General features: G+C 40.5%; 1 protein-coding gene and 1 pseudogene across 1 annotated transcript; both read left to right on the forward strand.

Annotated features, from left to right (window-relative positions):
* Nucleotides 1–1,879: 1,879 nt before the first annotated feature.
* LOC150045253 (small ribosomal subunit protein uS5 pseudogene) lies at nt 1,880–12,151 on the forward strand (annotated as a pseudogene).
* A 13,115-nt stretch (nt 12,152–25,266) lies between these two features.
* On the forward strand, nt 25,267–31,928 carry LOC150045254 (uncharacterized). Its single transcript, XM_090320074.1, has 5 exons — nt 25,267–25,336; nt 25,719–25,820; nt 26,098–26,172; nt 26,535–26,661; nt 31,820–31,928. Exons 1-5 carry the CDS (start codon nt 25,267–25,269, stop codon nt 31,905–31,907), a joined length of 462 nt encoding a protein of 153 aa, XP_090176200.1. The 3' UTR covers nt 31,908–31,928.
* Nucleotides 31,929–72,089: the final 40,161 nt, after the last annotated feature.

The raw sequence follows: 72,089 nt of genomic DNA on the forward strand, positions 1-72,089 counted from the left end.
TATGACATCCATACTGACATCCTAGTTTCTCTCCTATACATTGCTAAAACTATGTGCTGATCTGTGTCAAATTTGGAACATTAGGTCTATAATTTGCTTGTCTATAGTGTCTATGGCTGGAGTGGCATCAACATTGTTCTGAGGCAAAGGAGATGGGGTGGTGATGTTTGACCCAGATCTGTGTGCTAGAAGGATGTAGGAGGTGGACCTCATCTCTACATGAAATATTCAGATGAGATATTCAGATGAAGCTCCCTGGGCTTCAAGCTTGCTTTGCAGAAAAATTTATATATTTGCCTCATCCCCTGAGACTTATATATCGATTAAATAATGCACAAATGTGGGATTCCAATGAATACTAGATTATTGTAAATATGGAATATAAAGGTTGCTACTCAGTCAATAACTGAACTGTCTCAATTTCCAAAGCTGCCTTCTGTGAATGGAGAGAACAGTGTTTGACTAATGGATGCTGAGAGTGAAATCACTTGTCCTAAGTATTTTCTGAGTCCCAATAATCACACATAATTAGCACAGAAGAGCATGGCAGTGTCCTACCAGGTAAAAGAATAGAGCGTGATACTCCATAGGACTTTCTGCTTCAGAAGAAAGCTGGAGCAGGAGAATAGGCAAAGAGAAATCTCTTGACAAATCTACCAGAAAAGGGGGGTCTCATGAAGTTCCACCTTTGTCCATAGTTTTATTCTATATGAATTTTAGATTATATACAAGTTCTCAAAAGCGGTGGATGTACTTGATTTAACACAAGACTTCTATCATTAGAGAATATACATAGAAAGCTAAACTTAAGCCTGTACAATGAAAAATAAACTATTTCTAACTTAAAACATAGAGACTAAGCACTAAGGAGGCTCTGTCCTTTGACCTTGAAGCTTCATTTGAGCTTCTCATTTTTAGAAAACTTTCCCTCATCTGAGGCTCAGGACCTCAGGTCACTATCCTCTCTGGGGTCACTATGGAAATCTACTACATATATTCTCACGGTGGGTGTGGAGGGAAGGGAGGATACTTACAGAGATGAAGGACAAGGGTTCATTGGAGAGAAATTTTAACGCAAATGGAAAAGAAATACCAAGAGAAACCCTTGTATTTTAGACAGAGACAAGTGAAGCTACCAGGGCATTCAGTGGGTTCTCCTCGCTTTGCTGTCCTTCTCAAGTAAATCCAGCAGCTCTGCACAGGAATTTTAAATATAGAATGATACTGATAGTATTCCTCATGAATTATTCAGGAACATTAATAGATGTGGATAATGAGGGAAGGTAAAGGAGAGGCAGACAAAAACCAGTGTCCTCAGCATTGGAAGCTAACCTAGGCTTGACCTCCTCAAGGGCTTGGCTTCAGAGGGAACCCGGGCCTGTCCGCTGCCCTCTGCAATGGGTGTTTACTGTTGGCAGACTGACTCCTTGCTCCTCTTTTAGAGGAGCAGATGTCCCAGCATACCTAGGCAGCCTCAGGAGCTGCTTTCCTGACGGTGTTCGTGAGGCAGAGAAGATGGTCATGGGAAGCTGTCTCTTTCTGGGGTAAAAAGGAACACATGCAACAAGCCGGAGCCTTCTAAGAAATAGGAGCTCTGGTGAGAAAGGTGAAGCGCTAAAGTGCCCTACACTCTCTTTTTTTGACCCATGATATGACAGCTTCCAAATATGACAGCTTCCTAGAACACCCTGTTTTGTGCAAGTAATTCTCTACCAGCACCAAACTTTGCTGTGCCTCTCAAAACCAACCCACTGTGAGATGGTATTGATAATCATTATATACTACTATTATAATGAGAATAACATACTTACATGAAAATAATACAGAAATTATTACTGTTTTAAGATGTAATAAATACAAGAGTATTTATTTACCAGTGTGGAAAGCATATTACCTATAAGTAAATGATAACCATATTTACAATATATTCCCAAGTTACAATATCTCAAATTTGAATTGGCTTGAATTTCCACTAATTTTTATATATGCTTGACTTTTACATGTATATGAAAAGTCTATACAAGCCCACCCCAGATCCCCACAGGACTCCATGCAGACTTGAGCAATCATATCTGGTCAAAACTGGGCTGAAATAGTGTACTGTCCTCTACTGGATGTCACAATCCATTCAGTGCCCACCAGGCTGTCAAGCTGAGGCAAGTGGCTGCTCTGCCTGCACGACAGGGAGCCCAGATCCATCCCATGGGTTTCCAAGGTGGCCTGGGAGAAAGTGGTCAAGCCCACCCCACATTGTCTGCCACACATAGGGCTAAAGGATGAACTTCCTGGCTTTGCCCTCTCTCGACTCCTCTGAACACTCACATTGTTGTTCCTCTTCTTCAAAACCACTGACATTTTCAGTGTTCTCTACGCACTCCAAAAGAAAAGGATCCTTGACCTGTGAAAGGAAGGGAATAAATGGGACAGGAGAACTTCATGTGAGGTGCTCCAAGCAGAACCTGGAGTCCACTGCAGAAAGCCTGGCAAAGCTTCGGTGACTCATAGCCCAGGTGCTCCAGCTGACCATTAGAGTTTGCTCAGAGTGATTCAGAGGAACAACCTTGGAACACAAACTATAGAGGAGAGAGCACAGCTAAAGAGGAAGACGGTTGGATCATGGGATCACAGGATTTGCATTGCCTAGATGAGAACAGAACCTTCAGGTAGAGACTCATAAGAAGGAAAGAAGCAATGGTAAGAGCTCAAAGTAGAAGCTCAGAAATAGATTTTTTAATAGCCTATAGGGGAAATCAGTGGCTTTTGCAGGAAGGAACTGCTTTTTTGGCTGTTCGAGAGTATATCTTTTCAGTAAACACTGGTAAGGATGAGGTTGACATAGGACAAAGACTTGATCCCTCCCCCTTGATGGAATGGGTAACGCCATCTCCTTGCTCTCTCTCTTGTCATCTACACTCCCTTCTCAAGGCCTAGAATGCTTCTCTGATATAATGAGGAAGATAGACTCTAATTTCTAACATGCTTTCCTGGCCATCCAATCCTACCAATATGATCGGGGAGAATATATGTGACATACTATTCCTCAAAAGGACAGCCATTGTCTCCATGACATTTTCACATCCAGGTCCCTCCACTGCCTGCTTCCTTTCTCCTGAATAATGCCTGTTTTCTTTCTCTGAGTCAAACTCCTCCTGTAATGTTAGTCTGCAATATAATTGGAGGATAGATTAGGAATAGTCTTTCTCCACATAATGAGGTTCTTTATAAATCAGGAATCTTTTCCATGATTCTGGGGATGATTTGATCCCCCAGAAAAAAAACTACAGCCAACTCTATTTTTTACAGAAGCATAAATTTAAAATCCATATTCAAGACTAACATTTCCTATATACAGCAGCCAAACTTGCCCAATCCCAGTGTGTTAAACATTTGATTTTCAATTCATTTGCTACAGTATATAAACAGACCAAGGAGCCATGCTTCCATAAATGAAAATCTCCATGGTCTCCAGGATCCCACAAAGGTGTTTTCACTTGCATTGGCTGTTTTACCATGAAGATATTAACCCAATCTCACTATCTTCCCTTGGCAGGGCCGGAGGAACCAAAATGTGGAGTATAGGAAAAGCATTTTGGCATGGTCTCCAGAACTCTGGGTTTTGTTGTGGTGGGTGATGCCCTCTCTAGATCAACCCTGAGTTGAGGGAACCTGTAACACTAAGGGAGAATAGATCACTAGATCCAATGCCAGTGTCACTTTGACATCAGGATAGATGTGTGCCTCGATGATTCTCAGTACCCTACCCTTGAAGTAAATACACTATGACCTGGGCAACTCCAGTCTGTAACCGCTTATCCTCTGGCCAGCCAGACCAAGGAAAAACATCCCTTGGTGGAATGATTACATTTTTTACCCCTATTTCTAGACCTGGCTCCAGGCTTCATCTTTGACTGCTGGGGCAAGTTCCACTCCTGGAATACAAAATTGTAGTTGACCATAGAGTTCATGGCATGAAATATTAGCATTTTCAGAGAAGTTCAGACCAGAGCCAGGCACTGTAGAATACAGTGTGGAGTCACCCAACACAGGCTCTTGTGAGCTCATCACAAATCTGGAGCCCTGTAGACGCGAAAGACAAGGCAGGCCGGCAGCTCCAGTTTCTTGCTCCTTTGCCTTGCAGCAGACCCTGCTTTACTGAGAGACCCTTTTGATGCATGCAGAAAATCCCAGAATGGACAGGGAATGTACAGAGCAATGATTCAGAGAACTTCTGAGTCCAAAGCAGACCTGAAATGAAGACACTTTGATTTCCCCATAAGATTGCTTCCACAGAATGTACCTAGAGAGATATCCAGGGAGTCCTCTCTTTTTTCAGATGATTGCCAGAGGTGAAGTCTGGGAAAGTAGTCTTACACAAGAGAGAGAAGAGAGAAACCTCTACAGGGTTTCCAGGTTCTGATCACTATGAGTGAAAGAAGGATACTGGGTCTAACTGGAGCCATCCTGGCAATGTGTTGACCACAACCAGCTACAGTAGTTTGAGCCTTGTATTACTTTAGGCGATTCTGGAAAATACTGAATGGACTCCTCACACCAATGCCATATGTCTGAATCATTAGAGATGAAAGACACAAGTTTAGAGCTAACACGACTTGTCCACGTCCCCTTTATCAGTGGGTGAGACAAAGACTTGGAACTATTTCATTACAAGAGATTTCTAAGGTTCCCACAGACCCATGAATAGACTGAGACATGAGGCCACTGTGCTGATGCAAAGACAAGGAACAGAAAGGTCGGGCCAGCTGGAGTAGGAATACACACTGGTGTTTCCTGCCTAGTGTGTGGATCTGAGCATAGCAGTGACCTGGGCCTGCTGCACAGAGAACCCCTCCTCCTGGAGCTGGTCCAAGAGGAGATTTGAGATTCCAGTGGAACAGGAAGGCAGATGTGGTAGAAGCTCCAACACAGCTTCCCACAATCCTCTAGCATTGCTGTGTGAGCACAGAAGGGCACAAGGCATTGCAGGGCACAGGTGACACAAATGCAAAGAAATCTGAGACCTCAGCCTTGGGTAAGGTGTGCAGGGTGACAAAAGCCAAGCTTACATTGCTCCCTCACTTCTCCAGAGTGCTGAGCACACTTGCTAATCCCACAGAAAACAGCTTCAACTCCCCAGCTCTGGCAGTACCCTGTAGTCTAGCACTAGTGGGGAGGAATGGGAAGGAGGAGCAGTTATAAGTACAAAGAACACAGAGGGTGAGGAACTTCTCCTCATCCCCTGGCCCTGCCAGGGAGCTTTGTCTGGAGGCTTGAGATTGTGAGTAAGCAAATCTTGTTCCACCAGGTCTGGTAATAGCCAACTCGGAATCTCTTGTGCATCATTTCCAGAGAGTGCTGCCAAAAAAAAATCCCATGGCTTTGATGTTTGCTGTGGTAAACAAAATACCTAGTCTCCTAGGAAAGATAACCATTTTCTACTACCACGAAAAGAAAAGACAATTACAAAGCCAGAACACTCAGAACCTCTTACTATTTGGTCACTGAAATGTGAGCCAATTAGACTTGTGTACATCTTGTCTTTTTCTTTCTGATTTCATACCATACTTCCTCAGTCTCCAAAGTGGCAGCTGTGACCTGACAGCTCCTGTTGAGTCCTTCCTGGATTATGATCCTATTTCTGACCATCTTCCTTTGATACTGTTGGAGTCATGGATCTTCTATATAAAGTCCTCTTTGGAAACATAAACAGTAAGGTACTTGGAAGTGATGCTCCCGTTGGTCCTGGTGGCACTTGTGGTCAGGGTGGCTCTCACATTGTCTTGCTTATTCCTCTGGGTTCTCACACCCATACTAGATCTGTGGAGTCAGAGCTTTCAACAGAACATTGCAGATGGTTGCATACATACAAGGGGAAGCCCTTGAACTCATCCATATCTACTGGATCTTTTCAGCCCTTATCCCCAATTTCATCTGATTTTAATCAAAGTCCAAATAGGATGGATGTACTTCAACCCAGACGAGTTCAATGAACAGATCCTAGGTCAGATTCAGGTCAGAGGCCCATGAAGGTATTCTCTGAGCATGAGAATGCTCACTGTACTTTGCTGAATAGGAATATCTGCTGCTAACTGAATCCTGTGTTTTGGCTTTCTCAGCACTTAAATATTTCCTAACCCTGGGAGTGAGTTGAGAATACATACGGTTTTCCAGACAATGCCATCTATAGGCAGATAGAAAAGAAAAGATACTATGAGGACCAGCTCATGTCCTGTCCTATGTACACAGGTCTGTTGTATACTATGGTGATATTAGCATAATAAATGGGAGGATCTGGCATTTCAGTGTACACCTGAAATTACAACTTCCTAATTAAGAAGATACAGGGCTAAGTCTGGCTTGGGCAAATGCACCATAAAGTTTGAGAAAGCCCTGGTGATATCAGGTCAGAAGAAAAGTTTTACTATGAAAAGGGAACATAAACATAGTGATGTCATTTCCATTTAAAGATAGTATAGGCCGGAGTGTGGCCTCATGGTAGAGTGCTTGTATAGCATGTACAAAGCCCTGGGTTTGATTACTCAGTACCCCATACACAGAAAAAGCCCAAGTGGTTCTTTGGCTCAAGTGGTAGACATCTAGCCTTGAGAAAGTTCAAGGACAGTGCCCAGGCCCCAAGTTCAAGCCCTAGGACTGGCAAAAAAAAAAGAAGACAAAAGATACTATAAGGAACATTATGTATCAGTACAGAATAACACTGCTGATATATGAAAATCCTCTGTTTGGAGAGAATCTATATACTGAAGCGTAATTCCTTACAAAGCATAAATCGAAGATCAACAAAATAAATACCAGGAAATGGATACTTTAAAGGAGTAGGCAAGAATCAAAGGGAAAGAAGTAAAAAGGAGGCGGAAATACAGTCAAAATTCAATGCATATCCTACAAAATTAAGAAAAAGTGAGAAAAGAAGGGTTGGGAGAGAGAGGTGACAATATTCAAAGGACAACACTGACCAAGGTACATTTTACTTAGAAACTGCTTTGTTGAAAGCCAACTATTAAAAGCCAACTATTGCAATGATGAAAAAGAACAAATATTTTTTTTAAAAAACTAACTAAATGTAAACAATTATAGCTGTAACTATTTACAATGAGACAGGACCAAGAATTCAGGACTCTTATCTTCACACGATTCAGTGAGGAACTTACAACATTGACTTAAAGCAAGGCAAGTGGAGAAGAGACAGCGCAAAGGGAGTGGGAGGCAGCTGAGGAGGGTGTGGAGATTCACAAGTTCCTCAGAGTTGGAAGATGATCTTGATCCCAGAAAATCCTGTCTGTTGCTCAGTCCTGAAGTGCTTTCTATGGAAGGATCATGTGAGAAAACTGTCATGGGCCACATCTTAGCAGCATGTAGATGCTATTGTTGTGTTGATGGATGTAATTGGAGGAAATTATATTCTTGGTCTATGGACATGAATTTGAGTCCTCATCAGTTGAGTCTGCTGAGGAGAGTGACATCTGCTGACACAGAATGGAGACATGGCACTGCCCTATCATCCCTGCTTTATAACTGACTCATTCTGTGACCTCCTGGTTAAATATGAACAGCTTCTTGGATTAGACTTATTTTTTGCACATATAATTATTATCTATCCAGCACCACCAACAAACGTGGACTGGACCATGCCTTGCAAATCAAAGAAATTTACTGGAACCTATTGTATATTTTAATGGTCAAATCATGCATATACAAGAGTTTCAGTTCGGCCCCCACTACCAAGGTAAGCTAAAAGAAAGCAATGTCAAGACCGTAAAAGAAGGTGTAATTGGCTAAAGACATAAATACCAAACTAAAAACACATTAAAAAATCAAATTTTTGTGCAGACAAATAGCTACAGAAAAATGAGTTCATGTGGAAGAAACCAATAGAAGAAAACTACAAAGAAGTAGTTGATAAAGAATAGGATATAAACAGATACAAAAAGGCTGGGCACTTGTGGCTCATGCCTGTAATCTCAGCTACTTAAGAGTCTGAGATCTGAGGATTATGGTTCAATGCCAGCCTAGGCATGAAAGTTCCTGAGACTCTTATCTCCAATTAACCATAAGAAACCCAGAAGTGGCACTGAGGCTCAATGTGGTAAAGCAGGAGTCTTGAGCTGAAGAGCGTAGGGACAGCGCCCAGGCCCAGAGTTCAAGCCCCACAATTGACTTTTAAAAAAGAGAGAGACAGAGAGACATAAATAGGAAATCAATTACATTCTCACTGGCTTTCTCTATCTCCACATCTTCAGTATCACTGGACGAAACTTCTGCATGCACCTCAGCCATGACAGTGATGGTGTGATCTGGAGAAAGGAGGATAAAATGAATACCCTGGAGAATACTTGGACTCCTGTTCCTCCTGGGGTCACACAGAAGAAACTCAGAACTCAGTGTTGCCTCATACACGGGCTCCTGTCTCCAGACTTCAGTTATGTTGTACTGGAAGGAAGAAAATGTCCAGATCTTCAGATTCTTTTTGAGCCCAAATTCTGCAACTGTATGAGAAACTGGTGCCTGGGCAACGTTGCTCAAAGAAGCAATGGCTTCATGAATTTGTTCACATAAGGAAAACCTCTCTCTGGCAAACATGCACAAATACACTCATACTTTTCTTTTTCCCTCATATAATTTCTGACAATTATCTTTCTCCTTATGATCCTTACCATCATAGGTTTCTCATACAGAAAACTTTGGATGAAAGATGAAGAATATAATATTGTCCTGTTTACTCAGATTCATAATGACCTAGATGCCTGACATTGGACAGGGTTCCTGTGTGATCATATGGAATGGAATTATAGTTAACCTGTATGTAGCATGATTTGTTTAGGTGTAGAGTGAGGACAATGTCTTTGGAGACATTAGCTTTTCACTGCAGTCCCATAGCTGATCCCAGGGGTTATAACAAGTCCTCTGAATGTGGGATTTGGATGAAGGATGGAGGGAACAATAGAGAACACACTGCTTATCTTTCCACTTGGGATGAACCAAGAGTGTACGGGAAGCAGATAGGAACGTTCTGAATCTCATTCCACTTGGCAGTGCCTTTTCAAAAAGGAGGACACAGGAGAACAGGATGGAAAATGTTCTTATGAGGCTTAACATTTCAATAAATGAGCCAGCTACTGGCAGAAGTGATGAGAACTCTCTTTCCATGTGGACCCAGTGCCTGGGAGCCAGGCCTATTCCACTAGATTCCTTCAAGCCTTGGTCAGCAACCCAAGACTTGAACTTCAAATGATGGGATGTCTGTCAAAAGTAGAATCTAAACTTGTGGAGACTATTGTTTTAAAATACTAGACACAATGAAACTGCATGCCCAGTATTGGAAATTATGCTACACTGTTACCCGGATGTTACTAAAGCATGAAGAGAATATATATATTCCTTGGCCTTTGTATTCTCTGTTCCTCTATTTGGTCTCCAGAACGAAAGCATAACCTCAATGTCCCAGGAAGCTTTAACATTGAATCTTCAATCAAGAGGTTTCCTTCCTGCAGGGTCTTCCTCTTCACTAGTTGAATCATATCACTTCATATTCCACACTTTGGAGACACAAACAATGCCAAGAAATTTATTGGCGTAGCTCTGTCATTCCCTCTGCATCAGACTAGGTTGTGGTATGCACTCTGTATTGTTTGGTCATACTCTGGAGGCTGGTTTCTCAGTGTGGTGATGTTGAAAGATGTAAAATTTTTCAAAGGTAGGGCATCCTAAAGATGAAAGTTCATTTCAGTAAACCAGTCTAAGGATGATTTAAGTAGGTACTCGGGTCCTGTGTTGCCCCATGAGTTTTTGTGTATTCTAAATGCAAACCAAACCTCTGAATATCTGAGGGTTTCTCACATTCATGTAATCTCTCGAGATCCACAAATAGATATTGTGGAGGAATCTGGAGTCTGACTGGCTGTCCACAGAAGAGACAAAACTTTTTTACCCTTCTTACTATCCAGATCACTTGTATTTGTCATTGTCATTTCAACAACTTCCTATTTCCCCCTGTATTGACAAAAAGGACTTGTGAGAATGACACTGTTCTGTGTTGTGTGCACAGGTCTGTTCCTTTAGCAACACTGGAAAGCAGGTAAGAAACTGACCAAGAGAATCTGAAAGTTAACAGTAAAAGCACTGCTACCAATAAACACGCGTCTTTCATATTCTACCCTAACTGAAGGCCTTTTTTTCTCAAATATAAAATTTTTACTAAAGAGGAAAAAAATGATATACTGAACAAGGGTCATTGTGACAGGAATTGTTATTTTGGTCTAAAATCAGTTCTCAGAAAATAACTCACTTCAAATTCATGAATGTTATAACGTGTGTTTATGTGATCATATTGTAATTTGCTGGGAAATGAAAAGGTAATGCTGTATTTCACACCAACACAGGAAGTCTTTCTTCTGCTTTTGTTCGGTTTTCCTCATTTGTCCTGGGCTAAGGAAGTGAATCAATTGAGATCCCAGAGACAAGTAAGATGACACAGATTGACTAAGGACAGTATTGCTTGGGATTTCTCAGGATCATTAGTTGGTGTGGGCATGGGTTAAGAATAGACAGGAAAGTAAATGGGTAGCAGAGAAATGATAATTCTGAAAAAACTTTTAACTTCCCAGTTAAAATAAACCTTGTGAATTTGTAATGGTTACATCATTTATGAACACCAAGGTGCATGCTTGGCTTCAATGATCACCACAAAGTTGGAATCAGTGTGTTCTGAACAAAAATAGGCAAGAACGTCTAACTTTTTCCAACACTTAAGTGTTCTAAACCTGTGAGTGAGTTAAGAATATATACAATTTCGTGGACTGTGGATTCTACCTGCACTAAGAGGAGAGAAGATATTAGGAGGAGCTGGTCACATGCAGGTCAACAGTTTACTATGGTGACATTAGAAAACTAAATGAGATTAACCAGTGTTCAGCACTCGCCTGAAAAACAAAGGCTTACAAAAGAACCATAATTATGAAGATCAGAGACCTAGTTTGGCTTGGGCAAATGTAATATAAGGAAAATCAGCTCATATAAGAAAATCTACTAATGTGACTGAAATAGCGTAGTACTTTCCTAGGAAATAGCAAGTCTTGGGTTCAAATCTATGCTATGCCAAGAAGAAATTTTAAAAATAATAATGACTAAAACCCACATGAGACAGCAGGATTTAGAATATAATATAGCCAGCTGCTAAGTGTGTTGTCATTCCTCCTGCTCAAAATATAGTTACTAACTATACCTGTCTGCAGCCAGGGACACTTGGTCTCATACATATTCTCAAAAAACAAAACAGCTTCTCCGGGAAGACACCAAATGGCGGATGTGCAGCACAGCAGGAGGGCCCGGAGGCCCAGGTGGCTCAGGCCTGGGAGGCCATTCCAAGGAGGTTTCGGTAGCGGTCTCTGGGGCCGAGGTTGCGGTCATGGAGGCAAGGCCAAAGACAAGGAATGGATCCCCGTCACCAAACTGGACCACCTGGTTCAGGACACGAAGATCAAGTCTTTGGAGGAGATCTATCTTTTCTGCTTTCCCATCCAGGAGTCTGAGATCATCGACTTCTTCCTGGGGGCGTCTCTCAAGGACGAGGTGTTGAAAATCATGCCTGTGCAGAAGCAGACCCGTGCTGGCCAGCGCACCAGGTTCAAGGCATTTGTGGCCATTGGCAACTACAATGGCCATGTAGGCCTGGGTGTGAAATGATCCAAGGGGGTTGCCACTGCCATCCGAGGGGCCATCATCCTGGCCAAGCTCTCCATTGTCCCCGTGCGGAGTGGCTACTGGGGGAACAAGATTGGCAAGCCTCACACTGTCCCATGCAAGGTGACAGGCCGCTGTGGCTCTGTGCTGGTGCGTCTCCCGCCTGTCCCCAGAGGTACAGGGATTGTTTCAGCTCCGGTACCCAAGAAGCTGCTGATGATGGCTGGTATCCATTACTGCTACACCTCAGCTAAGAGCTGTACTGCCACCCTGGGCAACTTTGCCAAGGCCACCTTTGATGCCATCTCCAAGACCTACAGTTACCTGACACCTGACCTCTGGAAAGACACAGTCTTCACCAAATCTCCTTATCAGGAATTCACTGACCACCTTGTGAAAATCCACACCCAGAGTCTCTGTGCAGAGGACCCAAGCTCCAGCTGTGGCCACAATATAAGATTTTATACAAAAATAATAAAGTGAATCAAGCTTAAAAAAAACACAGGGGAATTACTATTTCAAAGAATAACACAAATTCAACCTTAAATGTATTTTTCAGGAAGAGATTATATTTAGTGTTCAGACTCAAGTCGGTATCATGTGGTACATGTGAAACACTTTTTAAATCATTATGACAAAAGTGCTTGCTACCTAGCAGTTGCAAATGGGTGCTATCCTGTATCTGTACCATTGGGAAACAGTCACTGGAATCATGAAATTGATCACTCCTGACATTTTCCCACAGTGGAAATTATATATGACTTCTATAGTAAACACAAGAATTAAGCTTGATTACACATAGTAATTCATTTTTCACCCTGTGGCCTCAGTTCTGTGAGTATGCACAGAATCCTGTGTTGACTCAGTAACTCTTAGTATTTTATCATGGATAGGAAAGTATGCTAGATCCATACTCAAACTTCTCCATCTCACCTGCCATGACTTCCCAGCTTCTTAACTTAGCTGGCATTTTTTTGTGCTTTTGGAAATTGCATTAATTTTCCTTAAAGGTTTGTTTCTTTAAAATAGCCTTTGAAATGTTAAAAAAAAAGTTAATAACATTTGTATTTGAGACTAAAAGGAACAACTCTACCTCAACAACATTTTGGTCTTCCTCTTCTGAGTAATCACATGGCACTACCACCATGATGATCTTCGTAGAATCTAGTGAGAAACTGTGACTGTCAGTACCTTGGCACTGCTGCAGGACAACTCAGAGAACTTCATTTGTATGGACACACAGGGCTTGTGGGGATGGAGGTGGATGACGTAGTTTCTGTTAGAATATGCTCCTTAGTAGATAAAAGAAAAAAAGGAAAGGAGTGGAACAACAATGATTTTTTAAAAAACCAGAAACAAAAATAAAATGGCAATGAAAAAGAACTGAATACACTATTGTGGTGAAACATTTAAACATACCTTTGTGAGTTCTAGAGAAACTTTGAGGAATCAACTAAGGAAGGCTAGAACTGACTTACCTATGTTGTATACCAAGTGTTGTCCTGAAAATACACAATAAAAGCCAGGTGCTAGTGACTCATGCCTATAATCCTGACTACTCAGGTTAGATCTGAGAATAACAGTTTGAAGTCAACCTGGGCAGAAAAGTGCCCCTGAGACTATTATCTCCAGTTAGTCATCAAAAAAAAAAATCGCCCAGAAGTGGCATTATGGTTTGCGTGGGAGAGCACTAGTCTTGGGCACAAGGAAGTTCAGGCACAGTCCCCAGGCCCTGAGTCCAAGTCCCATAATTTAAAAAAAATAAACTGAAACTCTAATGGCAGAACCTGTACAGTAGATGATTTTGGACTCATTACAGATGAAGTCAATCAACCTAAGGTTCACTGGAGATATACATAACCTCTCCTATGAATAGGCTGTAGCAGACTAAGAAAAGATAGCCATGAGATTCTGAAACCAAAGTGCCTTGTTGGAATCCAGTAAGGTGGCAGTATTCCATATAACAATTAATATTGAATTGATAATCAATTGTTAATATTAACATTTATTACATTATTAAAACTATTACTAGCTGGGTGTGGTGGCTCACACCTGTAATCCCAGCTACTCAAGAAGCTAAGGGGGCCGGGAGTTTGGCCTAGTGGTTAAAGTGCTTGCCTAGCATGCATGAAGACCCGGGTTTGATTCCTCGGTACCACATACATAGAAAAAAAAAGCCGGAAGTGGTGCTGAGGCTCAAGTGGTAGAGCTCTAACCTTGAGAAAGTCCAAGGACAGTGCTCAGGCCCTGAGCTCAAGCCCAGGACTGGCAAAAAAAAAAAGAAGCTAAGATCTGAGGATCATGGTTCAAAGCCAGCCCCAGCAGGAAAGTCTATGAGACTCATCTCTAATTAACCACCAGAAAACCGCAAGTGATGCTGTGGCTCAAGGAGCAGAGCGCTAGCCTTGAGTTGAAGAGCACAGGGGCAGCATCCAGGCTCAGAGTTCAAGCCCCATGACCAAAAAAAAAACCTATTACTATTTAATGTTATTGACTCAATATTATCACTCATATAGTTGAAAGTTATGGTAAATTATTTATTATTAATCATTACCAATAAACACACAAATTCCAGAATCTTGGAAGAGTCAAGCATGTCCTACCAAAGTATGATTTAGGATGTTCCTCCCTCTAAACTCTTGAGAGAATACATTTTTCTTTAACAATCTATTTGTCAGTCATGAGAGCAATTCAAAATAAGTACTGTACCAACTAGGCTTAACTATGATTTGTGCAGCACTTCACTTAACAATAAAACAACTGGAATATTGTTTTGTCTTCAGATGATATGACACACTCATCAAGGTAGACCCATTGTCTCTATATAATATAACTTGGCATATTTCAAAAAAAATACAAATGTAGTACAAAAATGAGAAGTATAGGGGCCGGGAGTTTGGCCTAGTGGTAGAGTGCTTGCCTAGCATGCACGACGACCCAGGTTCGATTCCTCGGTAGAAACATACATAGGAAAAAGCTGGAAGTGGTGCTGAGGCTCAAGTGGTAGAGCTCTAGCCTTGAGAAAGTCCAAGGACAGTGCTCAGGCCCTGAGCTCAGGCCTAGGACTGGCAAAAAAAAAAGAAGTATAAAACCCTGAAAAAATGGAAGAAGACACCAGTATGGAAAGGAAGGCCCCTCATGTCATAGACTGGCTGAATTACTACCATGAATATGGCCATCCTACCAGAGTCAAGCTGCACATCCAATACAGTGTTCAGCTAAGTGGTATTCTTCACAGACATAACAGAGAAATTCTAAAATTGATATGGAAACAGAAAAGATACCCAAGACCTAAAGTAATTCCCCTCCACAAAAAAAAATGTTGGAAATATGAAAATATTTATGACTGGAAGCATGGCTAAAGTGGTACAGGACCTGTCTAGGAAGATACCCTAAATTCAATTTCCAGTACTACAAAAACACGATTTTTTTTCAACAAATGATATAGAGAAAACAGTTTATATGTAGGAGACTGAAATGAAAAACCTTATCACTCGTGTATACAAAAATGAATTCCAAATGGATCCAAGATCTAAATTTAAGACATCAAGACATTTAAACCTCTACAGTAAAATATATAGAAAATTGTAGAACATGTAAACCTAAGATCTCAGTTGGGATCTAGAAAATAAAAACAAGTATTGACAAGTAGCATCAACTTAAAAGTTCCTGCAAATTGAGAAACTATTACCATCTTGAAAAATTCTTAATGTATAAAATTTTATATTGTAAGTGGATCTTCATTGTATGAGTTTAAATTGGCACACATTAAAATTATAGAAGAGTATAGCCTAACACAGTTAGTTTTTTGTTTTTGTTATTTTTTGCAATCTAAGACTCATTATTCTAGAATCGTCACTGATACATGACTGAATTTCCCTAATACCTTCATTTGGCTCTTACTCAGGGTCCCTACGGTTAGGTGACCAGAGACAATTATTTTTATTGTTGTTGTTTTGTTTTTTGTTTTTGTCCATCATAAGACATCAACTCTGGGCCTGGACATTGTCCCTGAGCATTCAGCTGAAAGGCTAGATCTCTACCTCCATAAGCCACAGCACCACTACTGGTTTTCTGGTGGTTAATTGGAGATGAGTCTCACAGACTTTCATGCCCGGGCTGGCTTTGAACCATGATCTCAGATCTCAGCCTCCTGAGAAGTCAGGATTACAGGCATGAGCCACCAGTGCCCAGCTTCAAGGACAATTCTTTTTCCATTATATTCTGGATAATTTGATAATGATCTTGACCTCATATGTGGGGATTCCTCACAGCAGCAACAACCTGTCAAATGTATTACAATAGATTCAGGGGTTGACCATCTTTCTGACAGAGGCTCAGAGGTTAATAATTATTTATTTACATTAGAACATTGTTTTTACTCCTAATAATTGCAGATATGCTGGGGTACAGTGAGATATTAGAGCACATGTGCGCATTGTACATCAATAGCATATCTAACACTTTAAGCATTTGCCTTCTCTTGTGCTGAGGACAAAAGGGATGGTTCTGAATAACATGAACAGTGAAATTAACCAGGTGCAAATGCAATACTACAGGACCTCTCTCATAGTGCGGAGCTCAGAACAAGGACATTAAAGAAGCTGAGTCTAGATCTACTGTTACTTAGGAAGAAGACAGAAGAATAAATTTTGGTGTTTGAGTGCCCAATTGGTGACAATAGTTAAGAAATATGCACAGATGTCTCAATAGATGGCAGAAAAATTAAGAAAGTTCCTGCCAGTCTTCATCACTGGCCAAGATAAGCATACCATTAGGCAGATTTTCCAGTGAGAAATGTAGGCAATATTTTTTTCTGGCATGAGTCATGTACAAAGTCAGAAAAGGGAATTCAAGCAATATGGATAATGTGAATCTATATTACTCTTATCAGGTAGAAATGACTCAACAAAGGCAAACTCTTTAGGGGAAGGTCTCAATAGTACCATAAAGTTTCTGATCATCAAGTATCTACAAGAATCTGATAGATCCATGACAATGTTTGAAAAAAGCTGGATCCAGGGAAGTAGCTGATATCATGGTCCTCATGACAAAAATCTCATTGTCTATCACCTCACAGCAACCCAAAGTGTAAGACAAACAAGAGATATAACCAGCACTTTAACATTCTCTGAAGGAGAGTTTAGGGATTTGAAATGACTGTGTCAGAGTCAGGATACTGATGAGTACTGCATTCTGGGAAGGAATGTGGTTGGTTTCCTAAAAAAGACATTGCTGATAACTCAAGTCCCCTAGATGATGCCTTTGAAACTTAAACCCAGACTTCTCCATATCTAAAAAGAATTTCTTCAGGAAATCTAATAGCCTGAAAGTCATTACACTGAGACAAGAGAAGAGCTCAAGTCCTAAACATCCTCTTCCTCCTGGATTTCTATTGCTGGCCCCAAACAAGGTATTTTCTTCTAAACAGGGACCTATGATGTGTATCAAGAAGTGCACACCAATGGTCTTCCACCATCATGCTATCATCACTGTCAATGCTTCTCAGGGAACCCCTTCTGGTGAACAGATGACCACCCCACGTGTCCTGTGGTCTACTTGACACACAAGATATTGCTGAGCTGTTCATTCCTAAGCAACTGCCACCTTAAGAGGCGCACCACAAATGAACCTGCCTTGACCATGTCTGAAGGAGCACTTAAGTATACTTCATAGTTCATCTGTCACACTGGCCTGGTCTTTCAAGTGTTCAGGAAACTGATATGCATCCATGTCAGCTGACAACTGATGACAGTAGCAAAGGCCTGGGAAAAATGTGTTAGGCTGCCCAAACTCTAAGAATACATCCTGCTCCTCCTGTCCTTCCACATTAAAAATCCAGGCTCGTAGCTGTGGTAAAGACACTTATCTGTCTGAAAGGGATAGCAACTCTTGCCAGTGACTGCACACAGGGCCTCCTCTATGGCCTACTGAGGCCTCTGTCTCTTCTATTACCAAGTGTTAACTACACCGACCTGTGGGCAGTGTCTCTTGTCACTACCTTTCCAGGTGCCCCTTCAATGCAGGCATCCTGTCTTCGAGAGGCACTCATCATCTCAGCCAAAATCAGTTTATCTAAGAATGGTGAAAGTAACTACTCTGACCCTGGATTTGGAAACTTTTTACTTTTTGGTGGTCTAGGGGTTTGAACTCAGAACCTCAGGTTTGCTAGGGAGGTACTATGCTACTGGAGCCATACCATAAGCCACTTTTGCATTGATATTGTTGATTTATTTATTTATTCATTTATTCATTTGTCAGTCATGGGGATTAAACTCAGGGTCTGGGTACTATTCCTGAATTTTTGTGCTCAAGGCTAACACTCTACCACTCTGAGGGGCAGCCACCAACTTCCTGTTTTCTGGTGGTTACCTGGAGATGAGTCTTACGGACGTTTTCCCCAGGTTGGCATTTAACTATGATCCACAGATCTCAGACTACTGAGTAGCTAGGATTGTAGACATGAGACACCATATCCTGGTTTACACTGGTTATTTTTGAGACAGGTTTTCTCTTACACATGAGTTGGCCTAGACTGTGATCCTCCTGTTTATTGCTAGTTTTGTTACTGAGATCACAAGCATGCAACTTTGTACCCAAAGTTTCCAGATAGACTTTAATATGTGGCTGGCCATGAGACATACTCAAGTCTATCTCCCAAGGAGCTAATATTTATAGGCATGACTCACTTAATCCTGCTAAAATTTGGATTTTGACACTGGCATTCAGAAGAATGTGAGCAGTGATTCTCCTTTCATGGACTATCTCCTGCTAACTTGGTTATCAGTGTTCTCTTGATCTGATGGAAGCAGTATGGATGTGCTCTCTCGTGTCTATTCTCCAACAGTGTCTTCAACATTGATTTTAGGAAATGTACATTTTTATAAATTTAGGAGATTTTTCAGGCAAGTACTTTTGAGGAAAAAATCAAAAATCGAAATTGGTTAATAATATGAAAGTATGAAACATTTAAGAATCAGTAGAGAACTTGGTATTGGAGTTAATGGAAAAGCATTAAGTACACTTGAACTGGACCATTCCAAGAATCAGCACTGAGGAAGTCAGTATTTACATACCTCTGCAGCAGCAGTTAAAGTTTTCCATCTCAGGGCAGTGTAGGTATCACCCTGAGCTCATCCCAAGTGCCTCAGCTATGAACCACTCTGGTGAGTGACAGCTGGATGGGAAGACAGGATGTACATCACACATCACCATGGTGACCGGGCATCAAGGATGCGCACAGTGAGCACCTACTGCTCAACATTTGACAATTGGACAGTACATGTTTTGTTTCAGAACTGAATCTCAGACCCATAGGTTACTATTCTATGGATCCAAAATTGTGCTAAAACAAACAAAAAATAAAACAATCTATACATCAAATGAAGCGTTCTTTACAAGAGTGCCATTCAGAGTACCATATTTCAGAAATTCTTTTTATTTTTTTATTGTTGGGGTGATATACAGAGGGGTTACAGTTAATATTCATCAGGTACTGGGTACATTACTTCTTGAACATTGATACCCCTTCCCATGTTTTTCTCCCAATTTCCCTCCCCTCACTCCCTCCCACTCATCTTTTTTCCTCTTCCTGTCCCTATTTCAAATATACAAATAAACATATATATAATATACCAGGTATCACATTCAGATACAGTTATAACATGAGATAAACCTTAAGGGGAAAAAAGAGAAAATAGCTTCATTTCGTACATTAAAAACAATCACAAAGATAAACCTCTTGTTTCCATATCCTAAAGTTCATTTCCCTTAGCCTCATCCTATATAGCCAAATGTACATAGCTTTTGAGCTATTATGATCCTCTGCTAGGAGAATCCTAGCTATATATTGTTACAAATGAGGGAAACCATGGAGCCTATGTTTCTTTGGGTCTGGCTTACTTCACTTAATATGTTTTCCAAGTCTTTCCATTTCCTTGCAATGGGGCAATGTCATTTTTTCTGATGGCAGCATAGAATTCCATAGTATATTTATACCACATCTTCATGATCCATTCATCTACTGAGTGGCATCTGGGTTGGTTCTATATCTTAGCTATGGTAAATAATGCTGCAGTGAACATGGTTGTGCTCATAGGTTTAGTACGACTTTGTGGACATTTGGGTAAATACCCAGGAGTGGGACTGTTTGATCATAGGGGAGCTCTAGGTTTAGCTTTTTGAGGAACCTCCAAACTGCTTTCCAGAGTGGTTGAACAAATTTACACTCCCACTGTTGGGGCCTAGCCTCCATCTCTGAGGCCTGATTCTGGCTCAGCTGCAATTAAAGGGCTTTGTCCAGGCATTTGGTCTTTGCATACCTCTCTTAAGGCTGTGTACTGACTCGATTGAACCCCCCGCAGTTTCGCGGGTCTCGCAGCAGCTCAAGTCTTGCGCGCTTTCCTGCACCTGTCCTGCCCACTACCTGAAAGCCCCACCCAGACCCTTAGTGGTAGCACAGGGGCCCTCTTCCTATTGGCTAGCTTCCCAGTGCCCACCTTCTCCTACCCTAACAGTATATAACTAATTGTCGGACGCAATAAAGAAGGAGAGCATCAGAGAGAACGAGAGATCAGCAGAGATCAGCAGAGAGATCTGATGCGCTTTCATGGTTAACACTGCTTCTGACTCAGCGTGGTTTTTTCTTCCCCGGTGATTGGGGGAGGGCTGGGTCTTCGACACTTACCATCTCGCTCGGCTCCCGGGGGACTACAGGCTGGCCCTGTGTGTCCCTCCCCGCTCCCGTGTTGCTGCCCCAGAGAGGAGTGTAGTAGTCTTCTCTTCTGACTACACCCCTGCCGGTATCTGTTATTGATAATGGCCATTCTAACTGGGGTGAGGTGGAATCTCAAAGTTGTTTGAATTTGCATTTCTTTTATGGCCAGAGATGTGGAGCATTTCTTCATGTGTCTATTGGCCATTCTTATTTCCTCTTCAGAGAAGTCTCTTATGTCTTCAGCCCACCTTTTAATGGGATGGGATGGTTGTTTTAATGGGAAGATTTGTTTTTGAGGGATTTAATTTCTTGAGCTGTAGGTATATTTTAGATATAAGACCTTTGTCTGTTGTACGTCAAGTGAAGACCTGTTCCCACTCTATGGTTTCCTAATTATCTTGCTGGCTATGCCCTTTGCCATACAAAAGCTCTGCAATTTAATGCAGTCCCGTTTATTCAAACTTTTTGTTGTGTTTCAGGGCCTTTCTTTTTAAAGTTTTGACCTGTGCCAGGGAGCCCAGTGTATCTCCTATTCCTTCCTGCAAAATCTTCAGGGCATCTGCTTTTACCTCAAGTCTTTAATCCATCTGGAGTTGATTCTGGTGCAGGGACAGGTAAGGACCCAACTTTACTTAGCTACATGTGTTTAGCCAATTTTGCTAGCACCATTTGTTGAGGAGGCTGTCTTTCTTCCAGCCAGTATTTTTGGCTCCTTTATCAAAGATTACGTAGCCATAGGTCTGTGGGTTGATTTTTGGGTCTTGAATTCTATTCCATTGATCCTTGGGCCTGTTCTTGTGCCAGCACCAACCTTTTTTATTGCTATAGCTTTGTAGTAGAGTTTGAAGTTTGGTATTGATATTCCTCCAGCACTGTTCTTTCTGCTAAGGATTGTTTTTGATATTCAGGGTCTTTTATTATTCCATATGAATTTTTGGATTGCTTCCTCTATTTTGTTAAAGAATGACATCGGGATATTGATGGGTATTACACTAAATTTGTAGATAGCCTTTGGCAGTATTGCTTTCAACTTTTTTTTTCTATGTATGTAGTACCAAGCAAACGAACCCAGGTCTTTGAGCATGGTAGACAAGCACTCTACCACTAGGCCAAACTCCCAGCCCCAGAAGTCTACAAATTGTTACCTGAAAAGGATACATTAATAGAACATTTCTTGCCCCTCTATTTGTACCTTCACCTTGAAAATTTCAGGTTAAAAGAGCAACTAAGATAGTATGTTGAGAACAGAGGTTGCATTACTAATTTGAAAAACCAGTAACCATTACCACTATACCTGAGTTTTCCAGATACAATGACAGAATGCCCATAAATGTCAATTGTCACAACTAATAGTCATTCGTTTCATGGAAATTCACTATTCCTGGAATGGTGGATATGTCAAAACTCTATACAATTGGCTCACAAGCCTAGCTAGTCTTGAAGCCAAAAATCTGGTTTTCAACACGTGATTGGCTGTGCTAATTCCATGCAAAATGATCCCCACATGTTTTTCCAAACTCAAAGAACTGAAGCTCCAGCTGAGAGTCGCTGTACCTCCTACAAATGAGGAGGTAAAAATGAATCTGTCTGGGCTCCTACCTGAGGATCAGGAATTGTCTCCTTAGAAATTAGCCCATTCCATACAGGGACTAGCTGGTGTCTGGAATGTAAGATTGTGACCATTACTCTGACATTGAAAGGCTTCAACATTCATAGTACATAGCATTAAAAATACTTGAGATCAGGAAGGGGTGGGGGAAGGGAAATGGGGAAAAAACATAAGAGGTATCAATGTGTGAGAAGCAATGTACCTCCTATCTGGTGAATGATAACTGTTACCCCTCAATACATTACAATAAAAAGTTTTCAAAATACTGAGGTCTTTCTCGTGGCTTAGACACTAAACGTTCAATGTACGATGTACTGAGAAATGTCTGTGGGTCTTGCTAGAATGCAGATTCTGGGACCTTGGAGAACAGGATTGTCACTAAATGCTGTTTTGAAAGACCATAGTCAGAGAAGCCATATTTAGAGCCACTTATTCTTGCTGGCAGAGAAGGCTGCTGGTTGACAGAAAGGACAGGAATGCATATCTGAAAAGATGGATGGATGAGAACCTTTATATAAAATTAAAAGTGATCATATTTTGTGCTGGCAGCCTGAAAGACCTTGCTAGAAAGATGCTCAGTATTCTAGAATGAGAGAGTGTGTCACCATGCAAGAACGTGCCTAAAGCTATCAATCAGAAAGATAGCAAACCCTGGCCTGACACTGCAATCTTTGGTGCTGCCTTCTGGTTGTATAGGAATGAGCACAAACACAGGCAGGGAATGTCCGTCTCTAACCTATCTGCTAGTGGTTAGCACACTTGACCTGAAAGAAGTTCCCTCAAATATCTGTATCGCTCAACTCTGTGTTCTAAGTCATAAAAGAAACCCACCACTGCAACAGACCATCCAATGGCTTAACATTTGCCTGCTGCTGGTGTCATTCACAAAGAGGCCCAGGTCAGGAACTTTTACACCTGCCCTGCCATTGCCCTCCTATATTCTGATCTTCACATCCTAGTTTGTGACACAGAACATCTGACCAACTTCATTATTGAAAAGAAAATAATAAAGCATGTCTAACTTGAATAAATGAGTATCATTGATGAATGATTTCAGGTGCCAGTTTTATTGAAAATCTATAGTGGCTTAGAATTGTCTAAGTAGTAGATAATTGTGGAGAGCATGAACCTGGTGTTGAGGAAAGATAAAATGATGCAGGAAAATAATACACAATGTAATCTGTTAATATTTTGTTGCTTGCTACACTGTTGACAGTGGTGATACACAGTCACTAAATCTGTCCTGGCCAAGACATGTTCAAAGTCCTTTGGGAATGTGAAGGATTTTTTTTTTTAATTGTAAAGGTGATGTACAGAGGGGTTACAGTTACATAAGTAAAGTAATGAGTACATTTCTTTTTGAACAATGTTATCACCTCCCTCATTTGCTCCTGCTTTCCCTCCCACAAATACTCTCCCCCAAGCTCCCTCCCCGCCCCCCCCCAGTTGTAATGTTCATTCCCAACATAGTGTCTATAGGAAATAGATAAGTATTTCAGCCATCCCTGACCCATAGTGGAAGGCTTCCCTTCATCTTTTTTTTTTCCCACTAAGTTCCCCAGAAATGTCCTACAATTAAGTAGAGAACTTTAGGAAGAGATCCATAATGCAAGCATCCTGATAACACTGTGAAGAAAATTTAGAGACCAATCTTTGATCAATTATCCTCTGGGGTAAATAAGGGCCCTCTGTGTAAAAACAAAAGGGAGATTGTGAGATTTCTTATACGGATTCACCAGAAAGACTCACGTCGTTTTATTTCTAGCTTCAGAGGTAACATGAGAGGGCAATATAGAAATGCAAGACTCCAATGAGGATAGAAGAGGGGAAAGAGCACTGTAATAGAGGAAGGGAAGGTCAAAATAATGAGTTGGATAGCTTGGGAATGAGAGGAAAACAGTGCATAAGTGCTATTATCTACTATAGGAGGAAACAAAAATAGCAATTTTGATTTTTCTCTCAAGATTAAGCATTACTAGAAAGCCCGCATTTATAATTAAAATTATCTTAACATTCTGTTAAGCTTTATTACCCATACAAATATGTTTTGCTGTCAGGATTACACATAAATAAGCTAGGATGTGTATTTGTTTCTTGATTCCTGAAGAAGGTATCCCTGTTTTAGCCTGTCTCCTTGCAACTATTTTGTAATAATTATCATTAATTACTAGCAATACATGTCCACAGATGTCTGCATAAGCTACAAAAGTGAAAACTTTCCTTTTTTGATCTTTCTAATGAAAAGACAAAATTGCACTGCTCCTTTTCCATCCCTCCCACTCCTGGTGGCTACATTTTATGCTGAGTGCCAGGCCTGGGGTAGCCTGGAAGGGAGCATTCTGCCCCACCCCTCAGCGCTTAGGGATACCACCAGCAGCTCAGCAGCAGCTCACCTGCAACTTGGAAGTCTACTTGGAGATCTACTCTGCAAGTGCTTTCTATCCGAGGATAAGACACTCTGGGCTGTGAGAGAAAAGAAGCTCTCTTCTTCCAGAGAAAGTCAATGTTGGTTAAAAAAATCAATACTTTTCTGTCATCCACCTATGCTTCAAAGAAATTCCAGGCCCAGTGAAATCAACATAATGACCAAGTTGAAACATAATTATTCTTTCACTTCTTCCTTTCCTCTCTCCCTTCTTTTGTCCCTACCTTTCCTCCTTAGTTTGGCTAGCTGCAAGCTTAAAGACCCCTTGTTCCAAAGCATGGGGATATGTTAGTCCAACAGGCTCCTTCCCCATAGCTTATGCTCCTTTCCCAGGAACTGGCAGACACCTTCCCAGAGAGTTCATCACTGGGCCCATTTGGTACAGGCAGCAAATAACAGGCTTGAGATAGCACTCTTTGGAGGCACTTACAACCACATAAGGTAACAAGATCTCCTCCAAGTGACCTGCAGTCTGGGTAGCTGCTGAGCCCTTGTCTACTACTTGGGCAGCTTCTGTGTATGGCTCAGGGGTAGAGTGCTAGCCTGGAGCTGAAGAGCTCAAGGACAGAGCCCAGTCCCAGAGTTCAATCCCCATGACAAGGAGGATGAGGAGGATGAGGATGACGAGGAGGACGAGGAGGAAAAGGAGAAGGAGAAGGAGAAGAAATTCTTCATGAAACCTCACTCAACGTGATGAAGTCCCTGCCTCCTAGCTCCTCCCTTAGATTATAGGTAAATCACCTCGGGCAAAGGCCAGTGTTTTTCCCCCGTGAGAGGAGATCTTACCAGCTCCTTCTGCTGGCAATAAACCTTTCCTTGTGCATGGGGTGTGTGCGTAGTTTTCTGGCAGGGCCTAACAATGGTGTCGTGACTCGCATCCAGTGCGCTCTCGGTGAGTTCTAGTCCGTCCCCCAGCACACACACACACACACACACACACACACACACACACACACACACACACACACACACACACACACACTTTTGGAGAATCTGAGCAGCCCCAGGAGTCTGGTTCCGGATCGCTCCTCTACGAACCACCCTCTCCCCGAGAGAATGGTGACTCCAAGGGTCCGGACTTGTACACAGTCCACCTGTCCGCCCAAGCACCCCCCTTCACATCCAAGCCCACGGCCTTCATCCAGCTGCCCGGGGTAAGTGGACTTGAGCTCCGCACAGTGACATTTCTTCCTCGCTATCGGCTCACAGTTTTTCTGCAAGTCCCGGACCCAGCAGATCCGGGTGACAGCCCCACCCGCTGTTTCCCACTGCAGCATTCTCCCTGGGTCGAGATAGAACGGTTCTAATTGAACATGTTCTAATCGAGCTCAGCATCGTCACCACGGGAAACTGTCATGACATCCCCGTGTTCTATGGTACCTCGACGGCCACCATCCTTCCCCCACCCCTTGCCATACTCTAGGAGTGGCCACAGCCCCACCTACCCTCCTCTACCCGCCTCCCCCCCCCCCCCCCCCCCGCCCACGTCTCCAGACCCCACTGGCCTGACAAGGCTTCCTCTCCTCATCTGGCCCGGACCTTCCACTTCTCACACCCACCTTACAGGATCTCGCGAGATTTCGCCCACCTCCCTGGATCTCGCGAGATTTCGCCCGAGGCAGGCCTGGGAAGCCGGGCTGGGGATGTGCTGAGTCATCCTGGCTTCTCTTCCTCAGGTCACCGAGGCGCCGCTTCGCCGCCGGGCACGCGGCGCGGGCCGAGGGAGAGGTAAGTCACGCAGACCCTGTGGTCACCACGGGCCCCCCCCCTCCCGGGTCCCCTTTTCCGTGTGGGAGTGGGATATGGAAATGTGGGGTGGAAGCGCGGAGCCCTGGCGACCACGTGCGGAGCGGGAGGCGGCCTCACGGGGAGGCGCCCCGAGGCCTCTGAGCTCGGCACGCGCCCCCATTGGCCGGCTGTGGGTGCCTGAGAAGTGGGGCGGCCGCCCCGGCGCCCCTGCGGGTGCTGGCCTCGCCCTGCTGGGGTCCCAAGATGGAGGCGTGGGGCGGGGGTGGGGTGGAGGGGGGCAGGACAGAGGTCAGTGCGCCTGGGGAGGGGACACCGTGACCAGCCCAGCCCCCCCACCTCAGATTGTCCTCAGGTCCCGCTGAGAAGCTGGGGTTGGGATTTGGAGTGCAGAACCCGACAGTCGACGCCTGAAATCCTGGCAATGAAGAGACTTTCTGAGCAGGAGGACGAGTCCGAGGGCAGTCCGGGGTACGTGGAGGGTGCTTCAGAAACCAAAACAGCAAGCAAGGAAAACGAACACTATCCCAGTAGTGTAAAATGTGTCCTCCTTAGGGCAGGATGGAGTGTGCAGTGTTTGGCTTTTTATTTTTCTAGACAGTTCTTGCAAGACTTTCTACAAAAGTGAATGTATAATGAAATTTGAAGAAGAAAAATGAAGGATTATTGTCCCTGAGTGCAATCTTGTCTGGATAAAGAGAGCCTGAGGTTGAAGAGTCACTGGCCTTAGGTGTAGCCTTTGGGCCTTTCATCATCTTAGTAAATCTCTGAAGCCCAGAGTCTGGGAGTCTTTTTTAATTGAGAGCCCCTTTTGTACCCATTACCTTGCATCTTGTCATCATCCTTCAGTAGAATAGGAAAAGATAGCTTTTTATTTTAAGTTTTATTTTGGTCTTTAGTGTCTACACTGTTGGTGGGAGTGCAAACTCGTTCAATAACTATGGAAAGCAGTATGGCAGTTCTTCAAAAGACTGAACATAGAGCTCCCCTATGACCCAGCAATTCTACTCCTTGGCGTTTACCCAATGCTCCAGAAACAAGGACATAATAAAACCACTAGCACAATGATGTACCATAGCAAAGATGCCCTTCAGTAGATGATTGGATCAGGAAGATGTGGTATTATACACAGTGGAATTATATGCTGCCATCAGAAAGAATGACATCATCCCATTTGTAAGGAAATGGAAAGACTTGGAAAAAAAAAATTTGAAGACCCAAAGGAACATAGGGGCTCAGTGGTTTCCCTCATTTGTAATGTTTATTTTTTATTTTATTTTTATCTTAAAGTAGTTGTACAAAGGAGTTGCTGTGATTAGCGCCACCCTTTCATTGTTCTCTCCCACCCTTCTACCCTCACCCCTGAATTTTCTTAATATTTAGGATGTACATTGCATTTTTTTATTATAATTAGTAAAAGGGTTACATGATATTTGCCAGATAGAAGGTGCATTAATTCACATACCCTTGATACCCTTTCACATGTCTTGGTACCCCTTTCCCTCCCCCCCCCAACACCCCCCACCCGTCTTGGTTTTCCCCCCTTCCCTATCAAATTTCAAATATCCAAATACAAATAAATTCAATATATCAGATAACAAAGTGAGATACTATACCAATATGAGATAACCAAGGGACAGCAAAGGAGATGGGAGACAACATAGTACATTAAGGACAACAATCATTCATTATATGGCTTTTGTTTCAATATCCTGGAGGTCCTTTCAATTAGCTTCACATTATATGGCCTTATGTACATTGCATTTTATGACTGTATTTTATCCCCTCTTCCTCTTTTCATTCATCTACTCACATCCCTTTGATTCCCTCCCCCCCCTCAACTTTCCAGTACCTGATCTTTGTTAATGTCAGGGTAGAACTGCCTTTCAGCTCAGGTGTGCTGGGATCAGGTGGACGAGGCTCACATACCAGGGTTTCAGAGCAGCCCCAGCAATGGCACAGAAATATTGAAAGATCCAAACCACAATTCAGGAGCAGAGGTTTTGAAACCACCTCAATATTCTCTAAACAGAAAAAATGAAAAATAGTGAATGTTAGACTTTCTGTGAAGATTGATTTAGCTGTTGTAGTGAAAAATTCTACTGCCATTTTGTGTCCAGTGGGTACTCAATACTGGAACCCTTTGGTACTAATCTCAGTCTCTTGAGTAACTTTTGCCTAGGAGCAAAAGTGTTTGCCTAAGAGTTAGTCTCTAGGTCTATAGGATGTGGGGTTGTGCTAGGCCATTGGTAATGAAGGCAAATATTGAAGAAAGCCATCTCTAGAAAGAGTCAAGGAGAAGGAAGTATTCACCTTCTGTTTTTTGGGAGAGTTTGTGCAGAATGGGCATAAATTCTTCTATACAATTTTGGTAGAGTTCCTGGGAATCGATCTGACATGGACTTTTCTTTGTGAGAGCTATCTTCATTGTTTGTGAATATGTCATTAGAAGTCCATTTACATTTCCTCTAGTGCCAGTTTGTATCTGCTCCAGCCAGAGTTCTTAAGAGGGATGGAATAATGGAATGTGTGTAGACAAAGACATTCATGGATGGATAGATTGGTTGATAGATGGATGTATATAGATTGATGGATGGTAGATAGGGAGGAAGGGAGATACAGTACATAGGTAGATAGGTAGACCAGCAAGGGATTTATTAGGGAAATAGGCTTACATGGATGTGGAGACAGAGAAATTCCAAATGCCAACCATGAGCAGGAGACTCACTTTAGTGAGTCTCAGTCCAAACACAAGGTGCCAGAATCAGGACAGCTGTTAATTAAAGCTGGTCCAAAATGAAAAGCTGAGTCTCCAGGCTCTTAATGTGCATCACAAAGTTAGAAGGTCAGAGCCATGAGCTCTGCTGCCCAAAAGCAGGGGAAGATAATCATCTCATTCTTCTTGAAGTGGAGATGAGATCACGATGATAGAAATTGTCATGTTGTGGGGTGGGGGTGGGGGGGAACTAGAGAGAAAAAAAGGTGAGACATTGGACATTGATTCACTGCTCTACTGTCTCTCAAAGATAATTTCTATAACAATCATACATTTAGTTGGTTTTATATTCTATCCTTCTCTTTGGTAAATGGATGGCCATGTGATTCAATCAGTTAAATGTATATAAAGTTAAACAAACTCATACCAGAATTCACTGAATAACATAAACTAACTTTGATTTTTCATTAAAAACTTGGAAGTGTGAATGCATAGGTTGCCCCGAAAGTCATATGAGAGCTTCTGATAAATCAGAGGAGAGACCCAGAGGCCTGGAACATTGGTGTCAATGCTGGTGCTTTTTTCTTTTTTTGTCATGGGGCTTGAACTTTGGTATGGGTACTGTCTCTCAGCTCTTCACCTCAAGGCTACCACCCTACCCTTGAGACATAGCCCCACTTCCCAGTTAATCACTTGATTAATTAGAGATAAAAGTCTGTGGCTTTGTATTGGCTTTGTGTTGCCCAAGTTGGCTTTGAACCATGATCCTCATATTTCAGCCTTCTGAGTAGCTAGGATTACAGGCGTGAGCTACTGCACCTGGCTTGTGTGCTTCTTGAGGTCTGGGCAGATGGCTCTCTGCAGTTAGCTAGGACTGATGAATCAGGAACCTTAGCCAAAGGGACAAACGGGTTAGCACTGTACAGATATTTCAGTTCCATGTAAATGAACAAATTTGGCTATTGCCTACACCAACACAGTTGTGCCTTAATTTCAGATGTTTTTATTTCTGCTTTGTTTTACGATTTTTATACAAACCTAAAACAATATATTTTTTAAGAAAGCAATTTGATTTGTAAGAATTTTACTTGGTAACATTTCAAATTGACCAGTTGTTATAATTTTGTAGCATTTATGGTCACAGGTTATTTGTGTAAGTTAAGTCTTTATTTCCTCTTATTTTTTCTTTTGTTTTCTTTTTGAATTTTATGGAGTGAACACTTGTAGAAGAGTACTCAGGAACAACATGGTGATTGTAATTACTTATAATACCTGAAAATTGGTAAAAGTAGATTTTAAGTGATCACAAATTAATGATGTATGTGATGATGCATATATGAACTTGAGTTAGCTATTCTATACACTTCATAATGTCATATACAACATAAAAGTGGTACTGTGGTTCAAGGGTAGAGCACTAGCCTTAAGAAAGCTCAAGGATGGTGCTCAGGCCCTGAGTTTAGTCCCCAGGACTGGCAAAAAAACATGCCAAATGTAATGTCATATAACTCTGCAAGGTTAGAGGTTGTTTTTGCTTTTGTATTGCTAGTTATAGAACAGCGCAAACTATGATTTATAAAGAGACTGATTTTGATTTATACTTTTGCTTCAAGTTCAAGGAGCTGCATACCAGAATGGCTTTCAGGCTGGCAGTCTTAAATCAGCTCAGAGCAGCACTGCAAAAGACAGGTATGCGCATTCACAATACATACCCACCCTGAGCATGGTGGCACACACTTTTAGTGCCAGAAAATTTTTTTGTGAATCAGGGCCTGGGTGCGTTCCTTAAGTTCTTTTGTGCAAGGCTACTTCTAATTGGAGATAAAAGTCTCACAGACTTTCCTGCCTGGGCTGGCTTTGAACCCAAATCCTCAACCTCCTGAGTCACTAGGACTACAGGCATGACCCACCAATGCATGGCAATGCCAGTATTTTGAAATTTAGTAAGTAGATATCATACTGGGACACATAGAAAGCTGAGACCACCCTTGTATTTCAGGGAGAACCTATCAATGTTTGAAATGCCTCATCACACATTAACCACATGATTGGATTAACCAATTCCTGAGGGTAAAGCTCTAATGACCTATTAAAGGTTCCACCTATAGAGATGAAATTCGGAGGGATAGACCATATTCACAGTTATCAATGAAGATTGATACTATTAACTGTCTGTGTTAGAGAATTATTTCATGAGGAATTTAGCTTTCAGGAGACAGACACTGGAAAATCCTGGAAATGAGTATTAAGATGAGCAAAAATAAGTGAAGTTGTTGAAAGAAGGAAAATCCATCAAATTGGATTTTATAAGTTCTCTCCTTAAGCAGTGCTCTCAGGTAGAGCCTATCCCTTCAAATATGCCTTCAATTTCCTGTCTGAGGGTCTGTTTGGAACTTGAGATAAGGGAGTGTATGAGAAATACATGATTCTGGTGATGAGAAGGAAGGAGCAGAAGAGGAATTAAACAGGGACATGATTTGCTGATCACACAGAATCTAAAGCTGGCATTTGAGACTGCTAGACCCGGTGGGACTATGATGAAGTTTGTAAGTTTATGAGTATCTTTATAGCAGCCCCATTGCACACAAAGACATGACTTGAGCCACTGGAAGCAAATGTTTTCTTGTTTTACACTCACATTACCAGCTTCATGTGATTGTCAACATATGCTCATCAGCATCTGAGCAAAGGGAGCATTTGAGATTTCATTCAGTCACCCAGGAACGCAGAAAAAGAAGTAATGGAGAAAGGACTCCAGCTAACCTTAGACCTACATAAATGCCCCTTTACAATGTAACGTAGTGGAGATTGACCATCCTGAGTACTTTGCAGTTTCACCCTAATGAGCCTAAAGACTCCTCAGCCATTGCCACCCACACCAACATTTTCCAACACTCTTTCCTATCTCCCTAGGTACCCGAAAAACCCCTTGGGAACCCTGTTAATCACTGACTGCCTACTTCTTGAATCTGTTTCTGAGCCCCATCATCAGTCAGCTTGACTTATATCTACTGTCAACTTGTCCAAGGTAAGCCCTAAAACTCTCCAGACTTTGCTAGAGAGAACTTCTACCACCCTCCAGGACCTGGGCATGGATGTGTATATGTGTATGAAATCACAGATCCTCAGTTCACTGCCATCATGCTTGCATGAGCCGCTTTTCCCAGCTCATGTCCCTCAGCTTTCATAGGAACCCCTTCTCATGGCCATGCTAGAGATAGCTTACACCACAGGGATGTCTAAGCTACAACGTGTGTCATGTCCTGCCCCATTGGAGAGCAGTGATAACCAAAGTTAGGTTATACAAGAGTAAGGTTCCTCATGTTCATGCCAGGCTGCTGAAGTTGCTGCGTATGGGTGACCTAAAATAACATGGACTGGTTCAGTGTAAACTCCTGTCCTTAATGTGGTAAAATGACTTTCTGTGACTGGTGGCCAAGCCAAAACCTCTGATACTTGCCTACTTAGCTGGGTTCACATAACCATAGCTTTATTCGTACTTGTGGGTCCTGAAGCTCGGAATGGATGTGCTTCTGGAAAATCACAAAGCCAGATGTTCAAATACCTGGCCAGATGTTCACAGTAAATAGGAAAAGGAAATGTAAGCAGGGGTTAGAACACACTGTGACTTTGGAACTTGATGAGATCATTGGAGAGACAAATCCTAGACAATCAGGAATCTGAATTTCAGGAGGATTATTTGGCCTAGGGAGTACATGTAGATTCTGTCCGTTAATGGATTGTTGTAAAGAAATGGCCAGAAGTTAAATAGAAATTACTTATTATATGGTCTGATATTATGGAAGTACTAGGCTACTTCATACCCAGTGAGATGCCTTCAGTAGACTGATACATTTCAGATCCTAGGAAATATTGAGATAGAAGCAGGTGAATGTGAGGCTGTGGAAATAAAGGTAACCTAAAGAACAGTATCCAAAATAAAGAGGATCTTATACTGTGTCGTTGGAACTGTTGGCTGAGTAGCCTAACAAGCATGAAGGTTTCCTCTAAGTCAGTCTGATTCCCCCATACCAATGTATTCTGTTCCCATGTTGCCTCAATTTTGTCAGTCATGTAGCTTGAACTCAGAGCCTGACTTGCTGTCCATAAGCCCTTTTGCTCAAGGATAGCCACAGTGCCACTTCTGGTTTGGGGGTAGCTAATTGGTTAAATTGGATAATGGTCTCATGGACTTTCCTGCCCAGGCTGGCTTCAAACCGCAGTTCTCAGATCTCACCTTCCTAAGTGGCTAGTATTATAGGTGTGAACTAGAAGCATCTGACTTGCCCCCACATTTTGATACAGCATCCTGGAGAGTACCTGGGATCAAGATGAAACTCCCTTTACACATTTCCATGAGCAAGCTGATGTTCTTGGATAGCACTTATGTGGGACTAATGACTCATGTACATGCTGTTGTCATGGCTGAAGGTTAACAATGTCCTACCTTGACATATGTCACGGTTGAGCCCTTCATCCTCTTCTCATAGCAGTTATTTTTTTCTTCTGCTGCCCCTTTCCAGACACTTAACCTAAGCCTCAAAGAAAAAATGGTACTATCAAATCTACCATCTCTGACAGAAGAGAATACAGAAATCTGAATGACCAATGGTACTAGGAAAGAATCTTTCTTCTTTTCCATGATATATACCCTGTTGTAGCATCATTTGATATAGATCCACCTTTCAGAACTTATTCTCCAAGATAAGACAATATCATCTGTGGAAATACAAAAAGAGAAAAACAATGAGTCATTAGAAATTTGGTTTCATTAAATGAAAAATAGAGGTAATGATAATACCAACAATTGCCACGTAAGATTCATAGGTTCATTGGTGCTAAGTTATGTAGTCTTTATCAGAGTTTCCAGACACAGATAGCCAAAATCAGGGCGGCCCAGCCTAATAGAACTATTTTTGTCTGGTAAAAATATAGAATAAACAAAACATAGATACATGTCTTGTGTCCATTCTTGCTGCTGTAACAAAATATTCTATACTATAGACAGTACCAAGCCATCCCATGAAAGATTGCCCTCTTGTGGTCAGTGGAGGATATGTAATCAGTTACCTCAAATTTCTCTGAAGTTCTACTCCTGGCTTGGACTTCTGGACTACCAGGGTAGATCTGTCCCACCAGAACTCAATTACATTTTATCCTTGTGATCACTTCTCTTGTTTTGCCAGTGTCATTGACCTGCCTTGGCAGGTTGGGAATCAACAGGAAAGGAATGATAAAAAGAACCTAAACAAAAGACTGGATCCACACTTGAGCATTGTGTTCACTATAGGTTAAGTAAGTTATAGGTTAATAAGGCAAAAATAAAAGAAATTTTCTGAAGTAGAGATCTACCAGTTCTCTCCTGGAATCAACTCATGTAAACTTGAATACTGGATACTTCTCCAATATACTTCTACATTTTATGCCTTCAGAGGCACCATGATATAGTCAAATCAGCAAGAAGTCTGACTTGCACAGCTGCTGTATGAATCAAGGACCAGTTTGAGTGTTTACAGTGATGTCAAAGTGTGTAACTAAAAGGAGATTGACACTAGGGTGGGCTATGAGAAGAACCAGGGAAGATAAAATATACAAGTATACACAGCTGCTTCTTGTGAACCAGGCCTCACTTCTCATCACAAAGTCCCAATCATCTCTTCACATCTTCCTGAGGACTTCAGGCTCTAGGGATGAAAAAAGGGAGTTTTTTTTTCTTGGTGTGGGTGTTTTGTGTGTTTATATGCCAGTCCTGGGGCTTGAACTCAGGGCCTGAGCACTGTCCTTGGGCTTTCTCAAGAGCTCTACACTTGAGCCACAGCACTATTTCCATCTTTTTCTATGTATGTGGTACCGAGGAATGAAACCCAGGTCTTCCTGCATGCTAGACAAGCACTCTACCACTAAGCCAAACTCGCAGCCCTTTGGTGGTGTTCTTCATGAGAAGTGTACCTAATATAGGGTATTGCTTAAGTATTTATCCATATTGTATATTCAAATCAGATTATCATGTCTGTCACCTCTAAGAGTTACCATGTTTATGGTAGAAAATTGTAAATCCTTTTTCCTATCTTTGTATTTTTTAATTTTTATTATAAAGGTGATATACAGCGGGATTACAGTTACACTTTTGCCTATCATTTCTGAAGCACATAGTATGTTGTTTTTTATCTGTTTTGAATTTGAACACCAGAACTTATTTTTCCTGACTATAGAATAGTATCTGTTGATCAAACTTTCTCTAGCCTTTCCTCTGTTTACATTTTGTTTTTACCTCTGCTGAATCTGTTTCTACATCTACATATTTACATATACCTGCATCAATAAGGTAATCCTTAACTCTCACTAAGTATACCTATGTACCCTTGGCTCACTTCTGGACTCTGCTTGGTTCTCTTTGATCCTGACTTCATTTCTTGGAGTAAATTTCTCATGAATGTAGCCATTATATCAAAGTTATATAGAAACCATGTAATGTAGTTAATCTTATGGAAGATGTTGTGTCAGTGCTACTGGCTCACTCAGTTCCAGAGAGAGAAACTTCTCTCCACTGTACACAATGACTTCTCCTAGATGAGACCTGGGACAAAATATGGCATACTAGGATCCTTCCATGAACCCCAAAGACTTGTTCATCAGAACTACCTATTGTAAGAGCTGAATAAAGGGATCGACTCTGGGGGACAGTCTCAGAGGCCAGGGTTCAGCTATAATGTTATATGGGGACCAGGTCAGTTTTTCCTTCCCAAACTTTGGAGGGGTCACCATCCAGATTGTTACCATCATCGGAGACATCATCTAATTATGATCTTCAGGTCCTTTTGTTAATAAACTAACAACCCTAAAACCTAAGAAACACAAAAACAGTTCGCCTGAACTCAGCAGAGTAAAATGGACTGGGGTGACCATGGCTATAAAATCCCTATACTTGAGAAGACTGGTTCAGAAAGTACCCCAGCTAAGGCCCTCTTTTTGCTTGTTGTAATTCCTCTATTGGAGTTGTGTTGCAGGTCGTTGTCTGGTTCTCCTTTGATTCTGGTAGACCAAAGAAAGATGCCAAGCAAGAGGCTGATGGAAGTCATGCTTCATTCAAAGCTGTGAATCTACAAACTCATCATTGGGTATAGTATATAGTAACAGCAGCATACCACAACAGCACACAGTCCAGTAGTAATATCACCCATTACTTAGCCCAGTTTTATTTTTTCCCAGTGAAGTGTATTCCCCAGTCATTTTTTATCATTGGGATCCTCTGACTTGCTCACAGCTCAAGACAGTTTTATTATAATCTGTTAGTCAATTGGGGTATGCTCCCTTGTGTTCTGACCTCATTTTGCCATTTCTCAAAAATGCTTATGTGAACACACAGTACACTATCTTCAGAGTACACAGTACACCATCTGCCAATATACAGATTGTTAATTGGGTAGCCAAATGTGTATGCCCCATTATGTGAATCAGAGTGTTGGCCCACTGGCATACAGCCCAAATATTTTTCCATCTAGCTTGTCTCCACAAGGTACAGTGCCCTTCTACCCAGTTGGTTAGTTACATGATGCTTCCTACAAAGTAAGGCCTTGGTACATGGGCTGTCAAAGTGCTTCTCACATTTATGACAACTAGTCAGTGTGTAACTCAACTCTACATGAAAGAGAAGGGTAACTTTATCTGCCATTCTTGTGTGTACCTTTCGCCCAGTCTCTCTACCTCTGATTTATTTATACAGTTCCACAGAGTCCTTTTGTTTCTGCTCACAGAGCCATGTTTATGATAGGACCATATCTGCTGCTGTTGTTGCTGCTTGTTGCTGACACTATTCTTTTGAAATGCCAAAGAGATGCTCTATGGAGACAATTATAATCTCTGAAAACGACAAAACCCATTCACACCTCTTTTTCACCCTACAATTTTTACTTGATCTATGTATTTTAGGGTAGATCGCATTCTTTCAGTAGCTTATTTTCGTGAGCAGATTCTGAAAATAGATGTAGTTAAATATCCACTTATGAGCAAATAAGTTAAACATCTGTGGTAAAATTTTAACAGTTATATCTAAAATAATTATACCGTCGTAAGAATGTTCTTAGGAAAAATATTCATTTTCCTCATTTACTCAGTAAGGTAGACCATCATTGAAATGCAAAGTGATCGATAATTTCTTCACTGAATTCACACTGGAAAACAACTTTATACTAATGTAAACAGATAACAAAATATATACTTCAATAGTTGTATTCTTGGAGAAAATTGGCTTTTTGTAATTGCATTTCTGCTAATATTTTATCTAAGCAGAAAGTTAATTTGCTCTAGAAGTAATAATAGCTTAGAAATGATACAAACAAAACAAGATGTTTTGTTTTAGACAAGAAGTTTGTCTAAAAGTCAATTTTTTATTGTAATTAATAGAAGGGTTACATTATATTTGCCAGATAGAAGCCGCATTACTTCACATACCTTGATACCCCTTCTCATGTTTTTGTCCCCATTTCCCTCCCCCCTCGCCCCTCATCTTGTTTTTCCCCCCCTTTCCTATCCTACTTCAAATAAACATACATATAATACTATCAGATAACAAAGTAAGATGCTGTAACAATACGAGAATAACCAAGGGACAACAAAAGAAATGAGAAATAGCATAGTACAATCTCACATTATATGGCTCTTGCTTCCATTTCCTGGTGGTCCTTTCATTTAGCCTCATCCTATATGGCCTTATGTATCTAGGTTTTGCCCTATTGTAAACCTCTGCTAGGAGAGTCCAAGGTTTAGACTAATTATGACAAATGAGGGAAGCCATTGAGCCTATGTTCCTTTGAGTCTGGCTTACTTCACTTAATATGATTTTTTCTAAGTCTTTCCATTTCCTTGCAAATGGGATGATATTCTTTCTGATGGCAGCATAGAATTCCATTGTGAAAAAATATATCTTCATGATCCAATCATCTACTGAGGGGCATCTGGGTTGGTTCCATATCTTTGCTATGGTAAATAGTGCTGCAGTGAACATCATTGTGCTAGTGACTTTAGTATGTTCTTGTTTCTGGAGCATTGGGTAAATGCCAAGGAGTAGAATTGCTGGGTCATAGGGGAGTCTTTTGAGGAACCAACATACTGCTTTCCATAGTGGTTGAATGAGTTTGCACTCTCAGCAACAGTGTAGTAGTGATCTCTCCTGGCAAAATCCCCACCAGCATCTATTATTAGATTTCTTGATCCTGGCCATTCTAACTGGAGGTGAAATCTCAAAAGTCATTTTGATTTGCATTTCTTTTATGGCTAGAGATGTGGAGAATTTCTTCATGTATCTATCAGCTATTCTTAATTCTTCTTCAAAGAAGTCTCTCTTTAAGTTTTTGGTCCATCTTATAATGGGATGGTTGTTTCTTTGGAGTGATTCTTTGGTTTCTTTGATTGTTTTGGAGTGATTCAATTTTTTTACTAAAAGTCAGTTCTTGAAATAGGTTTACTCCTCCTCCATTCAAGTCTCACTATTTGACTATATTTGGGAGGTGACAGGTCATATTTTAAAAGAATAATGTGTGGATTTAGAATTGTTTCTGAAATAACACAACAGATGTATTAAAATGTAATATTGTACAACCTGTTTTCAAATATAGTGTGTATAAAATGTAGTGTGTATATAGCAACTGTAAGGCCACACCATAAAAATTGAGATCTATCTCTGAAACTTCTGTGACATGCTATTTCTGTAGTGATATGATCGTGTGTGTGTGTGTGTGTGTGTGTGTGTGTGTGTGTGTGTGTGTGTTCTCTGGTACTGAATGCCACATTCTTTGTTGAGTTTTTTTGTCAGTTAAGGATCTTTATTTAGCCAAACCAAACCTAAAATCAACCACCACAGTATTTATCAATTTCTCATATGGTTATGTAAAATTAAGACTCTTGAGATTTTTTTTGCACAAATACTTCCCTATACAATAATTTCTGTAGATTCTTTTAAGTTGTGTGCATAGGTAACAGTATATTCAATGTTTCACAATTTATTTTTGTTCTCATAATTGTGTTAATCCCAACAAGGCAATCCTTGGGCCTTTAACTCCTTAGTCCCATTGAACTACTTCAGTTACTAGTTATTAAATATATTAGCATAAGAGTATGTAAAATGGAGTCTCATAAAAGCAGTTTAGCAACACCTTTTAAAAACTTTATAGTGCCAACAGGTTGCCAGGGTATAAAGGTTGCCCTCACCTGCAGCCACTACGCCAGCCAACTACAGACAGTATGTCCAGCTAATGATCTTTGCTGAATTCTTAAAGCTCAAGTAGCAGAGAAGTTTAATTCTTGATTGCTTTGATTACCTAATTGACTATGGGAAACTTAGTGTGCTGTGTGAAAAGTATGTTATTATTATTCAATGCTTTCCTGTCAATTGCACTGGTTGACAGGTCTCAAAATACTTAAAATTTCTTTTCAGAGTTATAACAGAAACAATAATTTGAGTATTATTTCATTTGTATATTTGAATGTTATAACAAGTGATTTGCATTTAAACACTTCTTAATTAGACATGCTAACTCGTATTACAACCTGAACTTTTCAAATTTTCCAAAGTACTCCAAGAGAAAATTCTAGAGATTATCTTTTTTTCTTTATTAAAGAATTTATTAACATTGATTTTTACATCATATTTCAAATGACATATTTAACAGACGGGTGTTCAAGAAGGGAATCTCTATATACAATCACTGGCACTTAGTTTTTAGAACTTAATCAAAATTAGGCTAAGAGTTTGTATATCATAGATACATATTAATTTATGAAATAAAACATTATGTCTATAGTCATAGGTTTTTATGACTATGTAGTTATGTTTATATTTCCATTACCATGTCCATAGCTTTGGGTATGCAAATATTGAGTCCTCGCTCTTGTACTCTTTGGATCTAATAGCCATATATTCAGGACACCATGCGCCTTTTGTTCCTTTGGTCTTGATAGAGATTATCTTTTTAATGTATGTGTCTTTGTTGTACAAGGGCTTGATCTCAGGGACTGGGTCCTGCCCTGAGCTTCTTTTGCCGAAGACTACTGCTCTACCACTTGAGCCTCAGCTCCACTTCTGGGTTTTTGATACGCCATTGGAGATAAGAATCACATAGACTTTTCTCCCCCAGTGTGCTTCAAAACGATAGCCCTGAAAACCCAGCCTCCTAAGTAGGTAGAATTACAGATGCTGATGTCAGAAGTACCCAAGACAGAGGTAGACATCTACACATTAAGCCATCAAACACTAAATCATTTACCTATCAGTTCACATTGAGGTCTGTCCAGGGCTTATCAAATTGATTTCACAACTGTCACATGACAATTACCTTAGAAGGCGGCCCTGGCATCTGGGTCATCTTTGGAGACAGTAAGGCACTGGCCTCGCAGTGGTCACTTGGTCCTCAGAAGCACTCGCTGCAAGTCATTTATTAGTGTGAGGATAATTGGTGGAGAAAGTACCACTTTTGAAGTTCAGCTCTTCAGAGGACTTCAATAGAAGGAAATCATTATCCGTGGGATAAGGAACTAAAAGATGGAGGAAAAATGTGGTTTAGGATTAGGAACCTGCCCTTCTCTGATGCATTCCCTCCAGAGAATTAACTTCTTATAAACTCTGACATTTAAAGAATCTGAGAATGGAGAATGTGGGAGTCCTCTTGTGAGATCTTGCCTCATCTTTGTGATGTTGAGCCTAAGCCATCAGGAACCAGCATCATACTCCCAGTCACTGTGTCTTCTGATACCTATCACCTACAAAGAGTTGCTGTCCATAAGTTCCACATGATGGTGATGTGAGAGAGCACAAGAACTCTGAATTCCGAAGCCCCATTCTGATGGAAATGACTGCTTAGAAACCAACAAATGACAGGAGCAAAAATTTAAACTCAGCATAATTTTTCTTCTTCAGTTTTCTGCCCTTAGGCTAATTTAACAGTTTTCTTCAAATATGTTTCTCAGCTTCTACTTTAACTGCTTCAAAAGAAATTGTAGCAGACTCATTCTGTATACCAAACTTCCGGTTGTCACCACTGTTCAAGGACAGCCAAAAACTACAACTGGAAATTGAATCATTAGCTTGATGCAAAAATAATAATTATGTGATCCCCTGTTCCCACGATAGAAAACAATGAAGAATTTCAATCTGTGAAACTTTCTAAATCTGTAATGCTACAAGCACAGATTTAGAAAATGCCAACTTTGTCCTCCTTTAAATATAAAAAGTTTTGTTACCTGATGTCCATATGTTACCCAGTGTACAGCCTCTGTAATTTATATATTCTTACAACTGCAATACAGAATTTAATAACATTAAATTAATGGACTTATCTAAAAGTGATTTGAACTATTATAAAACTGAGTAAATATGCACCAAATTGTGTATCTATACCACATATTCTTGATCCATTTGTCCACTGAGGGGCATGTGGATTTATTTCATATCTTAGCTATGGGAAACAAAGCTGCAGTGAACATAGTTGCACTGGTGGCCTGGTTTGTGTCAATTGGATAAATACCCAGGAATAGGATTGCTGGGTCATAGGGAAGCTCTATATTTAGTCTTTGAGAAACTTCCATGCTGCTTTCTGGAGTGGTTGAACAAATTTACATATATATACAATGAAATTCTATGCTTCCATTAGAAAAAATGACATTTCCTCATTCTTAAGGAAATGGAAAGACTTAAGTCTTTATCAAGGGACTATTTTTTGTTGAGGATATGCTTCAACTATTAGCCTATTTAGAACTCTTGAAAGTTTCCACTCCATCTGTCAACTGCAGGTGAATTAGTAGGGCATCCCCAGGTCTTCTCTGAGGCTCAAGGCATTGTACATATGGAAAGCCCTGCACAAGAGGGAATGATAAATCAGCACTGATAGCTTTTTTTTTTTTATTGCCTGTCATGGGATTGAACTGTGGGCCTGGGCCCTGTCCCTGAGCTCTTCAGCTCAAGGCTACTGCCCTACCTCTTGAGCCCTAGAACCACTTCCAGTTTTCTAGTGGGTAAGAGTCTCAGGTTCTTTTGTGTCCAGGCTGGCTCTGAACCACCATCCTCGGATCTCAGTCTCCTGAATAGCCAGGATTACAGGCGTGAGCCACCCTGCCCAGCTCCACTTACTCTTTCATGTATTTTTTTGTATTTTGAGGCCCAATATTTATCCTTCACCTCAGGTAACTGCAAGGGAATCACTGCACATTTTTTTTAATGAAATATCAGTTGAAGGTGCATCTTTCACTGAGGAAGTTTGAAATGTTTCAAAGATAGACAAATATAGATCAGTCAGAACAACATTCTCCGGTTAATGGACCAGTTATCTTATTGCAGTTCTGCCTCTATTCACTTGGTGTCAAAGCTTTCATGTGCATCATGAATATGATTGCTTCTTTTAATTCTGACCACAGAACGACAGAGCACATGGTGCTACCTCAGGACAAAAATGTCACAAAGCTGGCTGCTTTTACTGAGTTCAGACAACTTTTTTTCTTGAATAATAGTGTCCTAAACTGAATAAACACAACTTCAGTGAATCTCCAGAATTCCAGCTGTATTCTGCTGTGTTCACTGGCGTCATTCCATGAACCATATTCATCTAAATGCTTCTGGGTGCCGGCCAGTGAGATTATCCTCAACAATGTGTATTAATTGCCACTCAGCAACAATGATAGCTTAGATTGCTTCACGATATTAAAACATCTTTTATCTAAGCTCCAGTGCAATCAACAAGAACAATGAGATGCTGTTACATTTACAGGCAATTTCTTATTTACACTGTCATTCGTATAATGCCAGGGATCAGTTTTTCTTTTCTTTCCTACCTCTCATTTATATTTGCCTTTCATTGAGGAAAACTAACAAGAGGTCTATTTATATTTTTTAGGGCAATCGCTCACACACCACCTCCTCATGGACTAAACTAATCTAAGTTCTTTGAGTCAATTAAGAATACCCTTAGCAGTGATTTAACAGTGAACTCAGCCTGTCCTGGAAGGCTCAGTAAAAAAAGACATCTTCTGGGCTGGGAGTTTGGCCTAGTGCTTAAAGTGCTTGCCTAGCATGCACAAAGGCCCTTGTTCAATTCCTTGGTACCACATACATAGAAAAAAGCTAGAAGTGGTGCTGAGGCTCAAGTGGCAGAGCTCTAACCTTGAGGAAGCCCAAGGACAATGCTCAGGCCCTGAGCTCAAGCCCAGGACTGGCAAAAAAAAAAAGACATCTTCTGAAATGGGAGACTATATACTTGTTGAATTACTACATTCTGAAATGGTAAGTTATCATGTCTTTGCCTGAAATAGAAGTGTTGCTTTCTTCATTTTTCTCCATTCAATTTTACCAATTAAACCATGAGCCAGGAAGACTCAGGTCCTATGTATAAATCCTAGCTACTCAGGAGGCTGAGATAAAGAGAGTGTTTTTAGGCCATTGCAGGAAAAAATGTTCATGATATGCCATTTTGACCAATGAAAGGAGGTCTATGGTGATATGTCCCTGTCTTGGGAAATGTAAATAGGTAGATGGTAGCCCACACAAGCTCAAGCAAAATGCAAGATTCTGACTGAAAAAATAAAGCAGGGGCTAGGAGTTTGGCTTAGTGGTAGAGTGCAAAGCAAATAGAGCTTTTGGTGTGATATATGTCTGCCTCACAACATATGAGCCTCTGAGTTCGAACTCAAGGGCCACCAATATGAATAATGCAGACAGTAAACAATGACGCAGTAGATATTCTAGGCATCAAACTGTGTTTTCAGATGGTGGAGAAATAGACCTTTGCCAACTGGTTTCCAAGTACATTTGCAAATAGCAGTGTGATGCTACAAACCTTATGCTTGCTGTTCTCCTCTTTGGAAATGGTCCTATTTGGAGTAGTTGAGAATTGATTGTCAAAATGCAACTGAGATATACAAACTCTGTGAAAAGCATGTGTAAAACATGTACCTACCCCTTGTTTAGGGACTTTGACTTACTATGTGAGAAAACGATATAGATGCTAAAATACATGTGGTAAACTTGGGAGTTTCCCTTTTTAAATGCTACTCTAATTCTACATATGGAAAAGAACAAAGTCTAAGGGCTGCAAAAAAAAAGTTGATTAGCTAAAATCTCACATCAGTTTCTGCATCAGTTCTTCTGTTCCCTATCAGTGTATGAGATTGTGGACTTTTAAGATTGCTGAAGCTTTATGTGATTCTGTATTTCATGATTGTGAACCTATATGTGATTCTGTATGCATTTTTCTTAGAACATAGTTTATTTTAGAGCATATTTGTTTTTTTACTTCAAGTTTGGCTTTTTTAATCTTTTTTCTTCATATATTTTATTGTAATTAATAGAAGTGTTACATTATATTCATCAGATAGAAGGTGCATTACTTCACAAACATTGATACCCTTTCTCATGTCTTGGTCCCCATTTCCCTCCCCCCACCTCCACCCCTCATCTTCTTTTCCCCCCTTCCCTATCCTATTTCAAATAACCAAATAAGCATATATATAATATATCAGATAACAAGGTAAAATACTATAACAATATGAGATAACCAGGGGACAGCCAAAGAGATGAGAGATAACATAATACATTAAGGACAACAATTACTCATTATATGGCTTTTGTTTCTATAACCTGGAGGTCCTTTCATTTAGCCTCATCCTATATGGCCTGATGTATCTAGTTTTTGTGTTTTAGAGCATATTTGTATCTCACAAATTAACAGTGCGTCAATAACTTCCTAGAGATAAAATATATCACAAACATACACCTTACACACATGGGACATACATTCTGTCATCCAGTCTTCACCACAGGAGTACTAGGAGTTTGGTTTGTTGCTTCACTACTCCAAGTGTTGCAGCTCACATACTGATATTAATGACCCAGGTTCCTGGATTGAAAGACAACTCATGATCCCTTTAGAGTGACTGTACTATTACTCTCAGCTAATGTGGTGAGTTTAAGGACTCACAAATTGCTCATTAGCCCTAGTGTAGAAAATTTACCCTTCCTATGTTACCCCTATCAATTCATGTTGGTGTTTATTTTCATAGTCCCTGTCCCTAGTTTTTGTTGCTTGTCACAGAGGCCAAGGTCATGATATATATTCACACAGACTTTGGCATCTTTATTCATATGAAATTGCACATAAATATATCTACCCTTAATATTTCTGACCAGTTCATAGATCCTTGGAGAAGAACATGTGAATATGTAGCAATATGTGGCCCATATCTGTAAGTTCTGAAATGATATCTTCAAAGACAGATCCAAGCACATAAAATTTGACTATTTTACTATATTTTATAATGGCACCATGAGCAATAATAGGCTCAAATTCTGATTTAAGACCCAAAATGAGTGATAGTTAGAATGACAGCCAATATTTCTTTTGTAAGTCTCATACCAGGGTTAAAGAACATTAGTTTCTAACCCATGTCTGTACTCCACAATAGGCTACATCACTTTGGGCTTGGTTTTGGTTTACACTTGAATGTGATTGCTACTTTTAATTTTGAACACAGAACCAGAGAGCACATGGTACGACTTCAAGATAAAATGCCTCAAAGATTGCTGCCTTTACTGAACTCAGACAATTTTTATTCTTTTTTTTTTGCCAGTCCTGGGCTTGAGCTCAGGGCCTGAGCACTGTCCTTGGACTTTTTCTCAAGGCTAGAGCTCTACCACTTGAGCCTCAGCACCACTTCCGGCTTTTTTCTATGTATGTGGTACCAAGGAATCGAACCCGGGTCTTTGTGCATGCTAGGCAAGCACTTTAACCACTAGGCCAAACTCCTGACCCCAATTTTTATTCTTGAAGGTCTTCCTAAACTGAAAAACCACATGGCTTAGAACTACCTTAAGATGTATTGAGGAGGAGAAAATTTTCCTCTGTCTCCATTCTGGTGTGTTCACTGATATCACTCCATAAATCATGTTCATTTAGATGCTTTTGGTTCACAGTTGACTATAGATTATCCTCAATAGTTTGTGTTAATTGCTATTCAGTATAAAGTATAGCTCAAATTGTTTCACGGATTTTAGAATATTTTGTGTCTAAGCTCCTAAGAAATCAACAAGAACAATGTTGCATTTACAGATTATTTCTTGCTAACTTATGTTACCATTAGCAAAACACCAAGCATCAATCTCCCTTTTATTTCCTATCATTTAGTCTCTCTTTTCATTAAGTAAGATGTTCTACCAACAGTTCTATTTATATTTTTTAGAGCAATAGCTTACATATCACTGTCTGATCTAAACTAAGTTCTTTGAATTATGTTAAGCATTAACAATGATTAACAGTTAAATTGTCTGTGTTCCTAGCTATCATAGACAGGTTAGTTAAAAAGACATCTCCTCAAATGGAAGATTTCCTGGATGAGTTTTATTGTTGTTGTTTTAATCTTATTTTATTATCAGAGTGATGTATAGAGGGGTTACAGGTTACAGTTACATTCATAAGGTAGTGAGTATTTCACTTCTTGAACAGTGTTACCTCTTCTCATGTTTTTCTCCCACTTTCCCTCCCCAACCCCCTCCTAATCATCTTGTTTTCCCCTTTCCCTTCCCTATTTCAAATAAACAAATATGCTTATGTACAATATTTTCTCCTGGAACCAATCTAGTGATATCTGACAAATGGATGTTACACATTATCCATCCTTTGGTTGATTAAGTTTTATACTTGTCACTATACACCTTCTCTGGCTCTATTTGGGATACACCTTTATCCAGAGAAACTTCTAATCATGTAATGACTAATCTTCTTTCCTGCCTTGCTGCTATAGGTGGAAGTTCCCTCTTCTATTAAAACAGACAGTACCCCTGCATATACTAATACTAAATTGCAGACTGTCCTAAAATCAAACATATTACAGGAATCACACAGAACCTTCAAGGACGAGACTTTGTGGAACACAACAATCTTACACTCAAGTCCCAATTAAATAAAGAGAGGATAGGTGTAGGTCATTGGACCCTCAGAGAGCAGCTAGCAATAGCATCATATACCCTTAATTTTGAAAATTTGAACTTTCCACCCAAAACTTTGGCAGCAAGTAAACACTGGAAAGATCTGGAAAAAAAATGCAGTCCTTATGTTAACCTATTTGATAGATGGATGACACTGATAACTGGGAACCCAGAACTGTCAAAATATGGGGTCATAGTTATGCTTATGCTCCACAGGATCTGCAGACATCTGGCTGCTGCCAGCCCAGAAATTAAAACCCAGAAATGAAGAAGACATCATCCAACATCAAAGAACCTCTAGAAGAATCCTTCAAGAGAATGAGGATAATTAAAATCTCTGGGAGAACAGTGTGAACCAGACCAGTGATCTTCTCCACCTGGTGACAAATGAAGCTTTTTCAAGAAGCTGAGCAATGCTTAAAGGACAATGAACAGGAAATTAATGCAAGGATGATGGTTTCTTCATGCTGCTAGTGCCTCTTGCTTGATACAAGCCTCTGTTTGAGGGACTGTTAATTGCACTGTGTTATGTAACAACTCTGAAACAGCACATGTACATAAAGACAGATACATAGCCAGAGAGAGCTTGAGGGTCCCTGGATAAACAGTCTAAGAGAGATAATATCCAGTCTGATATAGTTAAACTTATGGCCTTACTCAAGGATAAAGGAAAATATAATTATTCCAAAATACAGAAAAGCTACCCCCAAAACTGGTCTTACAAAAAAAAAAAGAAAAATGCCACTGTACATTTGGCCTGTAAGTCAGAATTTATCAGTTTTACTAACGGCTTCAGTTGGCCATTAATACCATGAATAAAACTTCCTTTTGTATCAAGGAAGGCCCTTCTATTCAAAACATCCTAACACAAAATATGGTCGACAGCCAGGCACTGGTGACTCACACCTGTAATTCTAGCTACTCAGGAGACCGAGCTCTGAGGATCACAGTTCAAAGACAACCCTGGCACAAAAGTCGTGAGACTCTTATCTCCAGTTAACACCAGAAAACCGGAAGTGGTGCTGTGGCTCAATATGGTAGAATGCTAGCTTTGACCTGAAGAGCTCAAAGATAGTGCCTAGGTCCCAGAGTTCAACCAAAAAAAATATATATACATATGTGTATATATATATATATGATCAAACTTGCTGTCAGTTTAAAATTGTGATGACAACCTTGTGCTATTAAATACTACTGACATAGTGACATAGTAATGGCTCCAGCTTTCATTCTGCCTGTCCCTGGACTTGAAGCAAATATCCAGAAAGAACTCAGTAGGCTAGCTTGTCTTTTCTACAAAGTAACAAATATCTGGGCTATTTTGAAAGAAAGAAATCAGGAAATGAAGGAGTTGAGAACAAGAATTTTACAAAATCAGACTGCCATAGATTACTTGCTGTTAAATATCATTTAAGGGGACTGGGAGTTTGGCCTAGTGGTATAGTGCTTGCCTAGCATGCACAAAGACCTGGATTTGATTCCTCGGTAACACATACATAGGAAAAAAAAAAAGGACAGTGTTTAGGCCCCGAGTTTTGCCAGGACTGGCAAAAAAAAATCATTTAGAATGTGAACAATTTGAAGGATTGTGCATATTTAATATAACTGATGTAATAGAGAAATTGGAAAATCTTGCCCCACGATGATGTCATCACTGGGAGCATGGCTGACTATAGTAGTACATAATGGAAAAATCCAGTAAAATAGGGAAGGCAAATTGTGGGCAGCTGAATGGGATCCACAAGAAAAAGACTAGAAGGGGGAAAGGCCCCGCCCCCATGCAGATGTCAATACTGGGCACTGAGGGGTCTGGAATATATATATGGGCAAGGGAAGGCAGGAGCCTCCTCTCCACCGGCCTGTGGTGAGGAGACAGACCTGTGGAAAGGACACTTATAAACTCACCCCCTCAAAAGTTGTAGTTGCTTTTAGTTTTTAAGGTAATAAGAACTACAAATTAAATAATATAATCTTTTATATCATTATATTGGTGCTTTCCGTGAGTTATCATGCTCATAGATTATTATACTGACAATTCTCAAAAGATTCAGAAGCAGAGCACCTTAAAAAGGAACTGGGCAAGTTAAAATCCAGTAACAACTTGGGGCTCACAAACTCCTTTTTGGCCTCTTCTGGGCCCAATAGCTTCTATTTTGAGTATTATTCTGCTGGCTCCCTACCTATTTCAATATTTATTTTCTAGCATCCAGCCAATGCTAGTTCAAGCAGTAATGAAAATTACGTTTTCTCAAATAATAGAAAAAGGGGAGTTGTGAGAGCCTGAAAAGTCGAGCTGTGAGATCTCAGATCTCAGATCTAAAAGGAGTGGAGTCTGGAAGGCATTCTCCCAAAACTCTCAGAATGCTGAAAGTTTCCCAGAGCAGGCCATCAATTCTGGCTTAATAGGAATTCTAATTTCTGTCCTGGGTGTGGACTAATTCCACCCTAAACTGCCTAAGAGCCTGAGGGTAGACTAAGGCCTATGCAAATTGTAAGTTGTTTTCTGTTTACCTCTAGTTCCAGATATAAGGAAATCACTTATCACTGTATACAAAGTATGGTCACAAACATGCCTTACTTTCTGCATGTACTTCCCTGTACAAAATGCAATAAAAACCTTGTTTAGTGGAACCTTGAGATCTGAAGCTGGCAGAAGGCTTCAAGTCTCCTGGTACTCCAAACCTCAATTCCACAGTCAAGTCTCCATTAGTGCTTTGTCCCCGATTGTGGGTGGGTTGTGACAAAATGAGTGAAACAAAAAGAGTTTCTGATATTTCCCAAATGGTAAAGGACCGCCTCATTCAGAAGTGTGAGCCCCTAAGTTCAAACCTTGGGGTTTGAGGATCGCCAATATTAACTGATATAAGTATTTCAGTCAGTATGTTTTTTTGGAATGATAGAAAAACCTTTATGGACTGATTGCAAAGAACATTTGCAAATGGCAGCATTATGCTTGCTGTCCTCTTTGAAAACTGAGTCCTGCTTGGATCAAGTAGTTAAGAACTCGCACTGGAGTCTCATATGAGATCTGAGGATCACTGTTGAAAGCTCAACTGGGCAGGAAAGAATGTGAGACTATTAACCAATTAACTACCAAAAATGCTATCCAAAAGTAAAGCTGAGATTCAAGTGGAAGAATGCTAGCCTTTTAGCACATAAGCTCAAGGACAGCACTCAGCCTAAGTTTAAGCCCTAAGTTTTAGGACTGACATAAGCCAAAGGAGGAGAAACATTTTGATGATAAAATTGAGTTGAGTCATTCATACTCCAGGAAAGTTCATGAGTTTTCAGTAGATGTGCCATTTCCTTTACTTTAGGCACTCTTAACCTTGACAGAGTTTCTCCTATCCTTTCATTACTCATGAAGGGACTTAAAATCATATGCAAACAAGTCACAACACAACAATATTCTCATAAAATTTTGTTTCTATAGTTCCAGACACCCGAAGAACAAGTGGGATATGGTAAGTGTTTGTGCACTAATATATGAGTAAACAACATAGATGCTAAGATGCATGTGGTAAACTTAGTAACTTCTCTCCTGAAATGACACCGAAAGTCCAGATTACCAGAAGAAACAATAGGGTACAAGGGTTGGATAAAAGTTTGATTCTTTGGGAACGATTTATAGTTTTGGTTGTTTGGCTTTTTGTTTTTTTTTTTTTTGATTGTTGGGTCAGTTGTGCTGGTCCCCATCTGTTTATATGAAGTCATATACTTGAAGACTGCCAGGGCTTTACTGTGATGCTTCGTGAGTATGAACCTATATGTGATTGTGTATGTGTGCTTAGGACACATTTGTACCTTACACAGCAAAAGTGCCTCCATAACTTCCTAAAGATAAAATTCATAACACACACCTTACACACACTAGATATACATTCCACATTCCATCATCCAGTCCACAACAGAGGTTTTTTTGGTGTTTTTTTTGGGGGGGGGGAGTGTGGATCATAGGTCTTGAACTCAGCCTGGGCGCTGTCCCTGAGCTCTTCAGCTCAAGGCTACCACCCTACCTCTGGGCCTGGACGTTGTCCCTGAGCTCTTCAGCTCAAAGCTACTGCCCTACCCTTGAGCAAAGCCCCACTTTCCGTTTTCTGGGGGTTAATTGGAGATAAGATTCTCAGGTCCTTTTATGCCTAGGCTGGCTTTGAACCTTGATTCTCAGATCTCAGCCTCCTGAGTGGCAAGGATTACAGGTGTAAGCCACCGCGCCTGGCTCCACAACAGAGTTCTATCCAGAGTTTGATTTGTTACCTCATTTGCCCAGGTGCTGCAGCTCACATACCAATATTAATGACCCAAGCTTCTGAATTCGTTACATCAAAGGACAAAACATGAGCCCTTTTGAGTATGTCTGTGCTGTTGCTCTTTTGAATTTAGGACTCACTAACGGGCTCATCAGCCCTAATGCAGAAACTTTACCATTCCTGTATTGGCCTTAAAGTATGGTAGCCTAAGGAGTCACTAGCCATAAATTGAATGCCTGTATTATTACATACACTAGGGTAATAACAGATTTCACATAGACTTTGGCATTTTCATTCATATAAAATGCACATAAGTATACCCTGATGTTCATAGTTCAAGTTCATAGATCTTAGCGAGGTACAAGTGACAATGTGGGATGATAAATCCTTCATCTGTAATTTTTGGAATGATGTCTTAAAAGACAAATCCAAACACAAAATTTGGCTAAATGTTTTACTATGCTGTATAATGGCACCACAAGCAATAATAGGCTTAAATTCTAACCATTTAAGTCCCCAGAGGAGTGAGAAATAGGGACTTATATTTGGTTGTTAGAACACTGTCCATATTACTTTTGTAAGTCTGTGGGTAAAAATATCAGTCCCTAACTCATGCCTCTTCTCCATGACAAACTGTATCACTGTGATTGTGTACACACCAAGTTAGTTGACACACAAGTAACATAGAAATGGAACAGTTGAAGGAAACAGACTGATGTGTGACCATTTTTAGTTGGCAAGGTATCCGTAATTTTAAATAGTTTAAAATATTTTTACCTAAAATTAATGAGATTATAGAATATTTTCCTAGGATCAAATCTAGGAATCTCTTTTTCAGTCCTCAAAACTGATCAATGGAATCACAAATTAGGCCAACCCATTGATCTTGCTACATGTTAATGAAGATAGAGGCTACTTAGGAGATTTGAACTGTTTGGGCCTATTTAGAATTCTACCTGAAGTTCCCTTCCTACCTGTGCAGAAATTCAGTGTCAATTGGAATTGAGTTTATTAAGACATCCCCACTAAAGAATTTAATCATATTCTGTGCCTTGTATATATGGGAAGTTCTGCACAAGAACAACTATGTAGAACTACAGTTCACATCTGTTAAAAGCCACCCTTCTTTTTATGTGTCTCATTTAATATTTGCCCCATCATCTCAGATAATCACAAGAAAAAACATTGCATACAATTGTGTGTATCAATTCTGTTCAAAAACATAGTTTATTTTCACTGAGGAAGTTTGATTTGTTATAGAGACAGACTAATCTAGGTCAGTCAGTCAGACAGACCAAATAACGATTGTCCTGGAAATAGTCTATGAGTTAGTTCCATTGTAGTCCTGAGCACAGAACCACAGAGCACACAGTGCTACCTCAACATAAAAAGCCACAAAGCTGGCTGCTTTTACTGAGTTCAGACAACTGATTTCTTGAATAATAGCTTCCTAAACTGAAGAAACACAAAGCTTCCGTGAATTTCCCAAATTCTGACCTTAAAATGTATTGAAGAGGAGAGAACTTTTGTCAGTCTCCAACTATATTCACTGATGTCACTCCCAGACCAGTATTCATTTGAATGCTTTTGGGTCACAGTCAATGACAGTTTATCTTAAGTAGTTTGTATTAATTGCTGCTCAGCATTAACAATAGCTCAGATTGTTTGAACAATTTTAGAACATTTTATGTCTATGCTCCTTAGAAATTGACAGGAACAATGAGACTCTGTTACATTTACAGATTATTTCTTGTTAACTTATATTACCATTAGGTAAATGTTTAAGCATCAGTTTGCCTTTCTTTCCTACCTCTTCTTTAGTTTTTCTTTTTTTTGAGGAAAATGTTCTACCAACAGTCTGTTTACACTATTCAGAGCAATATCATCCTCTTTGTGTAGCATTAACAATAATTAAATTGTCTGTGTTCCTAGATATCCTGAAAGGCTCATTTAAAAAAAAAAGTACTTCTTGGGGCTGGGAATTTGGCCTAGTGGCAAAGCGCTTGCCCAGTATGCACCAAGACCCAGGTTCAATTCCTCAGTACTACATACCTAGAAAAAAGCTGGAAGTGGAGCTGTGGCTCAAATGGTAGAGCACTAGCCTTGAGAAAAGCCCAAGGACTGCACCCAAGCCATGAATTCAAGCCCCAGGACTGGCAAAAAAAAAAAACTCTTTTAGAATGGAGGAAGATTTCTTCGAAGTTTTTTCCTTCATGAATTAGCAGACATCATTTCTTACCCTTTTAAATTAAGCAGTTAAAACGTGAGCCACTAAAAAACCATGCATGCATGTAATCCTAGCTACTAAGGAAGCTGAGCTAAGAAGAATATTTCCAGGCCATCCATGCAAAATCTTCATGAATGTCATCTAAGCCAATGAAAGGATGGCTACTTGGGAAAAGTAACTACAAAAATTGTCATTTAAGGCCAGGAGCCTGGCCTAATGGTAGAGTGCTTGCCTAGCATGCAAGAAGCCTTGGGTTCGACTCCTCAGTACCATATACACAGAAAAAGCCAGAAGTGGTTCTGTGGATCAAGTGGTAGAATGCTGTCATTGAGAAAGCCCAAGGACAGCGCCCAAGCCATGAGTTCAAGCCCCAGGACTGGCAAAAAAAAAAAATGTCATCTAGGCAGGCCCAGGCAAAAAGCAAAACCTTAATTGGAAAAAAGTAAAGCCAAACAGGCTTCTACTATTGCTCCAGTAGCAAAGACAGCCTTGAAAGTATGAGCCCCTGAGTTCCAACTCTGACTGCTAATATGAACAGTAGAAGCAATAAAGACTTGAAAATATTTAATGTAGTCATTTGAATGTGACCTTTGCAGAGGACACTTGCAAAGGCCACTTGCAAATTGTAACATAATATTATAAATCTTTTAAAAGGGCTGGATAGAAATTGGATTGAGTAAAGTCTTATGGTTTCTTTTGTTGCTGAATGAGTCACGGTGGTCCCCAGCTGTATATTCGAAGTCATATACTTGAAGACTTGCTGCCTTCTTCTTTGAAAATGAGTCCTGGTTGGATCTGGTAAGAACTCATAATCTAGTTGGGCACTGGTGTTTCATATTTCCTGGCAACTCAGTGAATTGCCCAGAAGTCGAGCTGTGATTCATGTGGTAGAGTGCTAGCTTTAGCACAAAAGGTCAGTGACCCAGCCTGAATTTAAGCTGGAGGACTGACATTTAAAGAAAATAAAAAGAAGATTTGATGATCAAAACTGAATTGAATCATACATACTACAGGAATGCTCATGAGTTTTTAATAGATTTGCTATTTCCTTTACATTGGGGCACTTTATCTTGCCAATGTTTCTCATAAAGATAAGAAAACCATGTTAATAAGTCACAGTGCAATGTACTCATAGATCCTTGTTTCTATAGTTTTGAATTCCCGAAGAAGAAGAAGAAGAGGCAGAAGTAAAATACGCTAAGTATTCTGTACTTTATGAGGAAACAACATAGATGCTAAAGATGCATGTGATAAATTTAGTAGATTCACCCAAATTTAGTAGATTCACCCAAATTTCAGGGTACCAAAACGAACCAGCATAGTACAAGGTTTGGATAAGAGTTTGACTCTTTGGGTAAAGGTTTATGGTTTCTTTAGTTGCTGGATCAGTTGCATTGAAGACTGCTGGGGCTTGGTTGTGATTTGATGCTTCATATAACTAAGAATGTGTGTGATATTTTGGGCTTTCTTAGGACTTCCACTGCAAAAGTGCCAGAGTAACTTCCTAAAGGAAAAATCCATCACAAACACATACCTTACTCAGATTGAATATACATTACATCATCAGTCCAACACCAGAGCTGTGCCTGGAGGTTGGTACAGACTCAGCGCCTGGAGACTTAACAAACTGATATTGACCAAGCTCCTGAATTAGTACATTGAAAGACAAAACATGAGTATGCCTACGATGGTGCTCTCAGCTTACGAAACGAATTTAAGACTCGCTAAATGAGCTCACTAGCACTAGTGCAGAAATTTTTCCATTCTTGTATGAGCCTTGAAGTATGTTATCCTTAAGAGTCACTAGCCATGAGCTGAATTTGCTTTATATTAGTACATAAGCCATCATAATAATAGTTTTTTTACACAGCCTTTAGCATCTTCATTCAAATAAAATGCACATAAATCCTGATGTTTCTCACTGGTTCATAGATCTTGGAGGAGTAAAAATGACTCTGTAGGACAATATCACCCACATCTGTAAGTTCTAGAATGATGTCTTCAAAGACTGATTCAAACGCATAAAATTTGGCTATACTTTTTTAGAATATATAGAAGGCTCACATTCTGGCCAGTTTAGCTGTAGATATCTTGTTGGATGATGCCTACATTACTCTCAAACAAGTCTCAAACAAGTTGGTAAAGAACATTAGCCCTGGGCCAGGAGTGTGGCCTATTGGTAGAGTGCTCACCTAGCATGCATGAAGCCTTGGGTTCGATTTCTCTGTACCACATATACAGAAAAAGCCAGAAGTGGTGCTGTGGCTCAAGTGGTAGAGCTCTAGCCTTGAAAAAGCTCAAGGACAGTGCCCAGGCCCTGAGTTCAAGCCCCAAAACTGATAGAAAAAAAAGAAAAAGAAACGATGCCTTTTGTAACTTAGGGACCAGGCCCTAAGTTCAAGCCTATGACCAACAAGTAAACAGATAGTAATTGACTATTATTAAATAGTGGTATTTCAACATTGTCAAAGCTATATCTGATTAGCTTGATAACAAAAATTTAGTGATAAAAGGTTTAGAATAAAATTACTATGATGAAGTCTACTCCATATGTCATCAAATGAGAGATTTGCCAATAGTGGGAAATAGCCAACCCTCAGACCATACAAGGCCTGAGAAATCATTTGGTATGTGTGAAGACATGTATGCTTCTTGCCATCTACCTGTATTGATAATTTTAGATGGTCCAAGAATGACGATATCAATTGCCAAATGTCTTTGACAAAAAAAAAAGCTTCTCCGCTCGTGCCTATATAACACCATAACTTGGTGCTTATAAATGAATTTGAGAAATGTTATGAAAGCATTAACACTTTAGATGAGTTTTCAATCATGAGAGAGAAATGATGTCCTCTTCGTTGGCTCATATCATTCTCTTAACCACATTTTGGGTGCATTACTTGCAGTATCGAGGCTTCAGTGTTGTCATTTCTTTGCTGCTCCTCTCCTAGAGCAATGGCTCAGTCCATGTTTGCTGTCCACCCACTGCCACACCCTCCAGCCCCAAGTCCACAACAAGAAAGCTCAATTGCTCACATACTGACAATTTATGCTGTTTCCTCCTAGATACCACAAAAGACCAAAAGGAGTTATCGGGGGTTGGACTTTGTTAACAGCCTCTTCGTGTGTCTTATATAGCAACAAAGAACAATTCGCTATGGACATTATTCTTTGACAGACATACATACATTCAGTGGGGTGTTATTGAGTGAGAATCACTTACAAAATCATACAGAGATTGTCTAGGACCAATTAAAGTCAGCGCACATATTATAAATGCATAGTACAAGCATATCCCTCAGCATAGATTTAACTCCTTGAATTAAGAATAATGTGCTTGACAATCAAAAGTATATGCTTCAAGAGAAGCACTCTCTTGCCTTTTTTACTGGTGTCCTCTGGACCAGCTCTATTTGTGACCATTGACTGGAACACTGCTCTCTATCTGGTTTTCTAAGCCAGTGAGGGAAAAAAATGACCTGTGTAAAGTGTAAAGCCTATTCTATAGTGTTTTCTATAATTACAGTAGTTGGGTGCGACTTACAGACGTGTTCCCCTGTCTTTAGTCTAGAAAAGTCTGATTCTAGGTTGTTCTAAAAAGGAGTGGGTCTTTGATGAAAAGAAATGGTTTTGCTAGGACAGAACGATTGCCACAGAAGCTCTAGGCAGTGTCCTGCGTGAGAGGAAAAACAAGGTTGACCTTGTGTAAGCAGTGTGCCTTTATCTGGTGAAGTCAGGGAGGAGGGAACCACTCTGTCTACTGATTTCCTCTAGATGTGGGCTCCGTGGTGGAGCTGCTAAAACTGGAAGATGTCTACAGTGATGGTGAAATGGAGGGTAGTAACTGTATTCCAGGTAAGATCCAACAGGAGCAGTGAGGTTATACCCTCTGCTTGGGAGACTGAGGGAGGACAAAAGAAATCAGAAACAAAAGGGAAATATGTGTGGGTTTTCTGTGTTCATCTTTTTACATTTTAGTGGCAAATGGTAGTTATTGCTGTTGGGTTTGAGTGCGCTTTGTGTCTTGATCTGTTGGCTAAAGGTGATCTTTCCCAGAACACCTACTCTTCTCTGCTTCTGCCATTGCCAAACCTCAAGATTTATGCTGGAGATTATGAGCACCCAGTGGGGATGCTGCACAGAAAGTTTCATGTTCATTTGGGGGGATTCATCTGTGATAGAATCTGCTGGATATAAGTCACACATATATTTGAACATGGAGACAATGTTCTTCTAGTGTGGGTCCGGAGGTGTGGAGAAATACCCTTTTTCAGAGGGTACCAATGCTTTCATTATTCTCTTCTTTCTGGTTACACCTCATTAAAGGCCACTTCCAGGAGTGGATAACAGGATATTTAGTTTCAGCTCATTGTAAAAGCTCCTGCGTCCTGACAAGAGAGGAAGTGAAACATGACTTTGATACACATCTACCCTACACTCTTCACACCATCACTAATGCTTGCATGAGTTATGTATGAATAATTTGCAGAAAGTTCAAGGTCTACCCCAAATTTTCTCTTGTTGTCATGTCCAACGTTAGGCTTTAGAAGATTGTATTGAAGATTTCAGTTCTAGACTAAATTATTCTAGTGACAGGATAAAGTGTGTCAAGTGGGTCTGTAGTCCAGAGACACACAGAGGCCCATCATCACTGAGAGGACTTACTAGCAGCCCAGTCTTGACTGCGTTCTGCAGAAACAAAGGCGCACCCAAAAAGTTCTATTTGAGACAGAAATAGAAGAACTTAGAGAGCAGGATGGTAAGTGAACTCTGGTGTCTTCCTGACATTAACCTGGAATGATACTATACACCCCAGAGTCTCTGGGAGGGACAGAAGCTAGGACAGAGCACAGTGAGCCCTGACCAAGGTTGTCATCATGGAATTTTTTCTAGACCGTCAGGGACAGCCCACAGCCTCCTGCACTGCCTTGAGCACTCTCATACCTTGTCTATGTTCATTCCCTAGGTGGTTTTTCCTCCCCAGAACGATCACAGTGGTAAAATGTGTGTGTGTGTGTGTGTGTGTGTGTGTGTGTGTGTGTGTGCATGCGTGCATGTGTGTTTTTTCTGCTTCCCTGTAATGCATCCTATCCTAACTTCTCTGACTCCTCCATGAATTTTGAAGTTTCTTTAATAAGATGGCCATCTGGGTCACGCACAACTGATTTTTTTTCCTCACTTCTGTATGAATTCTGGAATCAAACAATTCCTTTTTAGTGTTCAGTCTAAATTAAAAGTTTGCTGTAAGGCCAGGCACCAGTGGCACACGTCTATAATCCTAGCTACTCAGGAGGCTGAGATCTGAGAATCATGGATCAAAGCCAGCCCAGACAGGAAAGTCTCTGTGAAACTCTTATCTCAAAAAAAAAACCACCACCACCCCCCAAAAAGTGTTTGTAATCAGTTTGTAGTCATTCAGAGAATGACTGGTTTGGAGGGAGGGGGAAAATTACAGAGTGACATTAAGATGCATTGTGCTTAAAGTGATTTCAGTAATTCCTTTGCACAAATACTTAAAGGAAATAGAAATACTATTTTTTAGTTGGTTGTCACCATTCGTTTCTGAGAGGCAGATAGTGAGATTCCCAGTTGAGAAGATTTATTGCGCTGAGTAGAATATACTATACAAGGCATCTCAGTACATCCAAGGTCTATTGTGTTTGTGCATCCACACATAGACCCACTAAGTTGTGATGTGGTGAAAAGGCTCCCTTACATACAGCACTGCCTCCATTGTTCTGTACTCATCATTCTTCCCTGACAGAAATAACAAGATTTCATATGAAACCTTTTACAAAACAATCTGAAGAAGGTGGACACTGCTAGAAGTCTCACAATTCCAGACATCCAATTTTCCTACTGCTCTGTCGTAACAACAATGGCTTGGTAAGGTTACAAAAAATAGGCCTAAGGACCAGTGGAATAGACTAGAAGATGCAAACTTAAGCCCATATACCTACAGCCATCTAATATTTGACCAGGAAGCCAAAGTAATAGGTTGAAAAAATGACAGTCTTTTCAACAAATGGTGCTGGGAAAACTGCATATTCACGTGGCCTTCACTTTCATTCTGTCCCTCACTTTGTACTGATATCAATTCAAAAGTCATCAAAAAACCTCAATATAAGACTGAAATCTTGAAACTACTACAGTAGGAGTAGAAAGAATGTTAAAACTTTCTGGCATAGAAAGAACTTTCTGAAGAGAGTTCAGGGGCTCAACAAATTAGAGAATTGACCAACACAATTATATGAAGCCTTTTTTGCCTTTTTGCTAAGCTGTAAGTCAGCCTAGAGAAGAGAAGACATTTGCTATCTGACTAGGGCCTAATACCCAGAACATACAGAGAGCTCGAGAAATTAAACCCTCAAAGAAGAAACAATCCGATGAATGGGTGAGCAAAGGAGCTAGATAGAGACTTCTCCAAAGAAATAAAAATAGCCAATAAATGCAGGGAGAAAGGCTCCACAAGAAATACAGATATACAGATATGCTATGTATAGATATGCTCAGCTTTTTAAAGACAGAAAGGCTGTCCAAATCACAGCTCTGTTAAGATGCCTCAGATTACAGCCAACATAGGGACAGAAATAGAAAATGTAATTTCTTCTTATAAAAGCCTGTCACTTCAAGCACTCTGGAGGCAACTTTTTTAACTTCTAGAAATAGAAAGTCTTCATAAGGGAAGGTCATTTGCTTTTAAGAAACAGGAAAAAAGGCAGAATAAACATGTTTCATCTTTCAGGTAGACTTACATAATCAATATGCCAGACTAGTATATTTTTAACTTCTTTACAGTAAAAGTAAGAAGCCACCCATCTGGAGGAAAAGGGTGCAGTCCTCAACTTAATTTGGGGAGTAGCAGAGATGAAAAGAGTAAATGCTCCACGAATAATTTTGAAAATTAGTGTCAGGACCCTGATGGGTACAAATGACATCCTGAGTTACCAAATGAGGATTGTCTTCATTCAGCAACTACTTTAATGCATCTGAGCCTGCAGTAGTAGTCCCATCTTGCTCAATGGAAGCTCTGTCTACATTTACTTTGCTTAACAATAGTGCTGAGACCTCTGACCTGTGACATAATATTCCCATTAGAATCATTTCCAGGGCCCTGCCAATTGGAAGGCCACTGGACTAGGAATCAGTAGCAAGAAACCCTAGTCAGGAAAGTGCTAGACCTACTGTGGGAGACAGGAGCAACAAATCCAGCTGACATGGGGTGGCCACAGAAGGTATGCATGGGACTATGTGCAGAAAGTTCAAAGCCAAGGGCAGAAGCTAAGAAGGGATGAGGAGCTCATCTGCTGGAGGCACGTCCAGGGACACTGGACTTAGCCTCCTGGCAAAGACATCAAGGAGTGATACAAGCCTGGTGTTAGAATGACAGGAAGAGAAGTTGATGTTCCCCATCAAGTGAGGTGGATATGCCTGAGTTGCGGTCCTGGATAGTGAGAGATATTAAGGGTCTCTTACTGTGCTTAGCAGAAATATTGGGCACCTGCACAAATGAGATGATCCTCAGGAGGGCCTGGGACACTGTTCATCTGAGCCAGAACAGCAGCAGCAGCATGGAGCAGCTCAGTGGCCCTCTTGTAGAACAGAACCACAGGTGAAGAATGCAATTGAAGAATACAGGTAAAGAAGCTGATAGTGGCAGGGATGGCAGGACCACAGGATGCATGGATATGGCTTAACCACAGAAGCTAGGGGAAGGATGTGGCAAATAGGAGCCAGAGCACCTGCCATTTGTAGGGAGACAAAGTTATCTAACAACACAGCAACAACAGGACAAGCCATGTCACCTACGAAGAAAGGGAGAGCTGAATCTGTGTATGAGAATGGGGCTGAGTCAACCTGAGCTGGGTGTCCAGCAGGGGAGGGAGGACCCATAGCAGACCTCAAAGCATATCAGGTCTCTGGTTCCTAGCAGTCCTTCACCCCAGGGAAATCCTATGGCCAGGTCAGAGAGAGGAGAGAGGAAAGAAGTTGTCTTGTCTCCTCTCCATCAGCCTGCCTTGGCCAAGGATCTGGTCTCTTCTTCTTTCCTCCTTTCTCCTAAGCTCTCTTCCCCTACCCTTTAGGAAAAGGGAAAAAAAGATTGTTCTTCATGTTAGACCCCATGGTCATGACTGCAGTGTGCTGTGTGCTGGGTAGGGGAGGGTCTACATATTCAGAACCCAGCGTCCCTAAATTAGTGTTTCGTGTGCTGAGAAGGTCATTCTGAAGTGACGCCAGTGACTCAAAGGTCAAAATCAGATTTGAGCCCAACTCTGTTCTCCAAGGCCCATTGTGATGGTGAACTCACCAACCATGTACTTCCTAGTACCTGTTTAGGTGGCATGTGAGGTGTGAACAGAGCAGTCTTGAAAAGCTTGGCAGTAGGATCCTGTGATTCCAGGTAGAGACATTAAACCATGAGAAATAAAACTGGATCTTCCCACACAACCCAAGAGAGGATGTGTTGCATGTTTTACTTGCTTTATCTCCTAGATGTAGGACTACAGTGGAACTCCAGTATTTCTCTAGTGAATTTGCCGTTGTTTTCAAGTTGTTCTGGGAATAACTAAATAATTCTTTATAAGATAGTTATACAGTAGATGAAACAAGGGAGCTTTAAATAGCATTTTGTGTGTTACTAGATAATAAAGATACAATTAACCTAATTTTTTAGGGCAAAGATTTTCCATCACTTCTCTCCTTAGACCTTTGCTGATCCTACAGAATCCCAGATCAATGTGGGACATTCTGAGTCATCTTGTATTAGGTGTGTATTGCCTGTGCTGCAAACTGAAGTTCACAAAAATGGCTCCTGTCACTTTCCAATCAAACCTACTCATTTTTATTACAAGTTTCTACTTGTTGCTTGATGTGAAATCATGTATACAAACCTCAGGATTTCTCTGGCCTGCCAGGTACTAAGGTCAAAGTTTGTAAGATCACCAAGGGCCACCATCATACCTCCAGGGAAGTAATGGAGGTTATTCTGTTTTGTGGGGGGTTTTCACACTAGGGCCATACCCTGGCATGTCCATGGATCATTGGTTCATGCTGTCCTTGACATAGAGAAACCTGAAATGCAACTCTCATAGAAGATAGGTTGCTGTTGGGCTGACATAGTCGACCTGAAGGACTCTGGGAGATTGGATAGGAGCTCCTTCTCCTGCCCCCATCCACTGGACTGCTCATCAGAGCAGACTGGATGGCAGTTTCAGAAAGGCTGAAAATAACTCCTTTCTCCTGAGGAAAGCTCATAAGTGCAAAGATAATTCCCAGTGCAATAGGGATATATTGGGAGGCTCCATTCCAAGTGTTGGGATGTCATGAATGGATTGATGCAATTACAATAGGAGTAGACTCCTCATTATGAAGACGAGCTTGGTATGAAGACTAATGTAGTGGCCTCTTGCTCTCTACTTGGCAATGTCAATGTGCAACCCAGTTAAGAAGGCCCTGGCACCTTGAAATTGGGTTTCCAGTGTGAAAACTAGGAAACAAACTTATAATCTGTATGAATTATCAGTCTTGGGTATTCTGTTACAGAAACACAAAATAGACTGAGACAGCAAGAGCAAAAAGAAGACAAAGAGTCTTGTTTGCAAATAGCCTGGTATCCTCCAGTCATCTCCAGAGGTAGAGAAAAGAGGGAGTCATAAGCAAGGCTGGGCAAAGTGGTTTCAACTAGCTGAAACAAAAGCAAAAGACAAGAGGAATGACTCAAGTAGTAAAGTACTTGCCTAGTAAGACCAGGGCTCTGAATTCAATGTCTAGTAATGTAAAAAAGAAAAGTGGGAGACATATCCAGTTACAACTCCTCAAACATGAGCTGTTTTTACCAAGTAGTTTATTATTTTTAAATTATACGTGTACATGATTGATATAAATTCACATAAAAAAGTGTTTAGTGTCATCCTTTGTATTATTCAATATGAATGTAACATTTTGTTAGCATAATGGAAAGACAGTTTTTTTTTTATTTTTGGTTTTGTTTTGTTTTTTTTCAGTTGTGGGTCTTGAACTTTGGGCCTGGGAACTGTCCCTGTGTTCTTCAGTTCAAGGCTACTTGCCCTACCCCTGGAGCCACAGCGCCACTTCCGGTTTTCTAGTGGTTAATTGGAGATGAGTCTCACTGACTTTAGTGCCTGGACTGGCTTTGAACTGTGATCCTCAGATCTCAGCCTCCTGATTAGCTAGGGTTATAGGCGTGAGCCACCATGCCTGGCACCATCAGATTCTTTTTGATTTACATATGTAAATTTGTCATCTATGGTAGAAAAATGAATAATTTTATTATAGATTTTATTTTGTAGTCTACTGTTACCTATAACTACTGGATATTCTATACTACTGTTTACTGGATGCACAACATCAGTCACTTTTGGCAAATTTCACAACTAATTATAATTTATGGTTTTGAAAAGTGATTTTGTTATTAACCACACCTACCCTGTAACAACACGGCATACATTTCTTTTTAAAATTAATATTTCATTGTGTCAACTGTCGAAAATGCATGTGAAGAGTAACTTAATGCAATATTTTCACTTGTTAGCCAAAAATTCTGTGAAAGTCAAGACTTAATTATTGTCATCTTTTTTTGAGGGAACATTGACAATCGAAACCTAGTATGTTTTTACATACATACTTTTTTGTTATTTACTACATCCAGCTAGTTAACAGAGTGACCAATTCATGTACTGTTGGTCACAGCAGCGACCAATGCATATACTTGTCTACTGTGTGTAACGTATGTCCTTAAGGCTTACTCTAAGTCCCTTCAACGCACTACACGTGGAAACTTGTAGTACATTATATCCTCAGAACCACTTTTCCTGCATCACTGAAACCTAACATCTTGGTCCAGTCCTTTATATCCCCTTGTCCCTGATCACTACCTCTCTATCCTTGGCCTCATTCACCTGGCCTGCTTTCTACAGCTTAGTAAGCATCTACATCTAAGTGAGGTCACCTTATTCTATGTCTACTTATTTTTCTTAGCATAATGCCCTCTTGTTCCATAAATACTGAGGCCAGACAGGACTCTTTTTATTGAAAAATGAATCCCATTTCAACATACTAAGGCTGACACATGGTCGTATAGGATCATAATTTTTCAAAATCAGGAAAATTAGAGACCTTGTCTTTCAATTTTTTGTCTTTAAATTTTCTATACAATAAGGTGTTTTTGAAGTGTGAGTTAGATATGCATTTAGAGCAAATCCCTGGGAATATATTGAAATACATATTGATGCTATGTGTGAATACAGCAAAAGCTTTTTGCCAACAGAGCTGTACTATAGGCCAACTTGATCCTATACTTGTTTTTCTGGAATAGTAAAGATTTTAAACTAAATAACAGTCCCTCAATGCTATGAATTATCTTAGATAAACTCAAAACATCAAGCTATAAAGTAAAATGTAGGTCTGTAGAGTCAAATGACTTCAAGGAAATTTTGAGGAAAATTACTTTTATAACTAAAAAATGAGTATAAGAATTGAAAGCTAATTGATAAGATGGACAAAGTAAATATACAAACAAGAATAAGTTATGCAGGTATTTATCTACTGAGAAGACAGTAACTAACCAACATTATAAGAAATGTATCACCTCTTAACAGTGAAAGATTATAGATTTTGTTTCATTGTGGCATTTGTCCCCTAAAAAACAGACCTGATATAGAGGAATAATAACCAGGGATATAAGGACAAGATACAAGTATAAGGATAAAAACTAATTTTAATGACAGAGAAGTCTCACTACAGAATGGAAGAAATCCAAACCAAGAACTATAAAGAATATGTGATATATATATATGCTTATTGCACAGAAACAACAAAGAGAAGCTGTATTTTTTTTTGAAAAACTGGAAAATTATGATGTGCATGACACAAATTTCACATCTAAAAGGCAATAGAAAAATATGATTTCCATACAAAAATACAAAAGGAGAATCATTACAGAGTATTGCCACTAAAATAAAGCCCTGAGATTTGCTGGAACATGTATTCTGGACAGTGTCATTTTTCTAAACATAATATAAAATGAGGCAAAGCACAAAAGGAGTTTATCAACAAAATAGGAGAAACGCAAAATTAAATGGAAGGAAAAAATAAATGGAAGGAAGACAGGATCAAATAAAGACAGGATAAAATTAAGAAAAAATTTAGGAAGAGCTGTGATTTTCCAGAAAAACGAGAGACACTATTTCCAAACAAACTAAATGACACGGCCTAGAAACAGCAAATCATAATCTTCTAAGTTACATAGAGAATTAGAGAATGGAATGGTGCTTCTCAGGAGCTGGGGAAGAAGGAAATGAGGAAACCTGCCCTTCTGAAGGTATGAGGTTTTAGTTAAGTCTCAATAAGTTCTACAGATGAGCTGTGCAACCCTGTACCCAAAATTAACAGTCCCACACTATTTAGGCTTTATTTGGGTATGTAAAGTCAAACTCAAGACATAGTGTTTTCTAGGCACACATTTTACACATGAGTCACATCCACAGCCTTATTTAGTTTTTCAAATCAAATTGCACTATTTGCCTGGGCCAACCATAGACCACATTCCAAAGCTGGGATTTCCTGTGTATTCCATTATAACTGATCTCAAAAGTGTTTTAAAAAGCAGACCTTGCCAGTACGGGTAGCTCCCACCTGTAATCCTAGGCACTCAGGAAATTGACATCTGAGGATCCCAGTTCAAAGCCAGCCCAGGCAAGAAAGTCTGTGAGATTCTTATCTCCACTAACATAGAAGTAGAGCTGTGGCTAAAAAAAAGTCATATATATAGTCATATATAAAATGTGATAGAAGAATGCAGGTAGAATCAGAATTAAATAACAACCAAACAGGCCACACCTGCACTGACTCTTTAATCTGCATACGGTTTCCCCTCTGCCTCTAATTCTTCCTCTATTTAAAGCGGACACATTGTCTGTACCCCCAAAGACTCATTCCCATGATCTCCTTTCTCTGTTCTTCATGTCTCTATTTGGCATATAGTGATTATGTAACTGTAACCCCTCAGTACATCACCTTAATAGTAATTTGTTTTAAAAGGAGCAGTGCAGAAAACATGCCAGGCAACCATGGCAGCAATATTTTCACCAATGTAAGGTAATTAAACAAAAGAGACAAGAGTTAGATTTCACTTACAACAGACAAAATGCATACTATATAGCACAGTTTGTGCAGGACAGAAAGATCCAGTCAGATTTAAAACACCAGTTGTAGGTAAGAATGCCCATTTCCCAAATAGAAGAGAGTCAGGCTGAGTGTCAGTTGCTCACACCTTTAATCCTCTACTCAAGAGGCTGAGAACTGTTAAGTAATGTTTGTTTTTAAAAGAATATGGTTTCAGGGGCCGGGAGTTTGGCCTAGTGGTAGAGTGCTTGCTTAGCACACACAAAGACCAGAGTTCAATTCCTTGATACCACACACATAGAAAAAAAGCCAGGAGTGGTGCTGTGGCTCAAGTGGTAGAGCTCTAGCCTTGAGAAAGCCCAAGGACAATGCTCAAGCCCAGGACTAGCCAAAAAAAAGATATATGATTTCACACAGAATAAACTACAGTTGAGAGTCTTGAACCATCTTCATTTCCAGAGGCTTCAGTGGAGTAGGCTATGTGGGTGGGTAGAAATTCAGTTGCCTGTTTTGATGCTGCTAAACACCTGCTAAAACAGACAGCATATTTTCTTCATGGAGAATCAATCCCATGTGCAAGTTTTCTTTGATTCTATTATCTTCCTTGTATTCATACAGCAAGTCTTAGAAAACACATTTGCAAGGACAGCTGTGATACATTACTAGTGAAAGTATTCGTTTATTTCCATTATATCTCTTATTGGTAGCTGCCTAGGGGCACCACAAAATTACAGTAGGGTTTCGAAAGATCCATCTTCTATTCAGGTCTACATTAAAAATATCCCAAAGACCAATAATAGAAAACCAACACAACACAGTGTGGTTGATTGTGTTGATATCCTGAAATCAGAGCCAAGAAGAACTGGGAACATCAATCACTAAATCCATATTTTTCTCAATGTCCTGTTCTTTGATGTTAAAAGGTAAATAAACCCTGATTTTTAATATTGTATTATGAGGTTAAATAGTAGTTTAAAAAACTGAAAATTACAGGTCCCTCATCGTTGCCATTTATAAAAAGTTTTCAGGTTAGGAGCTTTGTGTTTTCCCTAAAAAACATTGCAGAATGCAAGGTCTGATGCAAAGTATCAAAAAAATAAAGTTTTCAATTCTTCAGTATCTGAAAGAGCAGCAGGACCTATTAGGAGTAACAGCCTTGAGAAGAGGGTAGGTACAGGGAAGGTGACAAGCCAAGGGAGGACATATAGCTTTACCCCATTGGCTTTGGGGATCGTCCAGTAAAGTTCATGGGAAAATCTGATATTTTATGTAAGGTAGGCAGACTAGAGGCTCTGTTCAGGGTAGTGGAAATTATACTGATTTGCTCCAAATCACATCAATGGACAATAATAAATGCTAGGCAAAAAAAAAACATAGCATGGGCAGACACTGGTGGCTCATGCCCCCCACTCCTAGCTACTCAAGTGGCTGAGATGAGGACCACAGTTTGAAGCCTGCCAGGCAAGAAAGTCTGTGGACTCTTATCTCCAATTAATCTCCAGAAAACAGGAATTGGCATTGTGGTAGAGTATTCCCCTTGAACACAAAAGTCCAGAGATAGGTCCCAGTTCTCGTGTTCAAGCCTCACAACTGACACAACTGATGAGGAGGAGGAAGAGAAGGAGACGTTGATTTGGGCAAGGGTGGGGGGAACAGAGATCTCTCAACTCATGGGACCACTAGATCCTGGTCTGGACACTAAATCCGTAGATTCTCCTCATTTTCCCCAATCTTCCTGCCCTAAAATAGCAATAGATCTTTGATGTATTTACTGGAAGAGGACCCTGCCTTACAGAACAGTCCAGATGTTGACTCAAGTCTAAATTTGGCTCTAAATTTTAATCCCTGGTCCAAATGACCAAACCTTTGTTCCAGATAAAGCCCTGCTGAACAGCCTAGAGCCCACAGTTGCCCTCCTCCAAGCCCTGAGTCCCTGTGGTCTGCTTAACTGTCAACTGCCTCAGAACTCACAACATTCCAACACGAGCACCTTAACTGTCAATCTAGAGGACGAGTCAAGATCAGCTGGGGAGGGGGCTGCTGGGCTGGGGCTCTGATAGTTCAGACAAAGTCTGTGGATGCCAGGGTCTTGTTAATGCACCTGTCTGAGGCACTGTCAGAGCAGCGTGGAAGAATTGGACAATGGTTGACATGCTGGTAGTAGAAGGCCAGGTCCCACTTAGGGCCACATCAGCCTGAGAGTGAGACTTCACCCTGTTGCTTCAATTTCTGGTCCTGTGTTATGGGACTCTTCATAGTACCTACTAAATATCATGTCTCGAAGCTTAATATAGCAAATGAGGGGAAATGATTCTTACTTGCTAAGTGTACATAAGTATTACTGTCTTCAAGAGTGAGCCAGATGTAGGGGAAGAAATTTGGGTGAGTGTAAGCCCTGAAAGAAAGATGTGAAGGTTACACAGAGGTTATACACCTCGTAACAGCCTACTGGGACCTCTATTTTACAGTCAATAAAGTGACTTGCCCAGAGTCACACACTGAGGGAAAATGCTGACAGGAAATGTAATTGGTTCTCTGGCGAGATGGATTTCAGTAACTGAGTCTCTTACTTCATGCTCTGTACTCCAGAGCCAAGGACTTTCCAATGTTTCCTGATGGTGATGGGGCAGGGCATATAGTTGACTCAACTTCCTGCTTCCAGTGTTTCAACCCTGACTGAAAGCTGTCATTTTCTCAAACAAAAAAAAATCCTTGAAGGTCCAGAAGAATCCAGCCTGGGTCACTCCTCCTCTAGCACCTTTATAAAATATCACCTGCAACAAGTGAGCCTCCCAGAGGTTAGGGGAGTCTCTGAAGACTTGGCTCCCACTTTCCTTAAAACCAGTCCTTTCCCAGACAACCTACTTAAATGATACAAACATAATACATTAGTTCAGTCTTCAACTAACCATCCCTGGGTGAAGATTTAGCTACTGGGGCAAGGTCGTCTGTTCAATTCATAGTGACTTGGTTTAGTGCAGAATGATATGTCACAGTGTGTGTTGACTACCGATCTGAGCAACTGACCAAGCCTGTAGTGAAGGCATGGCTGAGAATGAGCAGTAGCTGCTCATGCCCTGTGCTGGGCATGCGCATCCCTGTTCATGTCCTTCTTCAACAAAAATCAGTGTCACCAACTCATTCTGCATATACCTGCAGAGCTCCAGGCCAGAATCTACTTAGAGATATCCTATCATTACCACTGCTTGTGATTCCCATCACATGACCTTCTCTGAGGAACATCTGAACCCTGCACCCTGCAATCCCAAGTGTCCCATACTTTTTTTTTTGGCCAGTTCTGGGGCTTGAACCCAGGGCCTAAGCACTGGCAAGCCCCAGCACCACTTCCAGCTTTTTCTGTATATGTGGTACAGAGGAATCAAACCCAGGGCTTTGTGCGTGCTAGGCAAGCACTCTACCACTAAGCCTAACTTCCCTGTCCCAAACACACTCTTCTAACATGAGCTATAGTCCATCTTTCCACTCTCTCAGCCTTTCCCAAATGGGAAAGAGCATGTCCTCATCAACCCTGTGACATCCATCCTGAAATCCTAGTTTCTTAATCATTGCTAAATGTACATTTCTCAAGATTTGTGTGAGGTTTGGACAGGTATGTTCAGGAACATTAGATCTGTAATTTGCTTGTCTATAATATTTGTGGCTGGAGTGGCATCAACATTGTTCTGATGCAAGGGAGATGGTATGGCAGTGTTTCACCCTGATCTGTGCTCTAAAGGAATGTGTAGGATACAGACCTCATTTCTTTTTAAAATATTCAGATGAAATATTCAGATGAAGCAACCTGGGCTTCAAGTTTGCCTTGCAGAAAAATTTATCTTCCTGCCTCATCCACTGAGACTTATCCATTGCACAATGTACAATGCGAATTCCTGTGAATACTAGATTCTTTTAAATATGGTATATAAAGGTTGCTACTTAGTCGGTAACTGAACTGTCTCAGTCTCCAAAGCTGCCTTCTGTGAATGGAGAGAACAGTGTTTGACTAATGCTTGCTGAGAGTGAAATCACTTGTGCCATGTATTTTCTGAATCCCAATAATCGCACATAATTAGCACAAATGAGCATGTCAGTACCCTACTAGGCAGAGGAGCAAAAAGGGAAACTCCATAGGACTTTCTGCTTCAGAGCAAAACAGAAGACATATCTCATATCTTCTACCAAAAGAAAAACTCATCAAGGTCTATTTTTGTCTGTGTTTTTTGTTCTATGTGTGTTTTAGCTTATATACATTAGATGCATTTGATGCACTTGATTTAAGAAAAGACTTCTATCAGTAGAGAATATACACAGAAAGCTAAACTTGTCTGCACAGTTTAAACTGTTCTAGGTTGTAAAATGGGGGATAAGCACTGAGGAGGCTCTGTCCTTTGACCTTGAAGCTTCATTTGAGCTTCTCATTTTTAGAAAAGTTTCCCTCATCTGAGGCTCAGGACCTCAGGTCACTATCCTCTCTGGAGTCACTATAGAAATCTACTACATATACTCTCACGGGGCGGGGGGGGGGTGGAGGGAAGGGAGGATACTTACAGAGATGAAGGACAAGGGTTCATTGGAGAGAAATTTTAACGCAAATGGAAAAGAAATACCAAGAGAAACCCTTGTATTTTAGACAGAGACAAGTGAAGCTACCAGGGCATTCAGTGGGTTCTCCTCGCTTTGCTGTCCTTCTCAAGTAAATCCAGCAGCTCTGCACAGGAATTTTAAATATAGAATGATACTGATAGTATTCCTCATGAATTATTCAGGAACATTAATAGATATGGATAATGAGGTAAGGCAAAGGAGGGCCGACAAAACCCAGTGTCCTCAGCATTGGAAGCTAACCTAGGGCCTTAACCTCCACAAAGGCTTGGCTCCAGGGGGAACCCAGGCCTGTCTGCCGCCCTCTGCAGTGGGTGTTTACTGTTTGCAGACTGGCTACTTGCTCCTCTCGGAGACTACAGGAGCAGATGTCCCAGCATACCTAGGCAGCCTCAGGAGCTGCTTTCCTGACGGTGTTCGTGAGGCAGAGAAGATGGTCATGGGGAGGCTGTCTCTTTCTGGGGTAAAAAGGAACACGTGCAACAAGCCAGAGCCTTGTGAGAAAGGTGAAGCTCTAAACTGCCCTCCATCCCTCCTCTCCATGTGATCCATGATACATCCCCTGTGTTAAATGTGACAGCTTCCTACAGCTCTCTATTGCATGTGAATTATTCTCAACCAGCACCAAACCTTGCCTGTGCCTCTCAAAAGAAAACCACAGTGAGATGGTATTGATACTAATTAAATAATATTATGAGAATAGCATTCTAATTCATGCTTTAATGTATTTCATACTTGTATGAAAAGAATACAAGAAACATTGTTTAAAATGTAATAAATCCAATGGTATGTATTTACCAAGTTGGAAAGGATAATATACACAAGTAAACCTTAACCATATTCATAATATATCCCATATCCCACAATAGAATTGCCTTGAATTTCCACTCATTTTTATATATGCTTGACTTTTACATGTATATGAAAAGTCTATACAAGCCCACCCCAGATCCCCACAGGACTCCATGCAGACTTGAGCAATCATATCTGGTCAAAACT

Source organism: Megascapheus bottae, chromosome 28 (assembly GCF_031878675.1).
Source record: "Megascapheus bottae isolate mThoBot1 chromosome 28, mThoBot2.hap1, whole genome shotgun sequence".
Lineage (NCBI taxonomy): Eukaryota > Metazoa > Chordata > Mammalia > Rodentia > Geomyidae > Megascapheus > Megascapheus bottae.

Coding starts and splice junctions, on each gene's coding strand:
- LOC150045254 (XM_090320074.1), top strand. CDS start 25,267: ATGGGGTGTGTGCGTAGTTTTCTGGCAGGGCCTAACAATGGTGTCGTG. Junction 25,821..26,097: donor TGACATCCCCGTGTTCTATG/GTACCTCGACGG, acceptor GGATGTGCTGAG/TCATCCTGGCTTCTCTTCCT. Junction 26,662..31,819: donor GAGTCCGAGGGCAGTCCGGG/GTACGTGGAGGG, acceptor CTATCTCCCTAG/GTACCCGAAAAACCCCTTGG.